The sequence below is a fragment of the Gouania willdenowi genome, chromosome 7, assembly GCF_900634775.1.
Source record: "Gouania willdenowi chromosome 7, fGouWil2.1, whole genome shotgun sequence".
NCBI classification, from domain to species: Eukaryota; Metazoa; Chordata; class Actinopteri; order Blenniiformes; family Gobiesocidae; genus Gouania; species Gouania willdenowi.
The window spans coordinates 28,265,455-28,337,543 of NC_041050.1; the positions used below are offsets into that span (position 1 = coordinate 28,265,455).

The 72,089-nt window shown below is 37.8% G+C and overlaps 3 protein-coding genes across 5 annotated transcripts; 2 read left to right on the forward strand and 1 right to left on the reverse strand.

Annotated features, from left to right (window-relative positions):
* The first annotated feature begins 6,051 nt into the window (after nucleotides 1-6,051).
* Nucleotides 6,052-11,221, forward strand: nfe2 (nuclear factor, erythroid 2). The gene is made up of 4 exons (XM_028453470.1): nucleotides 6,052-6,171; nucleotides 6,244-6,322; nucleotides 6,987-7,124; nucleotides 9,900-11,221. Exons 2-4 carry the CDS (start codon nucleotides 6,275-6,277, stop codon nucleotides 11,142-11,144), a joined length of 1,431 nt encoding a protein of 476 aa, XP_028309271.1. The 5' UTR covers nucleotides 6,052-6,171; nucleotides 6,244-6,274; the 3' UTR covers nucleotides 11,145-11,221.
* Nucleotides 11,222-13,715: 2,494 nt separating this feature from the next.
* On the reverse strand, nucleotides 13,716-16,682 carry LOC114467408 (heterogeneous nuclear ribonucleoprotein A1-like). Of its 3 annotated transcripts, XM_028453663.1 has the most exons (11): nucleotides 16,531-16,682; nucleotides 15,981-16,097; nucleotides 15,534-15,680; nucleotides 15,232-15,442; nucleotides 15,036-15,140; nucleotides 14,909-14,962; nucleotides 14,761-14,838; nucleotides 14,549-14,686; nucleotides 14,325-14,465; nucleotides 14,183-14,246; nucleotides 13,716-14,024 (listed from the first exon to the last, which is right to left on the reverse strand). In XM_028453663.1, exons 1-10 carry the CDS (start codon nucleotides 16,543-16,545, stop codon nucleotides 14,188-14,190), a joined length of 1,065 nt encoding a protein of 354 aa, XP_028309464.1. In that variant the 5' UTR covers nucleotides 16,546-16,682; the 3' UTR covers nucleotides 13,716-14,024; nucleotides 14,183-14,187. The 3 variants fall into 3 exon arrangements, with proteins under 3 accessions (XP_028309464.1, XP_028309465.1, XP_028309463.1); XM_028453664.1 differs by having other exon boundaries at nucleotides 13,716-14,246; nucleotides 15,045-15,140; XM_028453662.1 differs by having other exon boundaries at nucleotides 13,716-14,246.
* A 1,936-nt stretch (nucleotides 16,683-18,618) lies between these two features.
* cbx5 (chromobox homolog 5 (HP1 alpha homolog, Drosophila)) lies at nucleotides 18,619-26,807 on the forward strand. Its single transcript, XM_028453996.1, has 5 exons — nucleotides 18,619-18,774; nucleotides 19,765-19,921; nucleotides 22,144-22,372; nucleotides 22,467-22,567; nucleotides 25,470-26,807. Exons 2-5 carry the CDS (start codon nucleotides 19,791-19,793, stop codon nucleotides 25,609-25,611), a joined length of 603 nt encoding a protein of 200 aa, XP_028309797.1. The 5' UTR covers nucleotides 18,619-18,774; nucleotides 19,765-19,790; the 3' UTR covers nucleotides 25,612-26,807.
* The last annotated feature ends 45,282 nt before the right edge of the window (nucleotides 26,808-72,089 follow it).

A 72,089-nucleotide genomic window follows, 5' to 3' on the forward strand; every position in this document is an offset into this window, starting at 1 on the left:
AATCATAATCTACGTTGAATTGCCTTTGAAACAATATATCACACCACTATATTCCGATAAATTTAGAAATTACCGGAAAAAGGTCTCCTAGAGGCTGTTGACATCCGCTCATAGAATATCTCCTGAGGCACATAAAAAGTAATGGGCCTCATTCATATATTGGTATGTGTCAATGATTCTGTACCACCAAGTGTTGCAATATTTCATTCACAAATAAATAGGAAAACGACTTTAATAAAAATTATCAAAAAAGGGGATTGGGCCCCCGGGCCCCTAATTGAATTGTACGAAGCATAATCGTAATCTACGTTGAATTGCCTTTAAAACAATATGTCACACGACTATGTTCCCATAAATTGGGAAATTATCGGAAATGGGGTGTGAGCCCCCGGTCTTATTTAAAAAAAAGGGCCCCGAGCATATCATCATATTAATTTATAGAGTATTCATACCAAACTGCATTCCAATCTAAGGAAAACTAACGGAGGAGTAGTCAGTTGAAAATGGGGCACCCAGGCGCCCCTGTGACACGTACGGGGTAATGGGCCCCATTTATATATTGGTATGTGCCAATGATTTGGTACTACCAACCGTTGTAATGTTTGAGTTGCAAATATATGAGAAATCGACATTGGGTTGCTTTTTTCTTTTGGGGCCCCTTGGGGCCCACCTGGGCCCTAAATTGAAAATCGGGCTCCGAGCGTCGATGTGTGCACATCCATAGATTATACCTACCAAATTTCAGCCTGATCCGTTCACGAATAACAGAGGAGTAGTGAGTTTAACTTGTGTACATAACAACAAGAAGAAGAACAAGAAGAAGAATAAAGTGAGTGTGTTATGAGTTCGGTAGCCCAGCCTACAAAAACTCTTCCCTGTGTTTATTGCACCTTGTCAATAAACAACTGAAATAAGAAATTTTATTATGATGATACATTTCTTGATTTTGCAATATAGGGTGGGCTCGTGTAAAATCTTTGATGCCATCCATGAAAGGTTGATGGAAATGTTAATAAACTATAAAATAAGACAGGATTTTTCATCTCCTAGTAATTCTTTAGGTATATCATTGTTTTTTTTTTTACATTGTGATGACATACAATAATCTGAAAGAGCATACAGGTTTAATAGATGTGTACACTGGTATATATAGTCAATGTAAAATACCAATAGATTACTGCAACAGTTTACTGTATATTTTTTTTACATTTATTTAATATACTTATTGTAAATATTTTTTTAAAAAAAAAGAGGATACTGCAGGTTTGGTATTTTCACATTATTATGCTGCTTTCTCTCACACAGCACAGCATACAGTATGTTAGTGACCACAGCAGTTAGCATTTCCCCTCCTCCAAACCAATGTTATTTTATCAGCATACAGCAGAGCTTCCGCCACTCAACATCCTCCTTTACCCACCTCTCCGCCTTTGTGTTACCACTTTTTAATATTACTATTATCATTATGAACACATGAACCTATGACAGCAGCATTTATAGACCAGTTTCCAAAGTGTTTCAAATAGCCAAATCATTGTAGCCAAGACATCTATATTCATTTCACACTGTCTGTTACATTGTTACTTCAACCAGTGGTTTACGATCTGCGTTAGATGATTATCCAAAATGTGTTACTTTTGTTTCAAAACCTGATCTTAATCTTCACATTGTGAGATAAGGGGTGGAATTATGAAGACATACAAAAGTGTGATGTTGCAAGTTCAAGTTCCTCATTACTGTAGAAAAAATACATTTAGTGTACAGTATGTCTGAATGCTAATTTTGTTTTGACTGCTCATATAAAAAAAAATGTAAAACTATTATTCATTTTGAATGTATGCTTCAATGTAGCCAACATTGTGTTTATTATTTCCGAGCCAATAACAAAGACCGCTAGAAGCAGCAAGTACTGTATATGCAGTAAAATGTTGCTTTCAGAAGAGCTAAACATTGAGTAACTATTAAACTTCTCAACTTTGCTTTGGACAGCTTGAAATAATGACCTTTTTGCCACATATTTTAGATTATTCAAAAAATTCCTGTATAGGGTTACTGGGGTCTGCTGGTGCCCATCGCAGCATATAGAATTATATTACAGAGAAGAAATATGTCAAATATTTTATTACACTTTAGAGTGTAATTGTAAATATTACATTTGGAGTACAATTAGCTCCATAGTGTTATTATATTTCTCTAAACAGTGTGAACAAATGCCAGTGTTTAATATCTTCACTCATTCCATTGTTAATTTTGGCACTACATTGAGTAGAATTAACTCTGAAAAGTTTATAATCGTCATAGAGTACATTTTACTCTAATTTTAAGTGGGACCAAATATTATCTGAAACAGATAATATTCTTTCAGCCCTACTGTTTTGTATTTTTGAACACTACACTGTAATGAATAAAAAGTATATCCTTTTTATTTTAAATACTGCCAAATGCTTTATTAATTGTTAACAAGAGAATAGTCAGTTGTGTTCATGTTCCTAAACCTTTTATTATATTCTGGATGAAAAAAACTAATTAGAAGAATAAATTGCATAAAATAAACAAACGTTCAGTTCAGTGATTTTCTTTTCCCAAAAGCAAGAATTTCCCGTTTTTACACACAGGGAAGGGGATTTTTCATACGTGGACAAAACAAAAACCTGCATAAAAATGTCCTATGTAGTCTGTTTCTAAAATAGATTTGTTTGTAAGACTGAGGTGCAAATAGAGTAAAGTGATCACCCTAAAAAGCACAGACAAGTTGGAGAACATAGATGTGAAAGACTAATTGAGGCAAACAAACACAAACATGGGAACATGTGTGTTGACCTGGGAACTTTGTCCAGATTTAAAACCGCTGTGGTTGCAATAATAACAGGGTGCTCTTTGGCAGGCTGAGACAGTGGTTGAGTCAGGGGCTGGGTGCTAGGAACTACGGTTGGGAAGTCCCTTATTGGATTCCCGCTAGATATTCACCTTTCTTGACTCTCTCAGCCACCTACTTTTTCCTTCTAAGAACAATGTACAAAAAAAACTTAAATATCAGTGGCTTTGGACGTTGTTGCAGACCAGACAAAACATTTAACATTCTTTAGATGCTGTGATTTTGTAAAACTGTCTGGAACAGCAAAATATACTTTTAGTTTATTATTTCAGAATAAAAGCATTACATGATATATTGGGGAAAAAAAAACAACCTCAAAGGCTCTAGTGGTTCATAACAATCTGAGGAAAGGGAATTTTATGGATGGATGAATGGATGAATGAATGAAATTACTTTATTAGCTACAGCAGCTGCCGACAAATAAATAAAACAAAATACAATAATACTAATAATGAAACAAATAGTAATGCACAGTGACACAGTAGACGTTAACCTAACCACTAGGAACAAAGCCCAAAACCATGTTTTTCTGCAGTCAGTGCCTTCTCCCCGCCTCTTCTCCCTCTTCTGTTTCAGGTGTCTTGATGCTGGAGCTGGCAGTTCCTGATCTGTGATTTACGACTCAACTAGTCTGAGGAACTCTGATGTTCTATCTCGCTATTCTGTTCTGTTCCTCCTCCTTCTGTCCATGAACCCCAACCAGTGGAAGCAGATGGCTGCCACCTCTGAACCTGGTTCTGCTGGAGGTTTCTTCCTGTTAAAAGGGAGTTGTTTCTTCCCACTGTCGCTTATGCTTGTTCATGTGGATTTGTTGGGTTTTTCCTTTTTTTATTATGAATTTTATATGTTGATAGTGCTTTGAGATTACTTTTGTTGTAATTAGCACTATTTGAATAAAGTTGAATTGAATTGACTTGGATAAGTATCTTTAATCTGATTACTGGTTTGGAAATTGTAATATCAAAGTAATGCATTACTAAGTTACTAAGTTACTGTCATCTACTGTATGTGAATAGATGGATAAATGGATGGATGGATGAGGGATGAAGATGATGCCATTTATCTTGTTGAGCTAATTAATACACATTATGTATGAACCAGTTCAGATTTCACACCTCTAATATCAGTGAGTGAAAATGCAGCACAATGAAGCATGTGCCGTGTGTGTTCCCTGTTCTCCGTGCATTGTGCATCGGGTCAGGGCAATGAGGGGATTTTCGTTGTGGATTTTAATGGTCACTTGCTATGTAAGACACGCTCCCTCTTATTCTCCCTGGTCCTCTCTCTCCCCTGGCAGTTGCTCTGCCAGATAGAGGAACAATGTGTCCTTTCTTACCTGTCGGAGGGTGTACATTCCATTTCTGCTAAACTAAGTCTCAATTCTGCCTTGAACAGGGCCCTCCACTGCAGTGTCAGCTCCCACTTCAGGTGCTCCACATCACACTCCTCACATCAGGTCTTTGGGAGGACGGAGACTGCTGTTTTTCACTCATTTAACTCTGTTGTTTATGGTAATGTTCAGTGAAACATTTAGAATCAACTGCTTTTGCGTGGAACTTCACTGTGGACTTTACAGCATGATGTTGGTGGTGCATGCCAGACTGTTGGTTTGTGGTTTTGTCATGTGGGCAAAAGGGAAATTTGGAGGTTGGGGTGCAAGAGTGCTATTAAGGGTACAAGAGTGTGAAAACAAGTTGGTGTGGGTTGCTTTACAGGAAGACTGTCTGCACAGAGCCATCCCATTTATGGCCGTGGCAGGACGTGAAGCCGAACACAGAGAGACAGACTCTTAGTTAAACAAGAGTGTTTCACCTTCAGTGATCTACTAATATAGCTAGATAACATTACATTTTAACCATACAGTATATGTATATGTATGCAGGAAGTATTGAAGGCTCAGCACTCACAGTTTGTTTTTCTGACTTCCAGGAGTGGCCTTTTTTACTCGCAGCAAATGTTGCTAAGGTACGTTCATTCATTTCTTGCTTCTGCTCATGTGTCATTGTGTTTTCACCACATGCTATCATGTGAGATTAGGATTTAACATAAATACTGACTTTTATCAGCTGAGTGACAGAATATGATACAAAATATCAATCAACATGGATTATGATAATGAAGTAAAGTAAATTCACACATTAATTTGTTATTGTTAATAGTTTTGTTTCCACATTTAATTTCATCTATTAATTAAAAAATATAATCATTATTTTTACTTTTTTCGAAACCAATTTATTGAGTCATTTTTTTGTTTACTGATAAAAATGAGCTGCAATTAAGAATTATTTCTTTGGCTCTGTTCTGTATATTAAAAACAGAAAAATAAATAAATACAAGGAAATTATGAATGAGAAATATTTCAATGAATTGGGCAATGGAAATAGGGTTGAAAATATAATTCTGACAATAAGCATGGCTTAGTCATTAAAAAAAAGATAGTTTATCTGTCCAGTATTAAAGGCTGGTCTCTTTACACACATTTTACTGCGTTAAAACTAATCCATAAATATTTGTCTTTACTAATAAGTTTAATCACCCGAGCAGCAAACAAAGATTTTCACTGACAATACCAAAGATATTGTCAGTTATTGCTATTTTCTGTCTGTAGTTTCTGTTTTGACGTTAACAACAAACAATATTGCTTAAAATATTACTGTCCCTTTCTATCATTACAAGCTCATTAGCATTAATCATTTATTTTTATTTGTGGACAACTTTGTTTTTGTTTAAAATAGTGTCAGACTTTTGTTTTTGAGATTAGGCGACCCTATATTGTGGTGTACATTACTGATAACAGAGCAAATGTTTTTAACATTTTAACAAAATACAGATAACATTTAAAATTTAGCAGAACACACATCACTGACTAAATATATACAGCGAGAAGGATAACTCACTGATGTGACAGTGTTTGGCTGGTAAAACCTACTTTCATTTTGTTCCTTTCAAACTCATTCTGTGGATAAAATAAAGTAGCAGCTGAGTTTAAAATGAAACAACATTGTTCAAAGATTCTCACAACAGATGTGTTGAAGATACACTAACATTTCCCAAGCACTCCTCGGGGGCCTGTCAGTCTTGTGGAGCATGCTGTTTTCCCGTAGATTGTCTTATCAGGGGTTGGCATAGCTGCACCCTGGGATAGATGATGGGCGGAGTCAACTCAACTCAACTGAACCAATTATGTTTGAAACGAACACCCAAAACAGTCACTTTATGTTGCACCAGCAGGTCCACACTCATGTACTTTAGTATTAGCGATGCGTGTTGGAGCGACTTGGCCTGTCATACACACTGTATGTACCACCTGCTGATGTGTTACTGTGTAGTAGCTCGTGGTTGTGAATATCTTGTTGTGTCTTTACCAGGTTCCCGGCTCGCAGCTCAAGTTTTGCCTGAATGTGTTCAACTGCAAACTTTGTTCTCCCTTTGAGGAGAACCTGTGAGGTAAGTGAGCCACTTGAACATGACACAAAACTGATATTTAGTCTACTTCAGACACATCTGCTCATAAACTAAGATTTATGGACATGGTGGATCAAGGTACAGCGAGAATTACTTCCCTCCAACTTGCTAAATATGGCGTTATCTCCTTAGAGGTGATCTAAACTGGAAACAGCCCATCTCTAAACACAACCATGAAAAGTAGATGCATATCTGTCAATTAATATTGTACATGTATAATATATTTTGTGTGTGCGTGTGTGTGTGTGTGTGTATGTATGTACGTACAGTATGTATGTATGTATGTATGTATTTTTGCTATGATTATCAATTATTATTGTACATGTATGTTATTGTGTGTGTGTATTATTTTGCTTTGATTATCAATAAATATTGTATATGTATATTATTTTTGCTTTGATTATCAATAAATATTGTATATGTATATTATTTTTGCTTTGAAAATCAATTCATTTTGTATTTTGTAAAATGGAAAGGGGGGGGGGGCTAAATATAAACTATAAAAAAGGCTTCTGCCCCTCTTCCCTTGGTCTGACCAGAGTTTACTGTACAATGTTTATGCTCTGACTCTGACCAATAAACCAAACCAATCCAAGCCTATTCTAAATTTTCCGTTGTAAGATTTGGTTTGTTTGTGCAATTCAAGGCAGTAGCAGCTCCAGGCAGGCTGTGTGGAGGAGTCTCTATGACCACTATGCTCCCTGGGCTCAGGTCTCATGGAGCTCCTCAGGATACGGACATGGACGTGGCGTGGCAGGAGTTGATGGCCATCACAGAGCTGCAGGTAACTAAATATATACGATATTTCTCTCAGAGCTGTACCTTATTATAACTCTATTTCAAAATCTTGAATATGTCTTATTAATCTGTCCTTTTCTGCAAAAGTGTTTCTTACTTTTATTCTTGAAATTGATAGTACTGTATGTGGTGAGTCTAAAAACGAATGCAAGGGCCTCACAATAAAAGGACCCAGTTTTGATTCCCAGGGCAACTTGGTGAACTTTCTCTGTGAGATGTTTATTGGTCTCTCTCTACTCTGGTTTTCCTCATCAGCTTAATGTTCATGCAAGGTTTTGTACTAGCATGGCATCAACCACGCACTCTCACCAATAATTCTGTTGTTCAGTTATTTTGTAATTGATAATGAAATAGCTTTTACTAAAACGTCTTAAAAGGCATTGAATTCACAATAAAAGAAAACAAGGCCTTAACTGTCATTAAAATGTCTTAAATCAATGTTTCAAAAGTCTTAAATTTTAACATGCTAAGTATAATTTTATTACTGTAATTAGTCTAACATTTCAAAATAATAATTTTTTTTTAAAATTTATAAACAACTTGGGAAAATGTAAATTTAATGAAATGAGATTTTTTCTTAATACTTGTATTTTTGTTGTTTCTGACTAGTTTTGTAGTCATCTTGTGTTTTTGGACTGATTGTGACTATTTTAGTGTGTGTGTGTGTGTGTGTGTGTGTGTGTGTGTGTGTGTGTGTGTGTGTGTGTGTGTGTGTGTGTGTGTGCGTGTGTGCGTGTGCGTGTGTGTGCGTGTTTGTGTGTTTACTTGGGGCCCGACAGTTGACCCTCTGCAATTGATGTGGCATCTTAAAAAGTCTTGAAATTGAATTTGACTGAAGCTATAGGAACCCTGTTTTAACAAGAGACATTCATATACAACTGTTATTGCAGGAATTAAGTCAGGTTACAATCACCCCACCATAAAATATTGCAGCTGTGCTAAAGTGTTATAAACTATGACTTTTAAAAAGTGGTCTGTTAAAAAAGAAAAAGAGAAACCCTAAAACAGAAGCTGTGAGTTGGCCTGCTAATGAATTGTTTTGTTACATTTTTGTAATTGGGTGAATGACGTATAAGGATTTCACTGCATAATATTGGGCATCAAAAAATGGGCATCAACAGCAAGGTTTGCATGAATATTTTGATGAAAATAAATATAGAAATACTTAAATACTAAATACATAACTAAAATAGGGCAGAAAATACATTTAAATAGATTTTAAGGGATTTTAAAGCCGCACCACATGATATTTTTTATTTTGAATAACAGAATAAATTACAGAAGTAATTTAATGTTTTAAAAAAAACAGTGAGCGCATATATCCTGTTACTAGAAATTTTATATCTTTTTATGCATTTACTAAAAGAAATGCAGCTGGACAGAAAAGTGAGCTTGAGATATCAGGCAACTGATACCAATCAAGGGATTATGGGGAAGAGCAAAATGCTCCTAGTAATTGTTATAGTAAACATTAAATCAGGGGAAAAGGATTATATTTATTGGCCTAAATAGTTTTATTTTGGAGAAAATCATAAAAACGTTGCCAATTGTTTTATTAATAATAGTCCAAAAAGTTGAATTTTATATTCTGTTTACCATATATGTACTGTCTCTACATGTAATATTTGATTTTTACATATAGCCGTTTTTTTCTACTGTATATGTAAAAAATATAGGCTACAAATATAGGTCCAAAAATCTTTCCTGAGTTGTAACAACAGCCCATAAGTAAAAATAAATTTGTGTAAATGTACGTGAAACATGTTTTTTGAGTACAGGAGCTCGTAAATGTGAACTTGTCAATGATAATCTAATCTTAATCTAAAGTTATTCATGGATTGAGAGATTTTGAATAGGGGTATACTATGAGCCTCTTGGACCAAACAAAAGCCTCCTGTTTCGATGTGAAACTTGATCACATCTTAGAGAATCATTCAGGTGGCAGACTGAAGTGGGCAAAGTAAATTCTTTAGAACTGCAATCCAGAGCTCTTTCTAGCATTGTAGGGAACGAAGAGATATGATGTTTGGGGGGCCCCCAGTTTCTGTTCCTAATCCAAAAATAGTCCACGAAATGCTGAATGATGAGTACCTATGTCGATGACTCCCATAAAACCGGTCGGCAGACTTCCTACACAGCGAGACTTTGGAGTCCAACAATTTTGACTTATAATTGAACCTTAAAAACAGTAGCTAAAATTAACGATAATAGTTTTTACCTCCGGTAAGGAGGCAACATTTTCACCAGCGTTTAATTATGCTTTTGTTTTTGTGTTAGCAGGATTAAGTCAGAAGTAATGGATTTTGATTTTTAATTAAAGATAGACCCTACGCCATGGAAGATTTTAGAGGGGATTCCGGTTAATATACAGATTCTAGATCAGTTTGAAAAATCCTTATCTGAATTTCAAAAATTCAAATCTTGGTTTGTAATTGACTGATCTTTATGAAATTTTAAGTTTTGTCAGATTGGTTCCTCAATTGAAAGATTAATCCTAATGGATGTGCCAATACATTTGGACCTACTGTATCGTTATTATGATCATTGCGCTCTATGCAATTGCATAGAATGTCTATAGCTGGAAACGGCAATGGTGCAATGTAAAGCCAAAACCTGGGTTGATATACACTGTACACAGCAGCATAGGAGGAAGAGGAAGCTACTTTGGTATCGTGTCTAATTCTATTAGTGCCTTCAACTCAATGCTTTAGTGCCAGAACATTTTGAGCCTGATTTTCCTGACGGTGTGTTTTTCAAACAGGAGTTTGAAGCTACCAGTGGCGGCTCGTACGAAACAGCACAGTACCAAACCATGGAGCCGATGGCACCTGTGGGAGAGTACGGAACCGCATCGTCCCTTCCACACCGCCCTCCGGCTTCTTGTGAGCTGAGCTCCGCTAACATCTACGGCGGCAGTTATTCTGAAGGGGTTAGCACCAACAACAAGGACCTCATGTATGGACACACAGAACCCCAGCACGTTCAAAAAATGCTCCACACATCTTCACATTCACAACCCACCGTCATGGCTCTGAGGGATTATATGGACATGTCAGATGCTACTCAGGAGCACAGGAGAGCAAACATCTGCCTCTCCCAGGTTGTTGACCGCAACTTGCGATGGACTACACAAGGACTAACGGGAAAGCCTGGCCACACTGACGATATTGAGTCGGACTCTGGTCTATCCTTGGATTCCAACCCACCTTTAGCGTCCCCTGATAATCCAGCATGTGGTGCACTAAATTACCAGAGTAGAGACATTAGCCTGGCATATAGTGATGGTGAACCAGATTCTGTGATTAGCAAAACACGAGAAGTACACACACTTTACCCAATCGGATGTCAGAGTCAAACTACTGAATATTTGCAAACAGGACCACATTTACCCTGTGTCTCATCCCAACCAGGTGTATCTCATTTTCAAGGACATACTCCAAGGCCTTGCTCAGTGACAACCCAAAGTCAAACCTCTGCCTTATGCAACATGTACAGTGAAGCTGCCATGACCAGCAGACAGAAAATCCCGCTCAAGCAACAACAAAGCATCTCTACTACTGCTTCCCTCAGTCGAGACGAGCGCCGGGCCCTAGCTCTGAAAATCCCTTTCCCAATGGAGAAGATAGTTAATCTTCCTGTGGATGACTTTAATGAGCTCCTCACACAATATACCCTCACGGACACCCAAATGGCCCTGGTTAGAGACATCAGACGCAGAGGAAAAAACAAGGTAGCAGCTCAGAACTGCAGGAAGAGGAAGCTTGAAAGCATCATTCACCTGGAGAGAGAGCTGAACCAGTTGAAGGCCCAGAGAGAGAACCTGGTGCAGGAACGCCTGGAGTTCCAGCACAGCTTGACTTTTATCAAATGTTGCCTTGCAGACCTCTATGCAGAGGTGTTTACTCAGTTAAGAGATGAAAACGGTCAATCATACTCAATGGATGAACACTTTCTACAGCAAACACCGGATGGACAATTTTACCTAGTCCCTCACACAATGCAGTGACAGCAGCATTAAAATGCCCATTTTAATCTTCTCTGTGATGTTGGAGAGGGGGTCCATCTTTCTAAATGAACCCAGTGTAAGGCCAACAGACAAGTCAACATGAGTAATAAATCACTCAAACCAACATGGAAAATAAAGGCATCTGTCATTTTCTCCTGAAATACCAGTGTACTTGGGTTGTTAATATTGTAAGAAAAGAATAAAAGCATTTTAATCCATCAATAAAACCATATATTTACTATGCAATAGACAGTATGTGAATAATTGTTGGGCCACACTGAGGTGGGAACTTTTAGAATTATCTTTTATTTTATTCTTTACAAATAAAGGGAGAATATGAAATAAGTGAATTTCTAGATCACATTTTTAAAACTATATTATTCAAAAGTAGCATATGGTAGAACATGTGAATGTTACATCTACCAAAGTGGCATTGCAGACTGCACTGGCAAAGCCTGGCTCTTTTGGAATAATTTGGCATCATTTCTCTACGTGTCACACTCTAAATTTCAGTTAGGTATTATCAGTGTTCATTTTGTTGACTAAAAATTTGCATCATAGTTCAAGTGGACTACATTTTTCAAGTGACAATAACTAGACTATATGTTAATAAAAACTAAACCATTAGTCACATGGGAGAAAATTCAATTAGAATCAGCATCAGTTTTATTTAGTAGTAATTAGACTTGGTGGAGTGCACAAACTATATTAGATCTCGTGATCATATGTATTGATTATATCAAATATGTCTTTTTTCAAACATCAATACCATTCAACATCAGGTTGATTATTTAATTTTGAATCTTTTAAAAATTGCATGAACTTGTATGCTGTATATTTTACTTGATATAGATTAATACTAAAGCCTGATAAATTGAAAATTCTGAAGACCAAATTTTTACATAAAGTGAGATGTTTTAGTCAAAAGACTGGCTAAAACTAAATCTGTTGTCAAAACCACCACGGGTTACAAGTTTAAACTTTAATGCAGACCAATTTGCAATAAACAAACAAGCTTTGGAGAAAAGCTTAAATGAATTTAGGGTATACTAAAATAACTTCAAAGTAAAAAAAAATAAAATACATAATCACAAGTCTAATAAACTGAAATGATTTTTTTAATCCTTTCAAATATGGGCATATGAAGGTTGATTTGATGCTTTGCTTAAAGATTCTGGGAAATAGCAGCTGAGCATTTGGCAAACTAGAATTTTAACCATCAGCCTCCAGTGAATGATTTCTAAGCTTGAGTTTATTATAAAAACTGTATTACTCATGAAGTCAGACTAAAGTATGAAGATATTTCATGTGAAGGAACCAGTAAGGTTAAAACCCACTTCACTCAACATTTTACTGTTATGCACTTCATGTTTTATACTGGTAACCAGGGACTTACAGATGGAAACTTGCAGTTTACCTATATTCTGGTGTAGAACATCTTTGTCTTATGTCTATGCATTTGTCCCTTCAAATAAAGACTGTACTTATAAAACTTTAAATCACTAAAGCACAATATACTATTTACAACTTACATTTAGTCATCTAAATGGTTCAAATCATCAGAAAGATAGGGTTCAGTGGCATTAATTAATTGATGGACAAACTAATATACATATAACTAACAGAATTTCAACTGAATACACCTAATGGACATGCCCCATACCAATCAGTGCATCTCATTTTACGACCTGCTTTGCCCTAAAGGAGAGTATTTTAAACTAATGTCTGGAGCTTGGTACCATGAAACCGATACATAGCAAAACATGACTCGTCACAGATTAGTGTAAAAAATACTTTAATAAAAGTTTTTAAAAAACAAAACTGCACAGCAGTTAAATGTTTCCATCTGCGTCTGCAGCCATTGAACCCATCTGTAAGAAAGAACCACAAAAAAACAAGTTAAGATAAATCTAAAGTAAATATGCTAATGTGCAGAAGTTTGTAAGTTCACCTCATTCAAGCCATCACAGAAGTCCAGGTATGGGCACCTCATTTGATGAGGTCATGACCTAAAAAATGATGAGAGTTAGTAAATTGCAATTTTCTAACTTCGTTAAGGATTTGTTTGGATAGCATGCAGCGTTGGACCTTTGGTTACAATGGGCAGAGGCTTATAACCAATCAAACAATTGCAGTAAAACTTGTCAACAGTTAATCATTACTTGGCTACATAACGCACTACAGGCTAAATGACAAAAAGCAAGTTACTATCGGTAGTTTAGAAGTCTGGTCTTACCCACAAAAAGCACTTAAGCCTTTTGGCAGCTGCTGCCTGCTAGACTCAGGCTGCTCTCACTCTCCCCTGCTTCATTGATCCTGGCGATGGTTTTGCTACGTCTCTCCCTCAGCTTGCTTCCATGGCTAGCCTCAAGAAGACTTTGCATGTAAGCTAGCATCCTCCAGATGATCTTTGCCGAGACCAGGGTAGAGTTCGTACCAAGTGATGGGCTCTTTATGGTGGTAGCCCTTTATTCCTCAACCAGCACTTACTGACTTATTTATTGTGGTGTGATGAGTGCAAAAGGCTTTCTGTAACTTCACCTTCACCAAAAACATTCAAGAGGCTAAGAATTAAAAAAAACAAACTGAAAAGTACTTTATTTCAGCTTGTATTGACAGATACAAATAAAAACCAGAATTGGAGCTCTACATAAAACCTTATGGATCTGTACTTTACAGATAATGAAAAATACATTGTAAAGGAAAACATAACCACACAAACATTTAAATGAAGGCCCTCCATGAATTCTACTGTACATCTCTTCTTGCAGCAGCAGTAACCTGCCACAACTGTTTGGCTGAGCAGATTTAGGAGGTAAACCTGCAGCTGCCCTGTCACTTCTCTTCCTCTCCTTGCTCTCCTCTCCTAAGTAATCAGTCCTGTTGAACAATATGGAACAACATTGTTAACTGAGCACTGACTGCATCAGTGACCTAACATCCAGAGTGAATTCACTTCAAGTTATCTGAACTTAATGACTCCCTTCAGAGTAACACCAGGGTTTACAATATCAAACTAAGTGTCGTAAACCTCTTACCAATCTTAAAATCGGCCTGAGCGTCCATAACCACTGTTTGAGCCACTGCCACCACCATAGCCACCTACAAAGTCAACAGCAGAAGCATTGAGCAAAAAAACAATGCCGCCAAGAGGATTCAAAGCCTTCAAATTAAACTTACCAAAGTTCCTGCCGCCGCCGCCACCACCGCCGCCACTGTTAAAGTTGTTCTTCATCGGGCCAAAGTTAGAAGACTGGGGGTCGTAATGGCCCATGTTGTAATTGCCGCCGCCGCCCCCTCCACCACCGCCACCACAGTTGCCTAAGAGCACAAAAGCAGTCAGTCATGAACATGGTGTCTGGAAATGAAAGCTGTTTAAAAAAAAAAAAAAAAAGAATGCTCACCATAGCCATTGTTGTTGTCATAACCATTTCCGCCATAACCACCACCACCACCTCCACCTCCCTGGTTGTAACCCTGGTTATACCCACGATTGCCACCATTATTATAGCCTCCTGGACCTCCGGGCCCACCTCCATAACCTAAAATAAAAAAACAAAAAACAATTAAAAACCCAAGCCATTATTTAGCTTGTGGAAAATAATGTTTTACTTGCCTCCATCATTATTATTACAATTGTAGGGCCCATCATTGTAACGACCCCTACCACCGCCGCCACCACCGCCGCCTCCACCTAAAAGGTGAGCAGATTTGGAGTTAATTTCACAAGTTTTAACATCTTATTATTAACTCAGATGTCTTACCCCCCTGATTGAAGCCTCTGTCATAATCATAAGGACGTCCACCACTGCTACGACCTGTAAAACAATTAGGTTGTTTGAGTTGACCATTGTACTAAAAACAAATATCGAAAGACGATTTTGTCTTTACCAAACTCACCTCCCCTAGCTCCCATGCCAGCAGTCTGCATTTCCTGCTTTGTAAGCGCCTTCCTCACCTCACAGTTGTGAGAATTAATGGTGTGATATTTTTGGACTGCAAAGTGGATTTAAAAATATATATAAACAAGTCATGATTTTCAGAACAAGTAAGCTGTAAAGATTGAACATTTTCAAATTGTACTTACTGACAATCCTGTCCACAGCGTCATGATCATCAAATGTGACAAAGGCGAAACCTCTTTTCTTTCCAGTGCTGCGATCCGTCATGATATCGATCACTTCAATCTTGCCAAACTGCTCAAAATAATCATGCAGGTGTGACTCTTCTGTGTCTTCCTTGATGCCTCCAACAAAGATCTTTTTCACAGTGATGTGAGCACCTGGTCGGTTTGAGTCCTAGATTTGAACACATTAGTAGTTTAATACTACATAACAAGCTAACTGTGCACGTGCTAATACTTTAGCCTCATTCCGCTATAATAATCACCTCTCTGGAAACAGCCCGTTTGGGTTCCACCACTCTTCCATCAACCTTGTGGGGGCGAGCAGACATTGCAGCATCAACTTCATCCACTGATGAGTATGTCACAAATCCAAATCCCCTTGATCTCTTGCTGTTTGGATCCCTCATAACCTACAGTGAAAGCACAGCAGTTAGAGATTTTTATGTAATTACTTTGGCATTCAGTAACAGAACTGTTCAAGAAATCAAAAGTTGTAGATTAACTAAAATCCACTTTAAGTTACATTTGTTTTGAATTTGTAGAATAAAACTTAGGGAACCAATGTTTGAGACAGTTAGGGGTTTAAGAAAAAGGGTGCTAATGCAATGGGGGGGGGGGGGTACACATGATTTGACAAAAATATATATATGAAGGGGCAACACGGGACAAAAAGGATTGGGAACCACTGGTTTATAGTATCGATGCCTTACCACGCAGTCTGTGAGGCTGCCCCATTGCTCGAAATGGGCCCGCAGACTCTCATCTGTGGTCTCAAAGCTCAGACCTCCAATGAACAGCTTGCGCAGCTGCTCAGGCTCGCGTGGAACCTGTAAAACATAAACACTGCAGTAAATAAACAGTAACGCAAAATGGAATAAGCAGTAACCGGAGCTCTGCGCAACGCAAATCAAGAGGAGGCGTGTAGGTGGCGGCATGGCCGCCATTAACATTTCCGTAATGCAACACAACTGCGCTCTACACTAGCTCAAAACTAACCATTAATATGAACTAAAACACGCTTAAACATGTCGTGAATACATATTTAGCATCACAATTGATGAACTTGTGGGCGACCTGAAATTCTTCTTGATATTACACAAAAGCCACATGGTGAGAGATACTATAAAATGGCGGCGTAACAATACCGCAAAGCGCTGCAACGAAAAAGCAGGCCCTCGTCATTTCTACTACTGAATCTATAAATTAACGCACACACGTTGACGAAATACCAAATAAAACCTTATTGGAATCAATACTCACGTCTTTACCCGACATAATTGGAAGGTTTCTCCTGCGACCTTCTCGCCCACAAACAAACGGAGGCGAACTGAGCAGACAAAGCCCCGTCTGCTCTAAACCATGGTAAAGGGAGGGCAAATACACAGGCTACACACGCACTGATTGGTCAATTCTTCCCGCTGCAGTTTGTCGTCAGGTCTAATCACGTTTTAATTGGACAAGTGTGTATCAATCATTTGTATCGACCAATCATTTAGTGCCAAACGTATCCGTGCTACAAACGATCGGATTGTACATCACGATAAACAATTTATAGTCGGATATTTTAATTTTACCTAGCATGTTTTATAATACTAATAAAACAGCAGGGTCATTTAGCTGACTGCTAAACGCTGGTGGAAAACACATAATAGCAAATACTTTTTAAAGCCTTTAAATGTGTAGGTGGGCGGAGGTGAAGTTGGCTTCTGATTCATTGCTTCCTTTGAGGCAGTGAAAAAAAGTCAAAACGTTTTAACTAGTTAGGGTACAGGGTATTTATTAAATAAAGCATTTTTGTCTGTTGTACTTGTCTGTAAAATGCAAGTTATTGTGACTATTTCTGATAGATCATGATTACCAAACACATTTTAGTTTAATAAACTAATCGATAATGATGGGCCAAGATAGTAGCTCATTTAACTAAATGATGGAAAAAATTTAAAATTGTTTTAGGTTTTGTTGCCAGAATAACTTATGTTACTTAAAGAGTAACTTACGAGTGGTAACTCATTATCAATGGCAGCTGTTTTAAAAGTATTTAGATGCGTATGTTTGTATGTCCTAACAAACAAAAAAAACTATCATAAGTTGCATTTATTTGTCTACGTTGCTTTAATATACATGTTTAGAGCCTCTATCTTTCTTGTGTTGCCCTTATAAGTGTTTTTTTTTTTTTTTTTAGTTCTGTCTTTCTTTTTAAACTATTTTAATAGATTATGCACTTAATGTCCTGGCTGCTTTTTTATTGGCCCATGTGACCAAAAAAAATGTTTTGCTATTTTTAAACATATTTGATGATTAAAAATGTTAGCCTGCTTTTGAGCTCATACTAAGGGCTGGGCAAAAAAAATCGATTCATCGAATTTGTAGATAAAAACAATTTTTATTTTTCAAATTCGAGTTTTTAATTATTATTATTTTTTTTTTTTCCCACCACAGTTTTTTCGGACTTTTTCGCGTTCCGATGTGAGCCAGCCCCCTCTTTGTTTACATTTGTTTACCCTTTGTGTAGGCTATATGTGTGCCACAGGCATGTTAAATTTTTTATGCTAAAGATGCTAAAGGAAAAGTTTATTATTTTTTTTAGTTGAAATGTTATATGTTGTAGAATATGAAGTTATCTGATTTCTTAATCAGAAAATATGAGCTACTGTGAAGTTTCTGTAGCACTTTTGCTTAAGCCTGGGTTAAAGCTTGAAATTATTGAATGACAGAGTCTCATTTAATAATAAAGTTGCACTTTTGACAATATATCTGATGACTGCAGTCATTTTAAGTGCATTAAGAAACAAAAAAAAAAAAAAGATACAAATCAAATCGAAACTTGAAATTTCTTCTTTTTTTGTTTTTTAAGGCAAAATCGCCCAGCCCTACTCATACAATGAAAGTGTAGAGCAGAGTTTGATGTTCTGTGCAAGTCAACATCAACAGATGAGCTGTATATTTGACTTAATTAAATATTTTTTCCTAACTTATATTTAGTGATGATAAAAGAAACCCGCACCTGGTTTAGTCTTCTGAGCTGTCATTTTTATATTATTTTTTTTATTTTCCAAAGTGTGGGTAGCGACTTTAAAATGTGTGTTTTAATACAGAACCGAATACTACGAACAAGAGACAAACTTCAACGACGTTTTGATGCGTAACTGCATAATACAAACTCGATCCCAAATGGGCACGTTTTGAAGCAAGCATCATATTTAGAGCCACCTACAGTACATTTATCTCAATAAACGTGTCCACACAAAGGCGAGGGAGTCTATTACTCGTGTGGCGTTGCTAACGCATTAGCTAAGCTAGTAAAACGCAGGCCATCAGCTGACCTAGGGGCGGAAACATTCATTGTGAGCCTCATCGCGCGCTTTTTACGCACACCACCTTTATGTGACTGCGGCTAGCTGCTAAAGTAGCTACTGTGTTGTCTGCTACAGACTGCTGCTCCACCTAAACCTGGTCTGCCACCGCCGCTACCTGGTCCAACCTGATCGTCTAGACATCCAAAGGGTATGGTATTGTTTGCACTACTGCGTGTTTTATGCTATTAGGGAACGTGGGTTTGTTATTTGGTCTCAAAGTTAGTCAGGTCCCTGTAACGTTAGCATACAGGCTAGGAAAGGGAGCTCATTGGTTAGCATGTATAACAGCATAGCGCATCGATTCTGTTATATTGCGTTTTCCTTATCCTTATATTATTCCATGTGACTGCATTAGATGGAAATAACGATAGTTATGTCTAAATGGGTCAACACTCGATGCGGGTTTTTTTTTTTTGGGGAGGGGGGTATTGGTTCAGCAACAATAAGATTTTGGTTTTTCGGACATGTTGTTTTCCCGAGCAAACTAGCGTGATTTTATTTTCACACTGCTGTGGTGTTTGATGACAAACTTCAGCATTTAGGGTAAAATATCAGTTGTTCCATAACAACACTGCTTCTTTGTGTAGGCAGTTTATTGTTATTTTGTGTAAATGCGCCATGGCCACCACCAAACTAGCATCCATACACCGATGCTGTTTCATACAAAGATCACACTCAAGAATACGATGGAGATTAATTAAACTCTGTTGTTTGTTATTGTAACACGACAAGATATGTTATTTGTCACACACATGCAACATGCATTCAGAGGTGACTCGTAAGACTCATTAGAATGTTCCAGTCCTGTGTTTGGATGAATAAATAATTATGTGTTTCAGTAATTGGGGTATAATTATGTGGTGCAACAAAAGTAACATTCACTTAAACTTTTGTTTTGTGCCACATTTGTGATGATCATCAGAAGTCAGTCATTACTTTAGCAGGGACTCAAGTAAAATTGTAACATAGCACTCAGTGGACTGCCATTTTAAACCAGTGGTGAGCTAGCATCTTAGACAAACTGATTTTCATGGATTATCTTACTTAAAGCTCTTTCTATATGGATGTTTTTTGCGTGATGATTTTTGAATGTACCTTTTTTTTTTATGTTTTTATGCTTTTTCATGTGTACATGTAGGTTTCCTGGCCTGTGACACACTTGCAATGGGTAAAAAGTCTCGCGATGAGGAATCTGCATCCTCTGACGAGGAGGAATATGTGGTGGAAAAGGTTCTGGACAGAAGGGTGGTGAAAGGCCGGGTGGAGTTCTTCCTTAAGTGGAAAGGATATTCGGAGTAAGTGGACAAAAAAAACTAAATCCAAAAATATGTGAGAGCATCTGAGTATGAAAAGATAAATCCAGATATATTATATTTATAGTATAACTGTTGTTTATTTGTTCTTAAAAGCAAGAAAGTTGTATGAAAATAAGCAATTACACACACAAATCAATTAAATATAACTAGGTGATTCACCGAATATTCGGCAACTGAAATATATCCGGCCAAATATTGCAAAAAAAAAAGCCTAATTCGGCCTTCGGTGGAGTGAGTTAAAAGCAAAGCCGAATAGCTGCGTGTGACTCAATCAAACAGTGCAGTGATTTTGAGTCAGAAAAATGTGTGCACGTTGCTGCACAACCAGAGCAGCAGCGTCAGGTCCTCCTTTCCGCACACAAACACAGCCAGACTCTCTTTTCCGCTCTCCGTCACCAGGTAAAAGTTGGAAGCCGTCCAATTCCACAACCGAGTCCGTTGTTAGCGCTGTGAGCCACGAATCCGTAAACATCTCCATCGTTTCCTCCTCAGTTCACAAGCGATGTTGGGTCTCGCTGCATAGGCTGGTGTAGCACTAGCACAGAGTGCTAACAGCTGATGTGTGTGAACAATGGCCGTGGCTCCAAGCAGTGACTCCCAACACGATTGGCAGCAGAAAAAGTAGTGCAGTTGGCATTTACATATATGGCAATAAAGTATAATATATATTCTATATTAAACCACGGTGTTTGTTTTAGCTGTTAGATAGTTGGAGAGGGAGGAGCTCACATTCTAGGAGGCATGGGCAAAATCCAACTCGCCCGTTTGAAGCTGGCTTTTTACAGAATGTGGAGTAACAAGGGAGGAAACAGAACTTTTTCAACTTTGGCTCTGAATGAGGCTAAAGGAATGTATACCACTGTAGCAAAACCATTAGAAAGTGATTTTTTTTTTCATCATACCTCTCCTTTAATGTACTTTAGGTTTTTTTTTTTTTGGAATGCATGTTTTGTTTTGTTTGAAGGGCTAATATAAATAAAAAAGTTATTAGACTGGTGACAGTTGCCTGAGGTTTTTCTACAATCGATAAATTTTCACACATTTGCCAGAACTCTCACTGGAAAGAACTGTAAAAGTTTTTTTTGTTTGATAAGTACGTTAACTTATTAATGTTGCATTTATTTTTCTTTGCACCTGTGACCAACGTGATGAATCCTAAAACCAAACTGCTCAAAAAAATAAAGGGAACACTTAAACATGACATCCTAGATCTCACTGAATTACATTAGGAATTCATATCCCATTTGAAAATCTTTGTTCATTGGATAGTCAAATATGTTGAGAACGAAATAACATAAGAATCATCAGTGAAATCAAAATTATAGATAGGACAAAGGTCACCACCTGTGGAACCCTTCCTTTATGGGGTTATCTTGTCAATTGCCTCATTTCTTTATTCCACCTGTTGTCTTTTCCATTTGCACAACAGCAGCTGAAACTGATTCACAATCAGTAATGCTTTGTCGAGTGGTTGATTTCCCAGAAGTGTGATTGACTTGGGGTCACATTCATAGCGCCCTATAAAAATCAATTTTATTTTTATCCAAATTCTGGGTTTTCCGCATTAATTTAAATAAAAAATTTTAGAAATAGTAATACCTTTTTAAAGAAAATATTAGTTTTTAACTCATGTGAGGAAACAAAATAAATACTATTAAAAAAATAAAACCGTAATTAAATCAAAATGTATGTCAAAAATAAAAATGTAATTTTCAATAATGAGTAAGCTACAATTAAAAAGTAGATATAAAGTTGTACTGACGGGGATTTTTCTGATTTCTCCTTTTTAATTATTTGCGTCTTATAAAGATGTATGAGAGCAGCATTAATATCATCCAATTTCCCCTCAGGGATCAATGGTTTACTGAATCTGAGCAGGTTTATTAATTAAGTTTTGATGAAATGAATATTCCAGACCATAATGATTAAACAAAAACAAATGGACGCAAGGAAGCATTAGTTATTTCACCACTAGGGGCCAGAATATTTTACAACACGGGTGGGCAACTCCAGTCCTCAAGGGCCGGATTCATTAGACTTTTAGATGTGTCCCTGCCCCAACACACCTGAATCAAAATTATTAATTAATGGGCCCTACATTTGTTTTGTTTTTTTAGCAGTGTACTTGCAGCCATTTTAATGATTGTACTAAAATGGATGGATGTTTTTAATTGATTTTCTGCGTTTCAAATGTTTACCAGAAAGCACAACACGTGGGAGCCAGAGAAGAATCTTGACTGCCCAGAGCTCATCGGCGAATTTATGAAGCATTATAAGAAGGGCTCCAGCAGCGGCGCCAGCTCCACACCGGGCAGCGCTAGCAAAACAAGCGCATCTTCCATGGGACGCTCCAAAGAATCGAGCAGCTCAAAGAAGAAAGGCTCCGACGATGACGAGGAGGGAGAAAGTAAGCCCAAAAAGAAGAAGGAGGTAAGAAAATCGGCCTGATAAGTGTGAGTTTAACGGTTTTTAGCTGTTTGTTAATCAGTTATTCTAAGAACGGTTTTGATCTGTCATCTTTCAGGATGAGATTCTGGTTGCACGTGGCTTTGAAAGAGGACTGGAGCCTGAGAAAATCATCGGTGCCACTGACTCGTGTGGGGATCTAATGTTTCTTATGAAGTGGTAAGTTATTCTAGCCTATAATCCATCCTAATCTTTTTGTATTATTAAATGTTTAATACAGGCGATTAGTCTGGAAGCGGTCACAGGGCGTTTGAGTTCTGAGGAGCTGAGCTGAGTGGGACAATGCTATAGATATTTATAATGTATATAGATTTTAACCAACAGATTTTTGATTGAAGCATATGTGCAAAATGTACAGGGTGTCTATTTGTACAGTTGACATATGGACAACCCCTTGTGCTATTGGTGCGGTTACCGAAGTACACGTACGTGGGGTATAATGGTTAGGGTTAGGTTATAACCCTATATCACAACAATTTTTAGGGTTAGAGTTGGGGTTAGTTTTACGGTTAGGTTTAGTCTTAGTCACGTGATCTAAACTAGCCAAATAGGAGCGCTGTGTACGGAATGAATGTCGGTATATTGATACGGCAACTGTACGGATAGCCACTGCCTAAAATGTATGCACATTAAAGAAAGAAAAAATGTTCATAGCCTGTAATATGTCTTTCCAAATGGTAACTAAATATACGGCTCTGGTGCGTACGTTAACCCAAATACAGTCCGGCATTTTTTGAAAAAAATAAGTAAATCCATTTTTCCCTCACCTTAAAAACTTTCCTTTGTTTCTGTGAAATTGTTTAGTTGTGTCCGCTCTGACTTTACTCATTATATTTAATCAGACATTGATATGATGACATGTTATAGGTTTGATTTTTTTCGTATAGACAACCTTCTTTGTTTGAGTCCATTTCTGTTTTAATTACATACTTTTGAAAAATAGGTTATAAAATATCTTGAAATGTTTTTGTTAAGTTAAGAGTTTGAGGCCCTTATTTTTCCACCAAGTAATGGCTTGAAAAAGCCGTAACACTCAGGATAGGCCATCTAAAAGATGCAGCCTTACTGTTTAATTCCCTGTAAGCAGAGAATAAATGGATATTTCTGTTAAATAGCTGCACAAATGACTCATAAATACAGTGCATTGGTTTCTGATAGGGTACTTATGATTCACACTTCAGTGGCATTGCAACTTGTCCGTTAACCTTTGATGCAGCACAAGTTGTAATAGGATGGTTCTTTGAAGCCACATCTGAGTGTCATATTTCTACTGGCTAATCACCCATTAGCACCTCTAATAGCCTCACTGTCCATCCATATCCAAACAGTAAGCAGCACTGTAAAACCTCAAGTAATTGCATTTTATGTGCATGGATATAGCAGGTCGTCACTCGTGCTGCCGTTTGTTCACCACTGCATGGTTTAAGTGACACACTGTTCACTTTTATTCAAGGCTTACTTTAACAATACCACAACAAGGAGTTTTATACATTGTTACATTTTTAATAACTATGGAAACCGACTATCAGTCTATGGACGAAGCCCTGGTTAGAATGGTATACATGCTTTCTGTCCCTATGGAAACTGCATTATATGAATAAAATTTTAATATCTATCCTGATGGATCTTTGACTGTAAATTAGTTATTGGCCCAGGAACAAGAACAAAACATTAATACTATAGCTGTCCCAAACGATTATTTAATAATACTAATATTTAATAATTCAATGCTACAATAAGGATCTAAAACCAACTCTTGTTAACATTTCAACATTTATTGAACATTTATTAAATCAAACACTTAAACACAGCTTTGCAGGTCATTGCACAAGAAAAGTGTATTCAAAATAAAATAAATGCAGCCTGAAGTTTTCTCCAAGTCAGTGAAGTGACGCCTGGATAGAAGGGTGTTTCGTGGGTGAAATGTATTTACCATCTACTGTGTCAGGTCTCTGATTTTTCTTTTTAAAGAAATCTTGGTTTGTTTATTACTGTAAAGAGGAAAAAAGAAGCACATGAATATTCACAGTAGCAAATTAGTTTCAGCTAAATTCAGTCTACACCATGCATACATTTATTTTAATATACTACAGCCATCTCAGAGGCTCAACTTCATGATTCAATTAAAAAAACAAAAACATTTTCAATAAATAAAAGGTTTTGTTTAATCAAAAATAAATATTTTCAATCAAAGAAGAAAATTGTTCAAATACATAAAAATATGAAAATGTATTATTTTGGTTGAAGTAAACTTGATTGAAAAGTTTTTTTTTGGGGGGGAAAATAATTAAATTAGTATTAAATGTAATTAGTAATATCAATACTAATAACGTTATACTTATTTTTGAAGTTGAGTCTCAGAGATGGCTGTAGTATATTAAAATAAAACATTCACTTGTGGATGTTTAATGGGAACAGGTCTTTAGATCGTGGAACTTCTATAATAAATGGCTACATTATGACATAATGTTTTGATATATACCGGTTCCACTATATCAAAAACGTGTCCGTAGTACTGCGGGAAGATAACGACGGTAACGTCAATAGTCGCGACTCGCGATGCATTTATACAAAAAAAAAATCAACAGTTTAGCGTCACTTTGTTAGGAAGAAAAAAGAAAAAGCCATTCTGTATGAATAATCGATCACACATTTCAAATTGGGATAGGAAATAGTATTCATATATAGTTTTCTTATCATTGCTGCCGTACTCGTGTGGTATGCCATCTGGTTTTTGCATAGTTTAAAACTATGACATCACTGGAAGGTTGAAGAGTTAAAATTTCCCACGCTTTTGAAGACCGTGTGCAGGATTTGTTTGCCATGTATCGCTCTCTGGTCCTAAGCATTTGGTGGCTTAGCGGCTAGATTTCTGGTCCATTACCGCCATCACTGGACTGGTGTGGGACAACCTATATGTTAGGGTCGACACTAAATAATGAACGTTGACGCATTAATGACGTCTGCACATTGTTCCAGCTCTAATTCATACAGATATCAGACTGAATGGTCAGTGCTGTTTGCTATGACACGACGTTCTGAGACCTTTTGTCCTGTGCAGGAAAGACTCGGATGAGGCCGACCTGGTTCTTGCCAAGGATGCCAATCATAAGTGCCCTCAGATTGTCATAGCCTTTTACGAGGAGCGTCTTACCTGGCATGAGGACAGCGACAAGAAGGAGAAGGATGCTGTGAGCGCGTAACCTCCGGAGGAAACAGGGAATGTCCTCCACTGCAGGGACATTCAGCCAGACATTTTTTCTTACCCCAAACTCCCGTCCTACACTCTGACAGTAAGCACCTGTTTTGTCCTCTCCATCGGAGCCTTCAGTGACCCGCATGAAGCCCGATGGGCGAGGAGGATCCACCTGAAAGGGAGAGAATGTGGAGGATGACGTGATTTGGGGCGAGAGTTTTTACTTTTTCTGTCTTTGTATCCTTCACTTTTGTTTTGTTTTTCTTGACTTGTATTGATCTAGTTTTTTGCTGCATATGGTTGTTTTTATCCAGATACTCAACCATGGACCCAGAAAGGGCCATTTGGTAAAAGTTAGTAGAAAATGCTTAAATGTGACGTTGTCTCAAATTGGGTTTCTAAAGCATGTGTATCTGAGGTGAACATGGTAAAGACATTCAGCACTGCTTCCCACTTCCTGTGCTGAAAGTATTTTAATGAGTTTAGTTTGTCAACTCTGCCCAGGCATAGAAACCTCCTGTAACGGTTCTTTTTACCCATCGTTAATAAACACATTGTAATGATTTTAAACGTCTTCACTCTATTTCGAGCTCAGTTAAAGAAAAGAAAATGAATTTAATTCAATGTCATTATCATAAAACCCAGCGTCTGCCACCTTGTGGTGGAAAGATTAAATTGGAACTCATCTACTCACGTGACATATAGTAATCTGGATACATTATTGTGGTGAAATCTGTTGACTAGTTGGAGTGTTTATTGTTAAAGTAGTGGCAATATTAACACTACAACCTGTTTTCTATTGTAGTGATTATTTTTGATTGCCATAAGGGTTAAACCATGTTCAGTAGTCTGGTTACAAACACCTTCCACTCTCACAAAGGCTGACTGATACTTTTTACACTTCACTCCGTTGTACGAGGTTGGGACTCTCGGGACCAAATTTAATGTTTCTTTGATGTCTTTCCTTGTTCCGCTTCATTTAGTTCCGACTGTGAATAATGGCTCTTATTTGGTACAGTACAAAAACTATGATTCCCCCAACATCGCTCCGTTATCAATCTGGTCGTTAAAATAAACTCGGCCCAAAATGTTTTGCCATTGCAGAATTTTTAAACAAAAGGTAGATTTGTTTTGTCTGTGTGAATGAATGTTATCGATGTGAACAGTAGCACCCTTTAATAAACATTTTCATTGTTACACTTTTATGTTGGTTGGCTTTCATTATGATATGAACAATATTTGGGGGAAAAAATGAATTGTCAACATTTACACCAGAAGTAGGAATATGTTAAACTTGTTTTAATTCTGAGACCTGAACCTGTAAAATCTCAATATTTACTGTAAATACTGATAGATTTTTCCTTTGTCCATGTGTATATGTTTCTAACTAATGAAGAGTCTCTTTAATTTTTATGAGAAATAATAGGGTCAGTTCCTCGTTTATGTTCATCACTAATGTAACACAAGGCTTAGAAACATTGTCGGGCATCAGGAAATGAACCACTAGATGTTTATTGTTGACACATTTTGCACTGGAAAATATTGGTGCTCCGATAAATCAATTTTTTTTTAAATTTGTTTTTATTTGCAATTTACTACATACAAACAACTCATAAATATAAGAAACAAAACAAAAGGAAATAAAACACAGGAAAGCAATAAATAAATAATCGAAACAAAAACAATAATTTTAACGCACTCAAGTGATCTAGGTAATTGTCATCACTTCTTTGTAAACAGTCCACTTCTGCCAGTTATTTTCGTGGGTGTGTTTATTTTTATTGGCCTATTTTACATGTAAACCATTTTTTTTAAATTCGTATTGTGTCAGGGTCGGCACTGACCCGTTTTTAAATACATAAAAGTCACAGGTCTACCTAAGCAGTCAGGACAGAAAGACAAACGTATTGTTTAAACTGCAGGAAATATCTTCATACGAGCATATTCATACACACAAGCATATTCATACACACATAAGCATATTTTACACACACACACAAGCAAATTCGTACACACACACAACCATATTTTTACATACAAGCATATTCATACACACAAGCATATTCTTACACACACACATAAGCATATTTTACACACACACACAAGCAAATTCGTACACACACACAACCATATTTTTACATACAAGCATATTCATACACACAAGCATATTCTTACACACACACATAAGCATATTTTACACACACACACACACAAGCAAATTCGTACACACACACAACCATATTTTTACATACAAGCATATTCATACACACAAGCATATTCTTACACACACACAAGCATATTTTTACACACACAAGCATATTCTTACACACTCACACACAAGCATATTCTTACACACACACACAAGCATATTTTTACACACACACATGCATATTTTTACACACACACAAGCATATTCTTACACACACACAAACATTCTTACAGACACACAAGCATATTTTTTACACACACACACAGGCATATTTTTACACACACACAAGCATATTCTTACACACACACAAGCATATTCGTACACACACAAGCATATTTTTACACACACAAGCATATTCTTACACACTCACACACAAGCATATTCTTACAGACGCACAAGCATATTCTTACACACGCACAAGCATATTCTTACACACGCACAAGCATATTCTTACACACACACAAGCATATTCTTACACACACAAACATTCTTACAGACACACAAGCATATTTTTTACACACACACACAGGCATATTTTTACACACACACAAGCATATTCTTACACACACACACAAGCATATTTTTACACACACACATGCATATTTTTACACACACACACAAACGTTCTTACAGACACACAAGCATATTTTTACACACTCACAAGCATTTTCTTACACACGCATATGCATATTTGTATACACACGCACACACAAGCATATTCTTACACACACAAGCATATTCTTTCACACACACGTGCATATTTGTACACACACACAAGCATATTCTTACACACACACACACAAGCATATTTTTACACACACACACACAGGCATATTTCTACACACACACAAGCATATTCTTACACACACAGAAGCATATTCGTACACACACACACAAGCATATTTTTACACACACACAGACATGCATATTTTTACACACACACAAGCATATTCTTACACACACACACAAGCATATTCTTACAGACGCACAAGCATATTTTTACACACACACAAGCATTTTCTTACACACGCATATGCATATTCGTATACACACGCACACACAAGCATATTCTTACACACACAAGCATATTCTTACACACACACACAAGCATATTCTTACACACATAGCCCGGGCAAATCTATTATTTGTGACATATTCTCTTTCAGCTTATATTAAATTTTTAAAGTTCTATTCCTGAAAAAAACACTTTTTTTTTTGCCTTTTTCTTGATGTAAATATATATGGGTGGAAATAGATGTTATCATAGTTATTAATATTAAAATGAAAAAATAAATGAAACAAATTGATTGAAGAGAGGTGTTCTATACCCCTCATTAATAGTCAGGTTACACAACTATCTTTTATTTATTAATATGAAGCTCATTCTACCATTTTTTAAAAATTGAAATTGAGGGGTACTGACCCAAAAAAAAGGTCCAGATGCCCACAAAAAAAAAAAAAAAAGCCATTAAAACCAACATTTTCATGAATAAGGAAGCCTAACAAGGCAACAAAGAGATGAGAAATAATTTGGATGATAGCTTATTGTTTTTAGTGTATTTTATAGCTGATTTAATACATGGGTCAAAACCAACCTTAACATCAGCAGTGATAACAGAAAGCTAACACAAGAGGAAGGTCTAACCCTCATTTTCATTGTGGTTTAAAAGATGAATTAGGACTGGTAAATCGTGGCCCTTTTAACAGAAAAATTCTTCTAAATAATAAAAAAAAATGTGAAAATGTCTGACGTGCACCAGTTGCTATGAACCAGCAGATGGCGCTGCCAAACAATGCCAGTGCATGTTTCTGATCCATCTTTCCACTATCTCTGACCACTAATAATAATCCTGTTAAAGTTTTAGGACCCTCCCATTTCACACAGGCTCAAAGGATTACATTAAAGCAAACTACAAGTTGTATTTAGACTGCTGGTAACCTAAATATAGAAACTTCTGGAAAGAACTGAGGTGCAAAAACAATCTCATATAAGTTTATTACACACATTTCAGATGCTGTTGGTAAATAATATTGCAGGTTTTTAAGAAGTATTACACTTTTTGTATGTGCTAGCTATATATGTATGTGTGTGTGTTTAATCTGGTAAAAATCAAGTATCAGAGCTGAAAGTATCCAGTGTTTATATAGGGTTAAAAGGAAGAGGATTTAAAAAAAAAAAAAAAAAAAAGGTCCAATATTATTATATTATTCTGTGAAAATAGTCAATGTAAAATATATATATACAATTTCACAATTCTGTCTTTAATGTCAGAAATCTGACTTTTTTCTCAGGATATTAATAATAATCAAATTATATTGGACCTTGGTTGTTTTTTTTCAGTGACCCCATACATCATTACAGTGACTTTAATCTTACTAGATTATACTGTATGTTTGGCTAATAAGTACAGAAAAATAAAATGAAAATGATTACGGTTGACATTGCTGCACATGAGATTAAAAGGACACAGGAATAAGAAGAAAGTTTAGAAGAAGACAAAATGAAATAATAGTCAAGGCTTTTGTATATTTGAGTTTGAACCAGGCATCTGACAGCCAATCACAACCCTAGGCTAAACATTCAAATAAGAAAGTGTGGTCACATCAAAAAATCCAATAAAAAATAAATAAAAATTTACACAAAAAAAGTATTTTAGGTTAAGTTTCCTTATTTGTACAAAAAGTTCAGACTGTTTCACAGACAGGGATACAGCAGTTCAACATGAAAAATAGGAAGACAGGACAAAAACACAAGAACAACAACAACAAAAATAAAAACACATGAAATAACAGAAAAATAAAATACACATACAACACATTTTTATTTCAGTATCTTCTGTCTGCGGCCCCAATCATGTGAAGGTGGTGCACACCCTGGACATGATGCCAGTTCATCACACGGCCAAGACAAAAGACTCTACTTAACCTGGCATGTTTTCAGATGTTGGGAGAATAACCAAGACAATGCAAAGGGAGAACATGCAAATCCAACACAGAATGGGGAGTCAAATCCAGGCCCATCCAAACTGGACTTTGGAGGATATTCAGCATTAGGTCATACACATGTGGACAACAATCTTGGTACCCTCCCATTAAAGAAAGAAAAACCCCAATGCTCACTGAAATAACTTGAAAGTTTTACTGAAAATGGATGAATGGAAATCAGACATTGCTTTTGAATTGTGGTTTAACATCATTATTAAATAATGAAACTGGCTTGGACAAAATTGATTGTTCCCTGTAATGTCTGACTTTCATTAGTTAATTTTCTGATTTTTTAAAATGTATTATTGCTTTTGTTAGTTTCAAGTTAATTCAGTGACCATTGAGTTTTTTTTCCTTCTTTAACTGAAGGGTACCAACTATTTTGTCAAAATACAAAGAGTTACAACATTGCAGGAAAATACAGTAAAAGACAAGATAAAAACACAGAAAATACTCCAAAAACACACAAAACTACTTAAGAAAGAACAAAACGACAACAGTAATACACAAAATTACACTGAAAAAATATACAAAATTACATAAAATGACAACAAAAGTACACAAAAAGACGAGAAAATACAAAAAATGACTCCGCAAACCCACAGTACTAACAAACAAGTAAAACGACAACAGAAATACACAAAAAAATACTCAAAAAAGTGACCGTTATGTGTTTTTCCTTCTTTAACTGAAGGGTACCAACTATTTTGTCCACGTGTATACATGTATTTTATGCTGAGTGGCATTTTACATATTACATTAGGTATTTGGGTTTTGTCCACAGGCCACAGACCAAAAATAATGTCTGTTTTTGTTTAAAGCGTTTTCTGAATTGGCTTTTGAAGTGAAACACAGACCGACATTTGTCTTTCTTAGCACCGTGATTATTTAGTGATGTCCTATCCAGGGTTTAGCTGCGTTGCACCAAAGTCAGGAGGGCTATAAGCTCCAGGACCCCCTGCATCGTAGCACAGGGCACATCAGGTACTGGGGATGAATGAAGTCCTACAAATCAAAGCTTGGACAGCCTGACAGATGTTTTATTATGAAGTAGATATTGGCTTACCTTTTTAGGACGGATCTCTGTAAAACGTAGACAAAAATATTTAGATCCTAAGCTTTGTCCAGCTTCACTAAAAGGTTCAATGTTCATTTGGTTAAAAGGCTTCATGTGTGGCCTGGAAATGTCTTCAACAGAAATAAGCCGCTGTATTCGGGAAAAAGGATACGATGCGTTTCTCTAAAGCTCTTAGAACTGCTCACGTAGATTTCAGGTGTCTTTTCCTTTTTCCAATTGCCAATTTCTCCAAAAGCTATTGGTTATTTCAAATAATTATGAAAGCTAAATTCCACCTGAAATAGACAAACATACCTTTACACCAGATGTCGGCAACTTTTATCACAGCGGGGGCCACATGATCAACATTCATGTCAGCATTTAAAGTTATGAGTGATCTGAGCATTGATACAGGAAAGAACAAACAGTTTCTATTGTAATTTTGTGCGTTCTGTCATTCTGTATGTTCATTGTTGTCTTGCTCGTTGTGAAGGATTTTGTGCATTTCTGTTGTCCTCATGTGTAAAATATATGTTTTTTGGAGTCATATTGTGTATTTGTGCTTTTTTTTCGTATTTTTTTGTGTATTTCTGTTGTTGTATTGCTTGTTTGTTATTACTGTGGGTTCGTGGAGTCATTTTTTTGTGTTTTCTTGTATTTTTGTGTACTTTTATTGTCATTTTCTGTGATTTTGTGTATGTCACATGTGGCCCCGGGTCGCCGGTTGCCTATGTCTGCTTTACTCTATCAGGATATTTGTTTTTAACATTTTAGACATGTCTTTAACTTTTGTCTTTTGTGCATTTTCTACAAATTTAGCTAATGCAATTTTTAAATTATTGTCGTGCTGAAAGACCTAGCTACGTTTCATCTTCAATGCCCTTGTTGATGGAAGGAGGTTTTCACTCAAAATCTCATGATTCATGGCCCCATTCATTCTTTCCTTTACACAGATCAGTCGTCCTGGTCCCTTTGCAGAGAAACAGCCCCAAAGCATGATGTTACCACCCCCATGCTTTGCAGTAGGTATGATGTTCTTTCTCCTCCAAACACGAGTTGAGTTTTTACCAAAAAGTTCTATTTTTATTTCATCTGACCATATGACATTTGCCCAATCCTCTTCTGGATTGGGTGACTGCTCTCTAGCAAACTTCAGATGGGCCCGGAGATGTACTGGCTTAAGCAGTAAAACAAGTCATCTTGCTTGTTTGTTAGTACTGTGTGTTTGCGGAGTAATTTTTTTGTGTACTTTTGTTGTCATTTTCTGTAATTTTGAATATTTTTTGGAATAGTTTTGTGTGTTACTGTTGTCGTTTTGTTAATTTTTTGTAGTCGTTTTATGTGTTTTTGGAGTATGTTTTTATCTTGTCTTTTACTGTATTTTCATACAATGCTGTAATTCTTTGTATTTTTTATTGTATCTTGGTCTTGTTTTGTGTATTTTTCTGTCATTTTGTACATTTACTTTGGGGGCTGCATAAAATTAGACCAAGGGCCACATGTGGCCCCTGGGTCGCCAATTGCCTATGTCTGCTTTACACTACACTATGTTTATTGTTGACATTTTAGAAAAGTCTTTTGTCTTTTGTGCATTTCCTACAAATCTTTGATGAAAGATAATGAGTCCTACCTAATATAATTCTTAAGAAATGTCAATCAAGAGTAAGGAAACGACTTTGCATACAAACTGCAAGATTTGCCATGAAATGTAGTGAAGATTGATTCTTGTTCCTCTCTCACTACCGCCTTTGTCTTTGAGGCTGGGGTTTTCATAGCCTCACACACACACACACACGCACACACACACATGCACCCAAGCACACCATGCAGCTTGGCTACGTCTAAAGTGATGGAATTTTCCTCGCAAAAAGGCTTTTACACTCCAAATGGAATGCAAAGGTCACTTGTAAATATCCAGCCCCGGGGACTATTAAGCTGGGCAAAGGGAGTGAGAGCAGCAGCAGCAGCAGGCGGTTTTATGGGGCCTGGAGCTTTTCTGTGATAAACCCAGACCCAGCAGGTTTGGTTGTAGAAATCACAGAGCACTCAGAGGAGCTCTGGTTGGACTTGTGTTGCCCATAGACGTAGCAGTTTGTGGTCGATAGCATCATTTTTAGGGCTGAAAAATTCAAAACAGAAATGGGATTGGAGCCTGTACGGTGCATAAAATCATGTAATTAGGCTTTATTTGTGTCAGACTCAGGGCGCACGCTGGTTTAGTGGTTAACACATCCGCCTCACAGCAAGAAGGCCCTGGGTTCAAGCCCATGGGTTCTTTCTGTGTGGAGTTTGCACGTTCTCCCCATGCTTGTGTGGGGTGTTCTCCGGTATACTTCCTCCCAGAATCCAAAAACATGACTGTGAGGTTGATTGGAGTCTGTAAATTGGCCATAGGTGTGGTTGTATGTCTGTGTGTTGCCCTGCGATGGATTGGCGCCCTGGCACCCCACCTAACGCCCCAACGAGAGGTGGAGATAGGCACCAGCAGACCCCGGCGACTCTGAAAAAAAGAGCAAACGGTTTAGATTATAGATGGATGTACGTTTTTGAATGAAAAGTATAAATTAAAAGAGAAAAAGTGAATTACAACACATTTCTAAAAAACAACACTATTGTCAAAACCTTGAACACAATTCATGGTTTGCACATAGTTTCCAAAAATCTTGCATTCTTTTTGCAAAAGACTGAACACTAATTTGAACACACTTTTCACTCATATTACGCAGTTTTCAAAAAGTGAACATGAAGACTGTTGTACTGTGCACATAATAGCGCTGTAATTTTGTGTGAGAATCTTTTTATTTAGTAATGTACAGTCGGGCACTGCCATGGTCTCCTCTGATTCATTTATAGGGTGCATTTGTGTTGTCATTTTTGAAGACGGTATCATTTTTTATACTTCATGTGAACACAGTGAGAGACAGTGGTTTTGTATTTAGCAGTGCAGTGTGCTACTTTAGCTCTGTGTGTGCTCATTTTGAAGACATAGTTCAAATTTTGTCAATAAAGTGCGTTTTTGACTCACGTGTGCAGTGCTTTGCGAATTGTGTCCTCATAAAGAAAATAGGGTGCAGTGTTTCGGGAAATGTGTGCTATTTTGTCTTATCAATCGAGAAACACTTACAGTTTTTCTTTCTTTTTAATTTTTTTTATTAGAAGAAGAGAAAACAGAGCCACACTTTTGAAAAAAAAAAATCCACACAGTCTTTACTCACATGAGCTTCAGCCCCTATCCAGCAGTAAGTTGTGGTGCAAATGAGGTCCATGGGGTAATGCTAACAGCAGTAGTGTGTCCTCTTGCAGATCATTAGCCTACACCAAAATGAGTACTGTGGGAGCCGCTGTGTTATGGGACTGTTATTGGAGTTTGCAGCTTGATCAAAGATGCCTCAGACAATGCCTGTGAATTTACCTACCGACAGAGGTGGCAAAAGTACTAGTCTTCAGTACTCATGTAAAAGTATAAATAATTCAATAAAAAAATGACTCTGGTAAAAGGAAAAGTATTGAAGTTGCTCCCTTATTTGTGTAAAAGTAAAAAAGTACACGCTACTAAATGTATAATAAGTAATTATAATAAGACAGGGGTTTTAAACCAGCAAATTCCACATCTTTTATCTTTTTAACAACTTATAGAATACTGCTACTAGATAAAAAAAAATAAAAAAAAACTATAAAACTAAGGGACCTGCCTTACAGAAAACCGCTCAAACTCACAACGCTTTTCATTTAGCCTGAAGAGAATCATGTTCTCCAGGTTTCTGGAATGGAGACGTGCCCTTTTTGGTGCAAAAATGAGTCTAGCTTTGCTGAAAAGCCTTTCACAAGCACCAGAAGCTGGTAGTGGCGTGTTTAGTTGGAGTGACAAGGTCTTAAAAGTAACAAGCTAATTTTTAAAATGTAAGGAGTATAAAGTACAGATATATTTTTTTAAAAGTAAGGAGTAAACGTAAAAAGTCGCCCATACTCAAGTCAAGTAGAGATAAACTAGTTAAAGAGTAATTAAACCCCAAAACCACTTTTTAAAACTGAATACTAATGTATTTGGTATGAAGTAGTGCTGTTGATTGATCCTAGTCAAACTCTCAGTATTTCATATTGGCATATTTTGTTATAAAATGTCAGAGTGACTGCCCTCTATGGGTTGAAACCCAGCTATTATAATTGATTTTTGCTATTTGCTGAGAACAAGATCATGTGACTAGTACTGTTAGCCCCGCCCCTTTTATAAAATCTAGCACCTGTGACTCTACAGTCTGTGATGAGTAGGTTGGAATAAGAGGAGAGTGAATATAGAGGTACAGTATATTGGGTAATGAGGGATAGTTCATTGGAGATTTTATAGTATAGACTGGGCGTGTCTTTACTGCTCCAGGAGCCCCGCCCATAATCAAGGCATTTTTTTTAGTTTCCCTCCTAGTGGCAGGTCAGGAGAAAGCAGGGGTTTAGTTACTCTTTAAGTACGTTTTAAAAGAAGTGAAGTAATTTGTTACATTTCTAAACGCAGCCGTTACTGAGGAAATTATCATTTTTTTGTTTTAAAATGATCAACGGATATTGTGAAACTACAAAAAAATGAAATGACCAGACAACAACCAAAATGCAAATGTAATGAACCGCGCCAAAATAGCATGGGCTGCCTGTTATTTTCTTAGTTTTAGAGTTAATAAATGTAGCTATACTCAGAGCCTAAAAGATTTTGCTATTTTGAATTTAATTAATTGGTGTTAAAAAAAAAAGAATTGTACATTTTGACAAACATTTCATTTTTACACAGATGCCTTTGTGGAAAATAATTTAAGTTCCAATTGTGGTCTGAAGATTTTTGTTTCTTCCTTTTTAAGTTTCTACTTGAGATGTTTACTGTATGCAAGAGAACCGTGGCAAAATGTATTACCAAAAATAAATGTGGGGGGTGAAAGTAATTAGTAACTTTTACTATGAGTACCATTTACTTGAGCTACTCTGAACTTGTACTTCAGTATTTTATGTATGTAATATATATATATATATATACATAATAATCCCTATTCGCACAGGATCAGTTTTTACCTAGGGACCACATGCCATTTGTAATAATTGCAGAGAATATCTGTGATAGTAATCCAATCGGCCATGTCAGTAATTTGTAATGTAAAAATCCCCCCGCAAATGACCTACTATATTTTGCTGAACTCCGAGGTCCTGTGATAATACTAATCCAATGCGAATAGGCCTCTCTGTGATTTGGACAGAAATGGGCGGGATCTGATTCGTGATTAAGCGTTGTTTTGTTTCCGGGACGCGTGTTTATTTACTTTTGGCAAAAGACGTTGTTTGTTCACCCCAAATATTGATTAATTTTAAGGTTTCTTCTCACGTCCAGTACCTACTTTTCCTCTTAGCGAATGTTATGCAATACGCGGCGCGTTGACATCATATCAGGGAGATGTCCGTAAGTTTTAGCTAAATCTCAGGCTTCGTTTATTCTGTGCGAATGCGCCACATAAAAAGCAGACCTTGGGGGGTCTTTTATTTATTACATGGGGTCTCCAGATAATATTTATCCCATGCGAATGGGGCTTTACTTCTACTTGGGTACAATTTCAGTCAAGTAACAGTACTTCTACTTGAGTAGGTTACATCAGTTCTCTTTACACCTCTGGAACTTACCGCCCATACCTGACTGCTAAGCTAACTGATGGTAGCGTGCACCTGCACTTTGTATTGAGTAAAATAATCATGCTTTGGTCACAGAGAGTTCATGCCAGTCATGGGTATCACAGAGAGCCTGCAGTGCCATTTGATGTGGCCTTTCTTGTCCTGTGATCATGTGCACAGCTGCCCAACAGCTGTGCCTCAGCTTCCCCTGCACACTCAGATAAAATGTCTCCAGTCACGACCGGCCAATGGTCTCTCAGCGTGGTGCACTAAGCTGTGTGGAGGTGATTGCAATCCAGTGCTCTAATTTGGGTGTCTATCACACCACGGACAAAGCTTCCCTCTCTCCTACAGGCTCGTTGCTCTAAGCACCAACCTTCTGCTGGCTGTGTTTCCCCTTCACCACCACCACCACCACCACCACACTCCTCCTTCATCTCGTTTCCACGGGGGGGGGAAGAGTTATAGCTGCCATAAAAGGCAGGTAATGCATTGTTAACTAATTCTGTCTGCTCAGAGCTGATATATCCTCTGCTCTAAATCTTGGTGCTTCCAATAAAATGAAAATGCTAATGCTTGCCCTCCATGAGCTGATATCATTTTTAACAGGCGAGAGGTAAATGCTGGAGAAGGGTGGGTAGAGTCGGAGGTGGGGAGCATCTACAGTCCACTGTCTAGTATAGATCACACTGGGATCCCCTCTGCACATGGATCCTTGTTGTTCAAAAGTTAGTATCACACTTTTCACCCCGTCATTGCTAAATAACAGAGGCCAACCTGCCCCATGGATGTATAAAGCTAATGCATCATATTTTCATTTAAATAGTAGTGTCACACTTTATGTAACCTTGGGCTTCAAAATATTGATCCACTTCAAGATTTTCAATTATCCTGTGCCATTTTTCTGCCATCTGGTAAGGACCAGAGATTTGTGTTCCTTCATCTGAGGAAGCTTGTCCTGTAATTAGACCATAAATTAATTTCGTAGAGACCAGTGTGTGTGTGTGAGAGAGAGAAGGAAAAAAAAAAGAAGATTAAAGAATTAAGTCAGACAGAAAATCCTGGGAAACCACAGTATGAGGTTTTAGTCGCTGGGCTTTTCGTAATTAGATTGCACCATCTAATGCCATTTGTTCTATTTTGTCAAAGCGTGTATAATTAGTTTTTCTTTGAGCTATTGAAATTCAAAACAAAGATGCTGCTAACGACGGCCTGCGAGTCACCTCTCAAATATATGGTCTCAAATCATCCACTGCTGTAATCACGCCTAATTGCCTGCAGTGTAGCCGCAATAAGATTAAGAAAAATTGGGTGCATTAGTGTCTAAATCTGTGTGAGGCTTTGCAGGGAGATTTGTTGTGAAATCATCAGTGGATTTAAAACGACCCCCCCACGAAGGCAGACAATCATGTACTATAAACCAAGCTTTTATTTACAGCAGAGCTAAAAAAAATAAATAAATAAAAAAAGAACGAAATAAAAAAAACTGCGTCTTTACGGATTTTAAATTGGGACTATAGGCACTCCTGTGAGAGTAACTCACCGTCCCCTGCTGCTAAACGACACAGTCGCTGAGGCTGTTGCTGCAGAGTGTTTGAGCACAATAGCAGTTCTTCTGCACCATGTGGAAACTCACATTAGGCAAGCTGAGTTTGCTCACTGGAAGCGATTAGGGAGAAAATGATACAGCAGAATGGATGTCTTGTGGTGGGAATTACAAAAGCAGCAGGGAGTGAGTTTGAAACACTGTACAGAGACTTAATGTGAACAGTGCCAGCCATGAGGGTATGGGTGACCAGATTTTTAAAACTCAAAACCGGGACAGTAATTTAACCAATGAGGATGACAGATTTTCAAAAGAAACTATTTGCATATGCTTTTATTTGTAATGAAAAAAGGTCACTTGAATAACATTTATTTTTTTTCTACCTTTTGAATGAAATGTAATATTGCAACGGCTGAACCAAATTTAAAGTAACCATCAGTCAAAAAAAAAGCAACATTTTAAGTTAACATAAAATTGTTTTGAATAATCGAATGCTTTTATTTTTGGTATGTTTAAGGAGAAAGCATGAGAGGAAGCGAACGAGTAATATTGGGGTGATACTAAAACACGGAATCTAGGAGCTACTCGCTGGAAAATAAAGCCCAGTAAAACTCTGGATAGCAATAACTAGGGATAAATATTTGCTCCCTGGTAAAGATAGTAGCTCTAACAACTGGTAAAATGATAAACTTGGTGATATTACAGCCTGTACATTTAGTACGGGGCAGAATACTCTGTCTCCAGTAGCCTATGTCTCCAATATGCTTCCAGGTTTTAATATCTCCCGTAATATTGTCAATGCACCGACCAGTCAGCATTGAGTTGCAAATGCGTGGAATACTTTAGATTTTTCAATTCGTTTATATTGCAAGCGCGACTATGGCAACTGCTGTGATTGGCAGCTCACAGTCCACAGAGATCACGTTTTTAAGCGAAATGCGCTGCTGCTTATAGGGTCTTTTCTGTCAGCGGCAACAGATGTTCATTTCTGAATAAACGGGACAAACAGAACTGAGCTTGTGAAACTCTGAAAACCGGGACCATTCTGGGTAAATCGGGATGTCTGGTCACCCAAAGAAATTGTAATGTGAAAGTAAGACAAGCTCTGGCCAGGCCTCGGAAAACTCATACAGGGGCGTACCTGCACCATATGATACCTTGGGTGTTATTATGCGAGGCTACAGCTGCCAGCGAATCAGATCATGTGGGGGGAATTCGGGAGGCAAGGTCAGCCAACACTGAGTCCACCTGCTGTACCTCACGCTCCATCACTCAGTCCCTCAGCTCTGGCTTCCCCGAGGAAACTGGCCAAAGTGCCATGGCTGGTACAGACAGCATGTGTCCCTGAATTTACGATGGCGACTTATTGGCGGCCTTTCCCGTTAAAAGTCAGCTTGAGTTTCCCAGTCTGGCTGTATGTGTGGTGAGCGCTAATCCATTAACATTGAGAACAGACACGTACGGAGGTTGGCTGTGCGCCAGCCCTGAGCCCTGACAAACTCTGACCCAACACTGACCACCACATTCTTCTGCCTCTGCTACCAGCCATGGTCAGCCTCGGCATAACACAAGAGCCATAAACCGTCTAAGGTTACACTGTATATGGATGTGGATATTACACGCTTAAAGCTACGATATCTAAGAATTATGAGCAAGTGAGAAAAATCCAGCTGTGTTGGACTCGTTTTGTCGAAGGAGAGGGAAAGAAAAAATCACATTCGTCTGCTGCCAAAGTCTTGAATTCTAATCATAAGATACCAAATGAACAAAACGTTTCAGACCTTTTTATTTCCACTGTGGATTAAAGTCCAGTGATATAACTAAATCCTCTGGATTTTCTGCAGCAGTATTTATTTCAACAGGAGATATGCATTCATATTATTAACTGATCCACGAGGAGTAGTTCTGGCATGTTCTAAGTGCTGTAAAGCTTTCCCAGGCCTTAGAATAGAGAGCTTTCAACAACATTGGCTGCTGTAGGTGGCTGCTGGACTGATTACAGTTTTAGTAGCTTATAAAGCTTTAATAAATACTTTATAAAGCAACAGTTACATAACAAATCTGACACACATAAAAGAAACGGGCATTGATGCTTCCCCGCACAGGATGAAAAGGGCTCTTACTGAATAGGTTTTATAATTCAATATTACAACCACCATCTATGTAAGGGCCCCTGTCATCTCCCTAGGCCCACGGAAGATATAAGTTAACCACACATTCAACTGCTCGCAGTTGAGTCCATTACACTGATTAGCAGTAAACACATTAGTAATAAAACGTAGCGAAACAGAGGAGCACAGTCAGCTCACTGATTCATGGGAAAGTCTGGATGAAACACGACGTGTCTTAGACGTAGCACTTCTAAAGGGTGCAGTGATACAAGGCTTTAGCCGGAGGATCTGTAACACATAGAGGCTAATTTATCCACACAGCTCAAGTCTAAACAGTGAGTCCTTCATCTCAACTGCAACAATTAGAAAGCGAGGGGGCAGCAGTGTGATGGGGTGGCTGTGTGAGGACCCAGGAAGCAGAGCAGACCAAACAGACCTGGTCGCCGCTCGTATTTCTCTCTACTGTAGGTTTAACTCTTTACCTTAGTTTGTTTATCTCAATTTCAATTCAATTCAAACAGCTTTATTGGCAAGTGTGACATAGAACAATGTACAAACAAAAGGAATGAATATTAAAAATAGAAACATTTGCGTTGTGCAAAACAATAAAATAGAATCCAAATAGACTCTATATACAGACCCTTTCCAAAAAAATAGAATATCATGGAAAAATTGTTTAATTTCTGTAATACCATTCAAAAAGTTAAACTTTCATAGATTATAGATTCAGGGTCCACAATTTAAACGATTTCAAGTATTTATTTGTTTATTTTGACACAAGTGGGGCTTCCAGCTCATAAAACCCACAAAAACAGGATTTCAAAAAATTTGAATACTGTGAAGAAATCAGCTTTTACTTCTCAGTTTTTGCAGAAAAAAAGAGGAGAAGAAGAACTGGACTGTTGACCAGTGGTCCAAGGTCCTCTTTTCTGATAAAAGTAAAGTGTGACTTTTATTGTGGAATCAAGGTCCAAGAGTTTGGAGGAAGACGTGTGAGGAACAGAACAGAACATTGCACCTCAAATCATGACTGACTGTGGATATTTCACACTGGACCTCAAGCAGCATGGGTTTATGTATTATGTAAATAAACAAATACATACTTGAAATTGTTTAAATTGTGGGCCCTGAATCTATAATCTATGAAAGTTTAACTTTTTGAATGGAATTATGGAAATTAAACAACTTTTCCATGATATTCCAATTTTTTTGGAAAGGGTCTGTATGTAGAACAAAACGTACAATTATGTTATAAATGTTATAAAAGGGGAAAAAGGATATTTACAGGGTTTTACATACAGTATATCCATATACACACACACATATGCATCCAGCTATACAAGTACACAAACAAATGTATACAGTATATACATACATGCATGGGCAGACTATTTATATATATATAAATGCTCACTCTTTCCTCTCAAAAAATATGTTCACAATGCAACGACTGGCACATTATGCAAGCATTGCAGTGAGGTTTTATTGGCTATTTTAGCTGAGATTTAGAAGCTTATTTATTTTCTGTATTTATTAGAGGAAGAGAAGCAGAAAGAAGAAGAAGAAGAAAGAGTGGATCATGTGGTTCCACTTTTGACCTCCCTCACCATGGCACGTAGACACCTGGTTCAGTTTAAATTGCTGTTTCTGTAAAAATGGCTGCCAGCGAGTACTTTCATCTCGGAGTCGAAAAGTTTATACTGCACCATTTCTCAAGAGTTGTTTCATGTGTGCCTGCGTATGCGTGTTTGGGAATTTGTTGGAATGAGCTACACCAATATGGCGGATGGAAAAGATATAGGCTACACTCATTGTCAGTGTTAAGCCAGTGAAACATTACTTGAGCGCAAGTTGGGTTTTTTTTTTTACTTTTAGCGTGACTGCATTACTTCAAAATGACATCTTTAAAGGCACATTTTAGCCCCTACTATGTGAAAATGTATTTCAGATGTGTTGCCTTGATTATTGGAAGGGCAAATCACGGCCACCTCCAACCCTGAGCTCCTCATCTGTTTTCTATTGGAGGAAGTGATTCAGGCAGGAAGGCAGGAGCAGCAGATGAAGGCAAGCTGGAACAGAATGCTGGTAGAAGGAGAGCAAAAGGGCTAAAGAAACAGGAAATGACAGTGTGACCCACCACCAGGCTCACTTACTACCACACCAGAACCCACTTTTCCGCAGCCAACTACGAGGTCATCCATTTCCATCACCTGCTGCTTCTGGTTTCCCAACATAAATCCAGGTACTTCTGAATAAAGCCCTTCTTCCCCTGGAGCCACAGGGTGCCGAAGGACAAGCCCAGGGGTGGACTGGCCATCTGGCATACCGGGCATCGTCCCAGCAGTGGGCCGAGTCCAATGGTCCAAAAGTGGCAAAAATTTGGCAAGAAAAGAGTGAAAAGTGACTAAAATGGGCCAAAAGCAGTCAAGAGTAGCAAAAAACAGGGCAATAAAAGGAACGAGATGGTATGTAATGGAAAAAAGTAGCTTAAATTAGCCAAATATGGCAAACAATAGTAAAAAAAAGGCAAATATGTGGAACAAAAGGTGGCAAAATGTCGGGAAAAAAGGAAAGGAAATATTTTTATTGGGCAAAAAGTAGCTTATTGGGATGAAAGTGGCAAAAAAAAAAAACTTCAAGTTAAAATATGGGGGGGGGGAAGTGGCAAAAATGTTGAAAATGGGCAAAAGTGGCACAAAGAGAGTTGGAAGATGGTCAAAGAAAAATAGGTAAAAGGGGACCAAAAATGCCAGGGCTGAATTTATGTCCCAGTCCACCCCTGGACCAGCCTCATGTTAAAGTAGCTTTGCTCGTTTAACAGTGTAACTACTTCCTCATGATGCAAAATGATGGACCAAACTCAAAATAAGCTAAAAGACACAATGAACTGGGGATTACTATCATCCTCGTGACGCTTCACAGCTGCATTTTTATAAATTCTGTCCATAATTAAAATAAGCCTAGGCTGTTATTCAGTAGCCTACAAAAGCTGCAGCTGGTTGTACTACAGTGGCCTACTTACAGTTGTTGTGTGTTATTAATATAAAACCTTACAGTAATCCAGTGAGAGGCAGAGCTGCTCTCCAGCTCTCTATCGCCCCCTGGCAGGCTGTCACAGTGCTGCAGCTGCTGAGCCGGTAAACCCCAGGAATCATTACCGTATAAGACCACAGCTCTTTACACTACCTTCAGCGCTTTCTGGTGATGGATTAATGCACTGTTGTTGTCATTTTATTGCCATTTGATAGCCATGGTGCAATTTACCAGGCTTTATGTGCCTCCGTTGTCCAGAGAGGCAACGCGCAGGCGCAGAGGGAGGACATTCCTAGACAAAAGGCTGCACGAGAGAGAGAGAGAGAGAGAGAGTCCCAGTCTAAATCAAAATCACGATTCATTTGAACACAAATGGTCTACTATACAAGTGAGCTGATGAAAGCTTCTGTAGTGAATCTCTCAGCCACCTCATAGTCCCACTCACTGATGCTGTGCTCCACTTTCACCACATGGGGGCAACATAACTCAACTGGGCGCATGGGACTGCACAGCATAGCATAGAATAGCATAGAATAGCATAGAATAGAATAGAATAGAATAGAATAGAATAGAATGCTTTTTTTTTGCCATTATACACAAAATACGACGAATTTAAAGTCTAATCCAAATACTAATATGTATTTTGTAAACGCCAGGGGTGTCAAACTCATTTTAGTTCAGGGGCCGAATACAGACCAGTTTGATCTCATGGGCCACATATTACAGACTGGAAAACAAGCAATTTCATCAATAATATGCCCTACTTCCTCCTATACTATACTATACTATACTATACTATACTATACTATACTATACTATACTATACTATACTATATTCCTTCATTTGTCATTTGCATATTGCTGTGTTTTTTTATGCCTTTGTCGTTTTGTTTTTGTTTTGAATTTTATTTAAATTTATTTTATTTTGTTATATTTTTCTAATGTATGTTTGTCCCACAGTTGTATCTTTGCACTATTATCCTATGTTGGTATTTATTGTTGTTCTTACTGTTTACTTTTGCTATATCTAATGTTGTTGCTGCAAGGTGTGAATTTCCCCAATGGGGATCAATAAAGGTTTATTCTCTTGTATTCTACACCGTAAACTCAAATATGTTACCAAAACTCAAAATAATTGAGGCAATCAAATTAATTAATTATTTCATTATTATTATTTTTTTAAGTTGATTAACTTAAAAGTCAAATTTTTCCAAGCCTAAAAGGTTGGATGACTGGCCACTTGTACTTTTCAAAAACAGGTAAATTAAAGTGCTATATGAATTAAGTTTATCTTTAAATAATCCCTATTCAAAACAACAGAAATAACAAGACTATCATTCTTAGTATGTAATTACTTAATTCAATTTAAGTTGTGTTTTTAAGTTATGCTTATTTATAAACAAATATATCAAAAATTATTTGTTAAAGTTCCTCAAAAATGAAGAAATTGTTTGTTAGTAAGTTAGTAAAACTTTTTCAGTAACTTTGAGTATAAACTACTTAATCTATTTAATTACGTTGAACGTTAGGGTATACAGTGTTTTCTATTCTATTCTATTTTACTTTGCACTTCCATCTTTAAATGATAAGTAAAGTATGTAAGACATAAACATATATCCAAGCAATCAGTGACATATATCAGTCCCTGCAGGATCTTCACCTAAATTTACTTGATTTTATGATACATTTTTATTTAACTTTGAGGAAATTTTGTGGAATAATTGAAGCAAAATTTGAAGGATTATGGGAAAATGTAATTATTTCAACAATTGAGCTTTTAAAAATGACTGCCATCATGTGATATAAGCATTGGAGGACTGTGAGTGTCGGGAAATATTGTAAAGTGTCATTGAATTTGTGTATTTTGAGGGACTGCGATATCTACAACCAAATTAGTGGGTAATTTACACACTGATTCATGTTTTTCATGTCATTTATTTTTACTTTTTCCTGGACCTTGAGTTTGACACAAGTGGTTTAGGCCATTTTGGTTAAACCACCATTATTAACCATTAAGCAAATGATTAGTTGAAATATATGGTTTGTAAATGTCATTGTGAAGCCATATCCAGCATAATGAAGCATCACTGAAGCATTATTTTAAGTCTCTACCAGCCGATATCTGCCAATATATTGCTCGATAGGTGATTTACATTGGCTGATATTTGAAATAAAAACATTGGTATACAAGGATCTATACCAGGGGTCACCAACATGGTGCCCGCGGGCACCAGGCAGCCCGCATGGACAGTGTGAGGGGTCCTCAGGAGCTCTAGTCACCAATGAGCTCCATCTAAAATCTGATTAACTTTCAAGGATTCAAACTCATAAAGATAAATACATAGAGAGATGTAGTAAGTACTTAACTAGTAAAGTCAAATACAGCTGATAGTTTTCTTATTGAATGAACCATGTTTAAATGTTTATTTTCACTGAAGAATTGTGACGAATATTTTTGTTGCAGATCTGGTGCTGCTCAGTGGTATGTTATATGTTAGTATAATATGATTTATACATTAAAAAAAATTATATATATATATATATATATATATGGTTTTTTTTTTTTTAAATGCAAGTTGGATTTTCTATATAATTTAATGAAAATGAAACAAAGCATAAATTAGGAGAAATAGTAAAGTTATTCTTAGCCTGTTTTATTATCTGAACCAAGTAAAACTGTGAACATTTAGTATTTAAGACATTCATTTCTAACTGGTAGCCCTTTGGACTATTCAGTAGCTATGACGTAGCTCACAGTTTCAGAAAGGTTGGTGACCCCTGATCTATACTGTACACAAACACAAATTATTATGATACCAAAACACACGACGAAATCAAAATTAGGAACTTTAATTAGTAAACAACATAAGGACTGTAAAGCCACTGATAAATAAGAAAAGGAAAAGTCATGCAATCTGTAATACATTGTATATATATATATATATATATATATATATATATATATATATATATATATATACTCAAAAATAAAGTTTCTCAAATCTCAAATAGTAAACATGGATTTTTTTTTTTATCAAAGGCCAAATGTAATTGTCATCAATGAAGTAGTGTACTTCTCCTATGTACTATCATAATCATAATCTCTGATTGAAAAGTGACGTTAGCTTACTTCATCAGTTATAGCCTGACCAATTCATCTGTTGACTGTTTATTACCTCCGCCAAGCGCAAAATTGATGAATGGGACAAGGAACAGGGGATTACATTTTGGTGATGTTCTGGCCACCAAAAGAAACAGGTAGTCATGGTAAAACAGCTCAATGTTGACCAGTAGTCATGGTAAAACAGCTCAATGTTGACCAGTAGTCATGGTAAAACAGCTCAATGTTGACAGGTAGTCATGGAAATCCTGAGTTTTTTTACCACGTTACCGTGACCGGAGCATGTTAGCTGAGCTTGAGCTGTTTGGTGGAGGTCCGCGCTCTCCGAGTGCTTTTCTAGTTAAATCTGTTAATAATCTGTGATAGCTACAATCGGCCGCACCTTATCGGTCAGGCTCTAGTCTGTGTCTCTATCTCATTTCTAAAGACAAGTGCGGGATACACTCAAGAGATCCTCTTTAACACCTTAGAGGTAAGCAAACATCACTGCAAGATAAATGTTGATAATTTCAAATCTGGCAACATGTCCATATTTTATGTTTTTGCAACCTTATGTGATGCAGATGTCTCATTTTATTTACTTTTTTTTTCATACACTGTTCTCTTTCGCGGTAGCAGAATTTAGTAAATAAAAAATTGAATTATAAGTAGATATCTGTTTATTTTGGTGGAGTGCGAGCTGGGTTCATATGTTGTGTAGTGATCGTGAGGAAGAGATACATGACAAATACAAGCTGTATCAATAGGGCCTAACCTGCGTGACAGGGTTCTGCCAGTAGGAGGTCGATGTAGAGCTGCCACTCCTCTGTGATGGCCAATCAAAAAACAAAAACAAAAAAACAAGACTCTGGTGAGTGTAGTGGAGTCATTATGCAGTTATGTGCAGCTTGTAGGTTTCTGCAAATTACTGTTGCGAAAATAAAATCTCAAATTGGAGCAATTTTACGTTATTTTGGAAGAAAACAAGCCCCAAATTGCTAAAACATTTAGACGCTTTCTCTGAAAGATTGTGCAATGTTGTAAGAGCTATTCATCTTCTCAACAGCTCTTATTTCAATTTCCGACAAATGTATCAAGAGTCATTGTGCATGTTATTGCTTAAGTAAACACACCCACACACAGCTGCCAGTACAGGTCTTTGTTGTAACATGCCGGAGATTTGTAAAATGTCCCATCAAACTTTTATGTCTTACTTACTGCCACACATTTCTGAAAAATGAACTGTCAGGTTGTAAATAAACTCCTGATTTCTGTTTAAAACTTAGTGATATAAAAGCCATTAAAAATGTGAATGGTAATGGGCAATCCTTTTGGAGGAGTATTTGTTCAACTCTGGGGCAATGCATAGCTTATCAATGGCTATGACATAAAACAGCCACCAGAGGGAGCACAGATGCTGGAAAACTGAAAGGTGATACCTGACTGTTAAAAATCATTAAGCTGCAACAAAAACTTTAGGAATCCTCAACCTACTGCTGCTCCACAGACATCCTTACTGGGTTTCATTTGCTCTTCGTCTATTCCCGCTTAGATTTTTTTCCTTGTCTCTTGAAGGCCTCCCCCCTCCCCTCCCCCCCCCCCTCACTCCCACCACTTGTGTAGGGGACACATGTAGATATATGTTAGTGTGTGTATGTCTTTTAGGTTTGCAGTGTGAAGTACAATCTCAGCAAGGACCTGTAACCTCAGAGTCTCTTTCCCCCTGAGAGCCGCTGATCCATCACTCTTAATGGAAGAGGATAAGTTTCAGCCAGTGAAAGAGAGGACAGACAAAGGCCTGGACGATTTATGAGAGACACAGAGTGGAACTCCTGGCTCTGGGCCTTGATCTGAGCTCAGCTGTGGTTGGGCCGGTCCAGGCTCTGCCCCAGGCTCTGCCCCAGGCCAGGGTCATTCATGTACGAACCCCAGATCCACATGCACACACACTGATACAGACGCACAGAGCTTCAGTGTCCACGCCACACCACACCCCGGAATCCCCCACTTTTTCTTTCAAGCGTTTGATGTTACCTTGCCCCCTTTCTTCTGGACTTACTTTTGAGCGTCCATCTTTTCTTAGTGATTGGTGAGCTCTTGGTGGTGAAATATGGAGTTGAGACCTGTTACATGTTAGCTTAAGAGATAGCCAGAGTGTAAATTATGTGGGAGTATCTGGCCAGCCTTATTTATTAGAGTCCTGTCAGGTGTTTAGGTGTTGGAGTGAGATGTGCGGCTTAAATCGTTTACTTCGCCGTAAATCAGGTCACGCAGGCCACATCTGTTTGGACGGCATGTGTTTACGTGTGCGTGCCTGCATTTTCACTTCCTGTGTTTTTTTTTCTGCTGTGCTGCATGTGCTAATGTCAAGGCGAGGTGCGAATGCATTGTCGTGGGCGTGTACATTTGTTTGTAGGTCTGTTCTATCTGGAGGCCATCATGGATGCCACAGATGGGACAGAACACTGGAGATAGTTATAGTTATTGTGATGTCTGACTAACAAAAGATGCCTTTTTAAAGATCCCCTCGATGCCTACACCTGTCATCACCGTTTTACATTATGAGCTAACGTGAAACCTACTCCACACAATCTTGTTTCTTTTGTGATGTCCCTGTCTGTGTTTGTCTCAGACATATCATATGGAGACGTGTAGCTGTGAACGTAGCCCTTCAGAGGACATCAGGTATCACTCAGCAGGTAGTTAGACCTGTCACAAAATGATGGATTCAGGCTCTCAGACAGAGGAACTGCAGCAAACAGGTTGCACCAAACCTGTATTGGTTGCCATTATCCCCTACAAGGCACTGCCTATGGTGCAAGCTTTGTTTCCCCTGCTGTTCACCCTTTTGTTTGTCCTCTGACTCGACCCTATCCCTGGAAAACAATAATGGGAATTGGCTGGGGTGTAGAGTTCCCTCAAGGTGGAAGAGCGTCACTTCTTAAAATGAAATGGAGTTCAGACGGAGAGAGCGGAGAAGAACTGAGCCAAGTTAAAGGTTGAAAGGGGTTAAGAGCATGAGACAGGAAGCTCTGGAGAGAGATGGAATGGATGATTTTCAGGGGCGTAGAGGAGAAGGAGAGGAAGAGGGACAGAGGATGATGTGCTGGGGTTGGTGGGGTGGGGGGGGGGGCAGGTACATCTGCATTCTCTCCAAACACAGCACTGGCCTGTCTTAGGTGTCTCCATCCCAGCAGCACTCCCTAGCAGATTTATGGCTGCTCCTTTTGCAAGTGTCAGTATGTGCATGCACGTGTGTGTGTGTGTGTTTGTGTGTGTTTAAAAGAGGCAAGGATACACAGTAGAAGACAGAGTCAAAATAGCCGCCATGTTGCATTCCAACGATATCACTATTTTCCCTTTTCTCTCAAGTCTCGGCCATATTTCACCCCTTCTTCTCTTCCTTTATCCTTCCCCTCTTCCCTCTGCTCTCCCTCCCTGTCTCATCAATGTGCTCTTCACATGGCTCTAGCGGCCCTTCCATTGCTCTGCTGGGTCCCAGGCTTGAAAGCCCCTCTCAGGGGGAAGGGTGTAAATCTGTCTGCCTGTCTCAGGAGATTTCCTGGGGCTCAGCAGACTCAACAAAACCCAGCACCGTGTGAAGGACCAAATGTGTGCAGCAGGACCAAACCCAACCACATGCACTTTTTACAGAAAATGCAGCATGTGCATTCACTCCAACATGGCCTTGTAGGTATATGACTTTCTCTGGTCAAACCAAGTGCCTGGGAAACCAGTGTTTGTGTGTGAGTCCTCATACCCCCAAACATTTAGTCCAGACAAGCTTTTTGTCCCTCTCTGTATTCTCTCCCCTCTCTGCCCTCCTTTTTCTTCAGTTCCCTGTCTGCTTTATTGCACTTGATTCTAAGCGCATCCATTCCTGAGATGGCTCAGATAGCAGCTGAAGCTAAATTGCCCGTCATAAAGCATCTGCAATAGCAATGGAGCTCTGAGGGAGGGTCTGCTCCAAGGGGGGGGCGGGGGGAGGCGGCTGTGGCTCACTGTGAAAATACAAGGACCTCTTTTTTAATCCTTAAATGTGGAATATGAACTCTGTTTCATCATCCACAAATCATACGGCCCTTCCTTAAACATTAAACGATTCTGTTGCATGATCGATTTCCTGAGTGCCTCTTAAATCAGTTTTATGCATATAATTTTCAGGAACATTTGGCTATTTGAGTATGTGGTTTTTTTAGGAAAAGTGACTGAAAATCAAAAGTAAAAGGATCTAATAGTATTGCAGGACGCCAACAATCCTTCGGCACGATACTACTAATTACTCTCGCAAGACAAGCTAGTTAGAGAGAGATGCTGTGATTTATGAGGGAGTCATATATTTGACTGTGCTATGTTCCTGTCAAATAGTTGACAGATGGATGACTGCTGGGCTGTAATTGTCCTTCCTGTTTGTATCTTTTAGCATGTCACAACAAAGACACTTCCCAGCCTTAGCCTTAAAGGGTGCACATGTGAAAGTGCATCCATGTGACCAAATCAAAACCCCAGATTTTTGCAGGAAGAAGAAACAATGGAAGGATCGGGAAGTTGTGCTCAGGTAGGAAAGAGGCACTAAAGGTTACCAGAGTACATTGTTCTCTGTGAAGAAAAGCAAGTCAGATCAGTTCTATTCCTGCAGGGCTCAGCACTGGCTCATCTCCATCAAAGAACATCTGTGTGCAGCATTCGTGGAAAGTTGTGTTTCATCCTCCAGCGAAAAATCATCCCAACTGTTGCTAAATTCTCCCTAACAGTTATTTGGCAGAGTCATCATCAAACCTCTGCTTCGTACCGTGTAGCCGCCATTGCAGTGAAAATGCATAACGAAGAAGGGGAATTCCATTGGACCACATGAGCAAGACTGGGCCAGTAGCTCGCTTGGCAGGATCTCCAGCGTGATCATCACCGATGGGAGGCGTGACACCCTCGCCATGCTTCCTCCTTCTGCCTCCCAGCTAGAGCTGCTCTGTGACAGATGAGTCAAATGACAGCAGGACGCAACAACCTGCAATTAAACATTCCCCCGTGATCTGTCAATGTCCTCGGTTGGGTTTGACTCTCAAGGAAACACGTACGTACCATCACCCACACCTTCACGTCAAGTCATTCCCCAAGTATGAGAAGAATCAGGGTTAGTAACGCCTTCTTGTGCTTGTGAAACGCCTTGGATACCTGTCGCAGGTGTTTGATAAGGTTTGAGGGGAAACTCGTTGGTGTCTGTAGGCTTTGTTTTTGGTGGGAACTAGAGAAGTTCACATTTTAAGCCAGAAAAATACACAAGATTGGACATGACTTTGCAAGTTTCAAATATGATCAAAGAAGCCTTCTGTAGTATTTATTTAGCAATATGCAGGACTTGCAGCGTGATACTGTAAAGAAAAGACAAGTGTCTAATAGCTTCATTTACAGGATTTTAGTGAAATATGTATTAGTCTTGACTAGGGGTGGACTGGGACAAAAATTCATCCCTGGCATTTTTGTCCAGACCAGTCTACTACATAATCAGCAACACCATGCATGTAGAAGCCTTTATTCAGTCAGTGATGCTCAACATTTGGCATTTTAGGAATTCATTTTAATTATTATTTACCGAGAAAGCTAGTTTCCTTTTGCCAATAAATACCCAATTTTTTGTTCCTTTTCGCAAGTTCATTTTGATACTTTTTATCCAATTTTTGTCCTTTGTTGAATTTTTTGGGCCACTTTTCATCCAAATAAGCAATTTTTTGCCTAATAAATACCAAATTTGCCTCCTTTTGTTCCACCTTTTACCCTTTATCGCTGTTGTTTGCCACATTTTGCTCATTAAAGCTACCCTTTCCCATTAAATACCACCTGGTTCCTCTTTATTTGTCCATTTTTTGGACAGTCTTGACTGCTATAGGCCCATTTGAGTCCTTTTTCACTCTTTTCTTGCCACATTTTTGCCACTTTTGGCCACCTGTTACCACGTCTGCCTCCAATCAATCTTCAAAACAAACAAAAAAAAAAAAAAACGTACCGGACGGGCCAAAATGCCAGTCTACCCCTGGTCTCAACTAGAGTCCAGAGCAAATTTAAGACAGTACAACAAACACAACCTTTCTCTTTTTAAATTGGATATGGTGACATCTGAATAAAGTTAGTCCAGAGCATAGAATATTGTGGATGTCCTTGTCAAGAATCTTATTTGTATTTGGGTCAATGATGTATTTTCACTGCAAAGTTTGCATGAATATAATGATTAAAAAAATAAAAATGAAAATAACTTGTAATTTCATACAGGACTATAATATACAGTAACTATAATAGGGCAGACAATATATTTGAATAGATTTCAAGTATTTTTCTTTTCTTCTTGTAACAGTAGTTACAGCCAGACACTTTGAATAACAGAATAAATTACAGAATAATGTCTTTTTTTTTAATTCAAATTAAGTGCATATATATATATATGGCATAATTTTATGCATTTAAAAGTTTCCACGAAAAGCAGTTGAACAGAATATTTAGGTGTCACGTCATTGACTTATTACAGTTTTTCTCAATTGTTTACACACAAATGCTGGTAGTTGAGATATAATGACCGCAACATGTAACTTATGCACCATTCCCCTGAACCATTTCTGCTAAACTACAAGCACAATTCCTTCTTTACACATTTCAGTTGTAAAACCCACTTTTTTCAAAACACACACAATTCTCTGCATTTGGCACAATTTTGTTGTTTGCAATTAGCTATCAAAGCTTTAGCATAAGATGCTAAAGATGTTAGAAAAGATGCAGCATAATTGTTGTTTTTTCACAGTAATTGTTTTCTCTTTGGTATGTAAATTACTGTATGTGCAATTTTGTGTTGGATGGGATGTACACTGTGTACATTGTTTTTGTTGGAAAAATAAAATATATACAGTACTGTATGTTGCCATTTTTTTGTGTTTTCTGAGTATAAAAACAATATTCTAAAATATTTCACAACACACTTAGTATTCATTGTCTGTAATTAGTGTAACACTGAACAAAAAAAGGCCTGAGTCAAGAAGTGTTTTCCATTCTTCAGTGTTTTACATTGAGCTCATCAGTTGTTATAAAAGTATTCATCTGGTGGTTTGTGTGTTATTTGAAAACAAAACACTAGTTTAAAAAAAAGAAATAACATGGTTTTGAATCGAGGGCTTTTGCCCATTGTGTGTGTAGAGATCTGAGAGTATGGGGCATGCTTTCAGAAAATGTGTGTGAACCAGGTGTGTCAAAATCAATTTAGTTCAGGGGCCAAATATGAACCAGTTTGATCTCGTAGGCCACAGATTTTAGGTGGGGTACCATCATTGTGCCCTACTTTTTATTATCAGTTCCTTTATTCATGTGATATAAACAAAGGAAAACTGTGAGTCCCTAAAAATTTAGTAGAGTTTCATTACATTGGTGAATTTGTGATATCTACAACTGGATTATTTGGGAATTTACACAATAATTCATATTTTCTCTGTCATTTTTACTGTCTCCTGTGGGCTGAATTGGATGCTCTAAAGGGCCAGATTTGGCCCCCGTGCCTTGACTTTGACACAAGTGGTGTAAACCACTGGTTTTCACACTTTATTGGCTCAAGTAGACCCTTATTTCTGAATCCAATTAAGTGCCCCCTTTGTCCGACCACATAATTTTGCTTAGAAAACTATATATAGCATAATGATGAAATGAACAAGTGATACACATTTTAAAGGATGTCATTTTGTAAATAAATAGAAATAAACAGTATTTATTGCAGTGGTTCCCAACCTTTTTTGGATCATATAACCCCATTTTGATATCAATAGTTTTTTTCTACAAATTGTTTTTGAGCTCATGTTTGAGCTCAGATATATATATATATATATATATATATATATATATATATATATATATATATATATTTTTTTTTTTTTACTACATTTTAGTTGAACTAGATTCATATTTCACAAAGTGAAATTGTTTCTCAAAAAAAACTGTTATTAAAAAAAAATTCAAAAATCTATTTAAATTTATTCTGATTCTTCAGGTGACCCCATTTATACTCCAGGTGACCCCAAGGTTGAAAAACACTGATTTAGTGGCTTCTAATTTCTGGTCAAATCACACCTGAGGTTGAGCAAGACTGACACTTTATTTGTTAATTTTCAACTCTCTCTCTCTCTCTCTCTCTCTCTCTCTCTCTCTCTCTCTCTCTCTCTCTCTCTCTCTCTCTCTCAAGCACTTTGTAGTGCCATCGCGTATAGGGGTACACGTACCCCCATTTGAGAAACACTGGTGTAAACATTCGAGAAAAACTGTAAGTGAGTATTCCACCCCACACATATTCTCTCTTTCTTTCCCAATCTTTGTTTTTGTTTTCTCTAAAATATGTTCATTAAAACCAAACAGAAAACAAATCAAAAGGCGATACAGCTACAACTATAATCAAGAATATAATGTCTGATGTTTAGGAATTAAATATAGAAATAAATAATATCCTGAATCATTTTACTTCAGCCAGTCATTGACACATGATCTGTCTTTTTTTTTTTTTAATCCGTTTTTTTCCAATTAGCTGACCTTGTGACAGACTGATCTATGCATTCAAATATAGTTGAGCTGGTGCTGCAGTGCCCAGTTCCTCCCACAAGGTGTCGCCTTACCCACAAAGAGCCCAGGTGTCAAGCCTGGAGGGGCCTTTATTTTCCGCTTTGGTGGCGGTGCTGTGGTGTGCTACGGCAAAAAAAAAAAAAAAAAAAATGAAAATAGGAAACAAATGTGTTTGCCACATCCAGAGCTTAATGAAGTCAATCCATGCCAGTACATTAGGAACAAAGGCAGCAGAGAAAAGGCAGTGAAGGACAACCCACAAATAGGGGCAAAATAAAATGGGAGATAAAGTATGAAATGTGAGCTTTTTTTTTTTACTGAAATGCAGTGCACTGGTTGTCAAAGTGGAGATTTATCTTCCAAGCAACTGGCTCTTTATAGTCAAGTTCCTCCACACTGTGTGTTGTAATATGGCATGTAGAGAATGAGATTCAATAGAAGCAGTCATCCATTTGTCATATTTAAGGGGATTAAATGGTGACCACTGGCTGCTTATGCTTGAATCACTCAACTTGGCTTATTTTTTGTGGGGACAATGGGGGATGAAGAAAAATGGACTCTATAACATGTCGTTGCATGGCCTGTGCTATCGTATCATGTCATATAACTTAAACCAATAGCCTGTAGCTTATCATTATCCCCAGTCTGGAGCAGGAGCTCGTCCTTTGTTAGGTTTCAGTGCAAGTGATACAACAATCCAGTTGTCTCCACTTGCTTGTTGCAAACTAATGATTACTTGGCTTCTCAGCTATGGATGCACAGTGCAGAATTAATTGTTTCAATCAATCAGCTGGTCAATTCCATTGCCATCAAGCTTTGCCAAAGATCATGTGCATTCTCCAGCCTTCTCCTTTAGGATGGGCCTGGAGAATGCCTCGTGATTTATGGCCTCTGCGTGCACTGCATACATACATAAATACTACACACACACAAGCTGACAAACACACACGCTCAGGAGCCAAACAGTCACACATGCACATGTTACATATGCACATGGGCTTTTCATGCTATAGCACATCCCATGGGCACATTCTGAGCGGATGACTCACAGCAGGAGGTGGATCACGTGAGGATGCACAGAGGGATGAGCACAGAGGGGACTCTGCCATGTATGCTAAACATGCCGATGACACATGCAGCTAAACATAGAGCATAGAACACAACCACACACTGATTTCAATCACAACATTTGGTTCATATATGTAAAAATATAATAGGTGCACAACTGCACGTGCACAAATGGGTTTTAATCTGATACATTTGGGAACTTGGCCCCGCATGTCAATTCATCCCTGTTTACGATTAAAGGAAGTGTTTGATAATATGCAAAACCATGGAGCTCCATGCATGCATGCACATATATACAGTATACTGAGAGCAAGCCAAGTGCAGAGGCTTGTTGTTAGCGTGTTGTTTCTGTGCTGTGGCTTGTGGGCCTGTCTGCAGGGCTGATCGATGGTCTTTTACTGCTTCCCCAGGATTATCGGTCGAGTTCACCGGGAGGGGAAGGCAATTCATCAGCAAACTGTGCTGAGAGAGAGAGGAAGAGCGGAGAAGGGACAGGGAGAAAGGGATGGAGAAAGAGAAGTGTGTGGGGTGACAGTATGAAAATGAAGGCAGAGATATGAGGAGACAGAGGTAAAGGTGGTTTAAAAAACAGAGGAAAGGGAGTGGGAGGCAATGAGAATGAGGAGAGGAAGACGGAGACGGAGGGAAAAGGGAGGGGATGCACAGATGTACACGAGATACTGCATCATCTGGAAATGTATGGAAAAGATAGAGCAGCAGACGCAGATGAATATCGCAACGTAGAAGAATGGAGTGGTAGGGCAACCTCAGATTGAACCCTCTTTGAACTGTAGATTCAACTTCAAACAGAATTATGACAGCACCTTGTCTTTAGCTGTAAAACGCAGGACCACGAGTAAAAGTGGTGAGAGCGGTTTTTAATCACAGCCATGCTGCCATGTTTTCCTTTAGGATTTATATCTTAGACATTAGAAGAACAAAAACTATATCCACACTTTAGGGGGTCAGAGAGCAGAATTTCAGGAAATATTGTCCACATCATTTGTAACTATAATACCCGGGGCAAATGTTAATGGTTTAAAATCTATTATATCATACTGAGAGCCTTAAAATGTGGTGCAGTGCAATTTGAACTCATCCTAAGATATATATATATAAAAAAGAAAAAAACATGGGAAATTTAGAGAGAAATATCCCACAGATTGGCTGAACCTAATACGCAGAGGCTTCCTTTGCTGTGCAACAGGGGAAAATTCTTTCCTATTAGAGCACCTGTGGATACTAATGCATATAGAGCCAAGTGAGGGCTCCCACAGGTTATCACTGTGTGTGCCCAATGCCATGCAAGTGCTATGGCACTTGTTCCAGTCCATTCAATTCACAGGATGAATATAAACCATAGAAGAGACTGCACTTATTAAAGATGACACATAACAAAGGTTACAAGCAGTCTTTGTGGTTTTAAGGGATATCTTTGGACTGCTGTGGCTACAAGTATAGATTATCTCCAACAGTATGGCTGGCAGTGTGAATTAATAGTTTGGAGTTTTTTGGAAAAAGAAAATCGTTTGACTGTTTGTAGGATTTTGTCAAAAGCACTCAATGGATTTTGACAACATTTTTACCAAAGATAGACCTTACAACATGGATGATTCTATTAAATATTGGAGAGGATTGGGATAGATAGATAGATAGATAGATAGATAGATAGATAGATAGATAGATAGATAGATAGATAGATAGATAGATAGATAGATAGATAGATAGATAGATAGATAGATAGATAGATAGATAAGTTGAAAAATCCTTATCTCTCATCATTGGTGACATTTCAAAAATTAATATCTTGGTTTGTATTTGGATGATTTTTATGAATTGTGACAGTTATCTCATCAGGTTGGTTCCTCGATTACCCCACTGAGTTTCATCCAGATTGAATCTGGATTGTGCATTTCATCGTGATTTCTTGGAGAAAATGGCAGTGCCCATGCATTTAGACATATACTGTATGGTTGTTAGTGAGGATAGAAATGTCTTACAAGCCTTGAAAATGTGAATGATCATGATAAGGATAACTGATCAGATAGCTGCAAATTTCTTGCAAAGACGATATTTGGCGCTCGGTGAAGGTTTGTGCTCTCTGGGGCAGATTCACTAAAGGTTTATTAAAACATGTGCAAACGTCACTCCACGCGCTAATAAGCCTTACAAACCCCAAGGAATCAGGAGTGCGTGGCTGCTGCATGTCGCAATGCGCCCTCAATCCATTCCTCGCAGCGGGTGAGGAAATTGTGTGACCAAAGGATTTAGGAACGCAACTGATTTACCACCCATTGTTTCAGATCTTAGTGAATCAGCCCCCTGAGTGTTATTTTACTGATGGTTTGAACATTTTTAAAGACTAAGTTTATGTCTTTGTAGCAGAATGAGTACAATTTCACTTAAAGGTATAGAGAAGGATTTTCCAGAAGTTTAGAAAAGAAACACCCTCTCCACTTTTTGAAAAACAAGCATTGCGACTGAGGTATCAGTGGGAAGCCCAACCTGTGCTTTCAGCGCAAGCCATTGTGTGAAAGAATCTCCTAAAAACACTCTGGTCTGGACATCGTAGCTCACAAGACACATAAACACTTGAAAGTGCGCATGCGCAGCAAGCAAAAACTAGCTAGGGACAAGCACAGACGACGGCCTTACGTAAACATCACCAGAATGATTGACAATTAGGAGGACCAATAGTCTTGATGATCCACACGGAATTTGAAGCTAAAATAACATCCTCCACAATACCTTTAAGCACGAAAGCTTTTTACACCCTGCAATCCAACTAATGAACATTGTGGAATAGGCTTGTATTGGGCTTAACCATAGATAAGTTTATCCCAAATATCAGTTTTAGGTATAAGCACTCTCTCCTTTCCTCTGTTCACGGCCACCACCATTATACTTAAACTGCGTGCTGCACCAACCTCTTATATTTCTCGGCATTTCTAACCAGACAAATATGAACAACACATTGCACTCTCATCTCAAAATAGTTGATCCTTACCCACCCCCTTCCATTGTCCTACCCAGACTCCCTCTTCCCTGTTCCTTTACTTCTTCGCCAAGGTGTAACACTGCCCTCTCTTTTTATATTCTTCCATTTAATAAAGTTCTTCTTATGCTTTCTTAGGGAGGGCTTGTGATGGTGACAACTAAAATAGTTGTATTTATTTCACTGCAATAATAAAACACGCATAGCGGTCGTAAAAAGATTGCACTACATGTAGTGTTGACTTTCAACAGCATGTGCAGACAAGGTAAAAGAAAAAAATAAATAAACATTTCATCCTAACTTTGAGATTGACATAAATTGAGTTTACCAGAGGTGTAAAGAGTACTGATATCTCTGAGGGAGCGTGTAATTGACATGCTGACTGCAGGAATGTCCACCAGAGCTGTTGCCCGTGAATTGAATGTTCTTTTCTCTACCATAAGCCATCCCCAAAGGTGTTTCAGAGAATTTGGCAGTACATCCAACCTGCCTCACAACCACAGACCACGTGTAACCACACCAGCCCAGGACCTCCACATCCAGCATGTTCACCTCCGTGATTGTCTGAGACCAGCCACCCGGACAGCTGCTGCAACAATCAGTTTGCATAACCAAAGACTTTCTGCATAAACTGTCAGAAACCGTCTCAGGGAAGCTCATCTACATGCTCATCGTCCTCATCGGGGTCTCCACCAGGGTCTCCACCTGACTGCAGTTGGTCGTCGTAACCGACTTGAGTGGGCAAATGCTCACATTCGATGGCGTCTGGCACTTTGGAAAGGTGTTCCCTTAACGGATGAATCCCGGTTTTCACTGTTCAGGGCAGATGGTAGACAGCGTGTGTGGCGTTGTGTGGGTGAGCGGTTAGCCGATGTCAACGTTGAGAATCTAGTGGCCCATGGTGGGGTTATGGTATAGGCAGGCGTATGTTATGGACAACGAACACAGGTGCATTTTATTGATGGCATTTTGAATGCACAGAGATACCGTGATGAGATGTTGTGCCGTTCATCCGCGGCCATCACAGCATGTTGCAGCATGTTGCCACATGATAAAACATGGCTCCATGTTGCAAGGATCTGCAATTCCTGGAAGCTGAAAACATCCCAGTTCTTGAATGACCACCATACTCACCAGACATGTCACCCATTGAGCATGTTTGGGATGCTCTGGATCAACGTATACGACAGTGTGTTCCAGTTCCTGCCAATATCCAGCAACTTCACACAGCCATTGAAGAGGAGTGGATCAACATTCTACAGGCCACAGTCAACATCCTGATCAACTCTATGCGAAGGAGATGTGTTGCACTGCGTGTGGCAAATGTTGGTCACACCAGAAACTGACTGGTTTTCTGACCCCCCTCCAATAAAGCAAAACTGCACATTTCAGAGTGGCCTTTTATTGTGGCCACCCTGAGGCACACCTGTGCAATAACCATGCTGTCTAATCAGTATCTTGATATGCCACACCTGTGAGGTGTGATGGATTATCTTTGCAAAGGAGAACTGCTCACTAACACAGATTTAGACACATTTGTGAACAATATTTGAGAGAAATAGGTATTTTGTGTATAACATTTTTTTAGATCTTTGAGTTCAGCTCATGAAAAATGGGAGCAAAAACAAAAGTGTTGCGTTTATATTTTTGTTCAGTGTAGAAGTACTGTTACTTGATTGACATTGTACTCAAGTAAAACTAAGTCAAACGTAAAATTCTCAAGTACAAATAAAAAGTAGCTCAATTACATAATACTCAAAGTAAAAGTTACTAGTTACTTCCACCCCCCTTGATTATTTTTGGTAATGAATCTTGCCACGGTGCCCTTGCATACAGTAAATATGTCATGTATAAACTTAAAAAGGAAGACAGCAAATCTTACACAATTGGAACTTAATTTATTTTCCCCAAAGGCATATTTATAAAAGAAAAGGTTTGTCAAATGTAAAATTATTTTTTAAATATAATAACACCAATGAATGTATAGCTAAATTTATAAACTCTAAAACTGAGAAAATAACCTCCATTTAATGAATTACGTTTAATCTAGTTGGTTGGCTATGATGTGATGCATTTGATTCTCCTTATGGTCATTTCATTTTTTGTAGTGTCACAATGTCCGTTGATCATGTTAAAACAAAAAAATAATAATTTACTCAGTAACGGTTGTGTGTACATATGTAAAAAATTACTTTACTTCTTTTAAAACATACTTAAGTACAAGTAAAATTACTGATTTAGAAATATACTCAAAAAAAGTACTTGTAAAAGCATCTCAATTACAGTAATGTGAGTACTTTCACCTCTGGAGCTTACTATATATCTAACCCTATTTTACAATGCATGAAGTTAGGCCATCTCGGAGGAGCTCAAAGCAGAGCCTGCTCCATTGGATCAATTTGTGCCAGTTGAAAGATCTGAGCATCTGGCTGAGGCGCTCCCTTGTTGGGTTTTTTTGAAGCTGTATTAAGGCCAACTGGGACCAGCGGTCTCTCTAGTCTCAGCAGTGCCAACAAAGCCCATGTAGATAAAGATAGATGAACACTATCTTGCATTGACGAATAACCGTTTTGAGCATTGCACCGCTTTGAGCATTGCACCGAAGACAAACAATGGCAAAAATGTTCACATGTTTTCTCATGTTTATGATCTAGTTCTTCACCTGGGCTAGTCTGGGACTTCCTGAAGCACACAGGTTTAGGTTTTCAGTTTGTTTGCCTGTTTGACTTTTACAATGCACATTATCAATTAACAACCACAGGCCGGATGTTTTTTTAGGTTTGTTCCACAATACGTCATATTGAAATAGAAACTATTTAATACATACAAGTGTTGTGCACAGCATCTTTTCATTACGTGTCTGTTTATAGGCCACCTGTCTGTTATTTTTCTTTTGCCGTGTGAGATTCATGCTTGCAAAGTGACGATCCATCCCAATTTCTCTCCCACCCCTTGTGTTTGTATCTCACTCCTCCCAGATAGACTGCCATTTCTCTTCCTTCGCCCTCTCTCTCCCTCTCCCATTGATGGATGGACAGATCATGTATATCCAATCTAGCAGTGCTCCTGATGCGGTTAGGGGCTGTGACAAGTCTCCGGGCGAGGGAACCGAGTGGAGCAGAGCGAAGAAACGGGGTGACGAAGAGGACACGACATCTGGAGAACACGCAGAAGAAAAAGAATGCTGCAGAATGTGAGGCTGTGTAAAGTGTCTGCATAGTGCCGTGAGCATGTCAGTGTGCTGGAGTATACACACGCACACGCACACACACATCCACAAACACAAAGACTTTATGCTACTGTTTGGCAATCCTTCACTTCTTGCTCTCCATCCCAGTAAACCTGAAAAAAGGAAGAAACAAAAATCAAAGCTGCACATTCTTCTTCTTCTTCTTCTTCTTCTTCTTCTTCTTCTTCTTTCTTCTTCTCTTCTTCTTCTTCTTCTTCTTCTTCTTCTTTTCTTCTTCTTCTTTTCTTCTTCTTCTTCTTCTTCTTCTTCTTCTTCTTCTTCTTCTTCTTCTCTTCTTCTTCTTCTTCTTCTTCTTCTCTTCTCTCTTCGTCTTCTCTGTTATCTCTTCCTTCTTTGTCTTCTTCTTCGTCTCTTCTCTACTTTCTTCTCGTCTTCGTCTTCGTCTTCCTCTTCTTCTTCTACTTCTTCTGTGGCTTCTTTGAAGACCTTTTAATATATGGAGATTGATTGCACTATTTACTCTTGACATTCACTCACACCCATGAATTTCAAAGCTGCAGTTGCAGGCCACGGCCACCAGGGGGTAATGTTCTCCTCACAGTACTCTGTGAGTAGTCAGTCAGTCAGTCAGTCAGCAGTGAGCAGTGGCTGTTGTCCTTTCTGATGTTAGCTCCAGGCTTTGTGGTAATGTATCATCTCAGGCTGTACCCGTGCACACCAAAATTAGGTTCTTTTTCTTTTACTTTGTTTGAAACCTGTGATTTTCAGTGACTGCGCTGTGACACATTAGTCAGCATTGAGACATAATGGGGGTGTGCCGTGTGAAAACGTCACATTTCAGTCTGTTTGTCTACAGATGTGGGAGTGCAATTGCCTACTGCTGTCTAATGAATGAATAGGTGAGATGTGTTTCACCTCCGTGTCAGTAGGGGGCAGTAGGTAACACAATGAGGCTGTTTATTTAGTTTTTCTTTTGTTTTTCTTTAGTTTGTTTTTTTTAAAGAAATATTTCAATCCACAAAACTGTCGTTGGCTGACTTACAATGACTCCTTACATCCTACAATGAATTTACAAGGACTGAAACCAAAACCAACAGAAAACCAACAGAAAATGAATACAAAGCAAAGCATGTGAAGCACAATACAACAATCAAAATTATATTAAAATGTATCTATTTATGAATAAATATATCTACAAGTACTCAAATATATGTATATACAAACACACACACACAGTTTATAATTTGCAGAGGTGAAAGTAATGGTTAACAAGTACTCACGCTACTGTAATTGAGTTGCTTTTATGGGTACTTGTACTTGTATTTCTACACCCAACCGTTACTGAGTAAATTATATATATATATATATATATATATATTTGTTTTAAAATGAACAATTGACATTGTGAAACTTCAAAAAATAAAAATGACCAGACAACTATCAAATGCATCACAAATAGCCGACCAATCAGATTAAACGTAATGCATGGCGCCAAAACAGCATTAAATGTTGGTGATTTTCTCAGTTTTAGAGTTCATAAATGTACCTATACTTAGAACCTGAGTATTTTATTATTTGGAATTGAAATCATTGGTGTTATTTTATCCAAAAAGTAATAGTAGTAGTTTTCTTTAGTTTTATATTATAAAGATGCCTTTGTTGGAAATAAATGAAGTTCCAATTGTGCAAGATTTGGTCTCTTCAGTTTATACATGAGATGTTTACTGTATACAAGGGAACCGTGGCAAGATTTATTACCAAAAATTAATGTGGGGGGTGAAAGTAACTTCTACTTTGAGTACTATTTAATTGAGCTACTTTTTATTTAGTACATTATGTATGACTTACTTATACTTGAGTACAATTTCAATCAAGTACTTTTACTTAAGTTGGATATATCAGTACCTTTTACACCTCTGTTAATTTGACATATCTCCACATAAACTGTCGATATAATCCCCTGACTCGTAGGAGCGACAAAGACATTAAATGTAACAACTGATGGACTTTTTCTTCCTTTTATTTGCCTTTTGCTGAGGCAGCGTTATGTCGTCAAATTACTTTATTTGAGCAGTTTCCTGTTTCATTCTACAATCACACACCATATAGGTGTACTATGACACATTTTCAAATCTGCTCTTTTTTCCTAAATAACAACAGGCAATACAAACAGTCAACAACCTGCAATACATGAACACTTGCTGATGTAAACTGAAGTAAACACATTAATGAATAGTTAAGAGAAAATATTAGATATTATGATAGAAATGCAACAATTTGACGACACATTTTGAAAGTAATTAAGGCAGAATAGGAAAGATTAACCAAGTAACTGTCTTAGCTACTCGTTGGTTTATAATGCGGAATTGAGGATCGCTAGACTCTGAGTCAGGTATTGTATAGAGAGGTGACCGTATCTCTTCAAAATGAACAAGAATATAAAGAAGCGTGTATCTTATCGATGGAATGAGGCTGTGTTATGATGAAGATGGAGCTCAGGTTGTCTGAGGCTTGAATCATAGTGCAGTTGTGCAGTTGTAGAACACAACAAGGAGAAAATGGCAATCTCACACACTTTCACTCATAAAGGCAATCGAATTCAGTGACTCTCAATGAAGCCGAAGTTCAAATAGAAAACAGACGCATGATAAAAAGAGAACATGCAAACTCCACTCAGAGAAACCAGGGCACTCGGGGTTAAACCCAGTAGTAGCAATAATTGCCATTTATTACAAACATGGAGAGTTAAGGACAAATAAACGCTAATTGATTTTGCTGACCTTTACCATTATCATCAAACCAAGTTATTCAACCTTGAGATTGTGACCCCATGTCTGGAATTCAGTCGGTCACCCGAAATGTCTAGTAAGTGATAATAATTAAAAAAAAAAAATACTGATTATGTTAAAGCATATTTTTATATTGTTTAAATCAAAATAAAACACCACACATAATCTTAAACAAATCAAGTTCAATTCAATTTTAGTATAAGAATATTCAGAGGTGAGAGTGCACATTACTGTAATTCAGTTGCTTTTAAGGGTATTTTTATTCCTAAATTAAGTAATTTTACTTGTACTTAATTACATTTTAAAGAAGTAAAATAATTCATTACATTTCTACACCCAACCGTGACTGAGTAAATTATAATTTTTGTGATTGTTTTTTTTTATTTCTGTTTCATGACACAATAATGAAATATAGATATAGATAGAGAAATATATTTTTTGAACATAATTCATATGTTCTTAGTCGTGCCATTTCTAAACAACGCCCACACACTTTCTTTCTTCAGTTCAGATGGTGGTTTCTACCTATTAAGTTGTTACCCACATGGTACGTTTAGCATGGCACTGATTTAGAGTTCATTAATGTAGCTATACTTACAGCCTGAGAATTGTTTCTGTATTGGTTTTTAATTGAATTTATTGGTGTTATTGTATTTTTAAAATAATTCTGCGCTTAGACAAAACTTTGATTTTATACAGATGCCTTTTTGGAAAATAAATTAACTTTAAGGTTATACATGAGATGTTTACTGTATGCAAGGGAGCCATGGCTATAGATTTATTACCAAAAATAAACCTGGGGGGTGAAAGTAACTAGTAACTTTTACTTTGAGTACTATTTAACTGATGTCCTTTTTACTTGTACTTGAGTATTTTATGTATGAATTACTTGTACTTGTACCTGAGTACAATTTCAATCACAAGTAACAGTACTTGTACTTAAGTAGGATATTGATTGGTTGTTTATTCCGAGTTCAATGTATGTTACCTATACACATGACTCTTTTCAAAACTCGAAAAAGGAGTGGGAGGAAGTAAACTTATAAGTTCCCACCCCTGTAATTGTCATAATTCATATCAGTGGTTGCTTCCTTTCACAAAACAGTTAACATAACAGATAAACAGTTTACATGCAAGAAACATACAGTATATATGCATATACACATAATTCTATATATATACACATAAATATACAAAAGGATGTGTTACCAACAACGGTAAGTACTTTAGTATGTAACAGTACTCTTTACACGCTGGGTCATGGTGGTATTTTGTGCACTAATCCTGACTACTCTGTATTTGTAACTCAGTATAACAAACATAATCAAAAACTAAATATAGAAATCTGACTCCAAAAAAGGTTATGAACCACTGCCTGTAATGTAAAAAAACACCCAAAATGTTCAAGGTGAGGACGTTGTTTACTGAGCCAAACCGAAGACTGTCTGACCCCTCAAAGGCAGAGAGGTCAGGGGTCAACTCACTTGACCCCCCTCCCCAAACCATATCAGCCCCTTTACCAGCAAACTACACAGAAAACACCTCGCACATATCTTTACTCTTTCCAGACGGGTTGAACGCAGCGACGGAGAAAAACTTTCTCTGGTGACCCCTCGAACACACTCCCAAAACCAATAAACTAAACTGTGGAAGTGAGTGAGACACCCCCTCCCCTCACCTCTGTGTCTTCTTCCCTGACCCCTGACCCTTAAACCCCTTCACCTCAGCACATCCATGGACATAGATAGGAAAGTACACAGTAACAAGACATTGAACAATTAGCAAAGATGATCAAATTCATGTTTCACCTCCATTTTAAGGCTATTTAGCAAAAAAACAGCCACCATTTCCTGAAATGCAGAAATGCCACGAACACCCCCAGCTCTTGATAATAATCAAATTTGTTCTCATCTTTTTATTTTCTCATCTCTTCTCCCCATCTGTGTGGTGTAACTCCTCTTTCTTATTCTCTCCCTCATCATCCCTCACTGTCATTCCGCAGCTCCGAGCCATTGACCTCTGAACCCTGGGCAGGTTCACCAGCGGGTCACGAGCCTGGCGGGGGGAGACAGGGAGAGAGAGGGAGAGAGAGAGAGAGAGAGAGACAGAGGGAGGAAGGGAGGGGGGGTCTGTTATTGGGGATGCCAGCTTCCTCCTTTGGCCATGGATACAGCCTCCGCCACTGCTGCCATAGCAACTGGACGAGGCGGCAGAGCGAGCAGACTGCGGCGAGCTGCTGGGATGGAGATCTTCCCTCTGTGATGTGGCACAAACACAAACCAACCATCACACATAATGACAAACTGGCACACGTGCACGATCCCATACGTGCTCGCAAAGTCTAATCAAATTTCTTATTTGCACTGCCAGGCTGGGCTAGAACCGACTTTTTTCAAGTCACAAGATTGATGAGCCATCCATGTTGGCTGCAATTAATTGCTGCATAATTAGACTTACATGTTATTTATTGAAGCAATTTGGAGAATACAAGAGCCTGGGGATATCTAAAAACCATTTGATCATGAGCCATATAAACTTTAGTTTATATGGCTCATAAAATAAGATCTCCTCTTACAAGCATTATTTGGATAGAAATTAGCAATAGCATCTCCCCCCAAAATGTTTCCCATGTTAATAAAATGATAAATGATAATAAATCTGGACTGAAGTGAATGATGTACTTGAAGGCTCGCAAGGTCAAAAAAAGGTGAGGGTGAATGGTGAAGATGATAAAAGTGATAACAATGGGTGGGGAGACAGTTTGAGCTTATTTTTTTTTTTTTTTTTTTGCAGGTGTGCACAGATCAGAGAGCCCGGGGGGACTGGAGCTTGATCCAGGTGTCCCACGACAGAGGGTATGAAAATCTCTCATTTCTCTTACTTTCCAAAGCCTGTTCTCTTTCACATTAACCTCTTTGTCTCGTTTATGTTTTTACAACCTGTCTGTTTATCTTTACAATCTGTTTATCTTTCATGACATTTTGAAATATTCTTTCTTTTGAACTCTAGATTTCTTCTCTTTTTTCCCCAAAATGCCCTCTGAGAACTCTTTCTCATCTCTTCCTCCATCTTTCACTTCTTGCCTCACCCCGTGTCTTCTTGCTCAAACAAATATGATCGATGAGGCAATTGGTGTCTTTCTCAAGAATGAGCCGTGATCAGAGAGCCTTTGATGTTTGACAGCCCTAATGATGTATCTTGATAAATCAATGTACAGTTTTCGCTTCGTGTGTCACACAGTTTTGCGATTGAGCCTATTTTGGTTGAATGAATGAAATTGTTGTGTTTGTATAAGGGGAATATTCTGTTATGTGTGTGTCTGTGTGTGTCCTTGTGTGTGCTTGTGTTTCACCCATTTTTCTTGCCTTGCATTCCTACGCCTTACATGTTTGGCGACATTGTCAGTGCACTTAGAGCAGCGTGCTTATCTCAAGTGCTTCAAGAGGCTCTTATCAGTTTTCTTTGTAATAACGGGATGAGCAGCTTCTTATGGCACGTGCACGTGCACACACACTCACAAGGACACACACAAACACATGCACGCATTTGTTTGCACATCTGGCTGGATGCAAATCATCGTAATGTGTAGACTCTGAAAAATATTTACAAAGAGAAATGAGAGGGAAAGATACAAAAAAAAAAAAAAGAATCAATTATTCAGTGATGCAACACTAGACTAATGTTTGCAAATATATAAATATGAATCTTTAATGAGTTTAGAAATGTAAAATAGCAGTATATGCTGTGTTCCCTGTGGGATTATGAATGTATGAGGTCCAGTTTGGGCCGTATTTGCTAAAAGTTTGAAAAGTGTTGTTATTGTTATCAACAGATTTGTGTCATGTTTGCTCAATTTATGGGATTATAGATTCTCAGGATATAAATATGTGGGCTTTTGACATCACATTTCATTAATAGAATACTGTTTATACTTAAAGAAAAAAGTATTTTATAATACACTGCCATGGTTTAAAACAGCACCTTGAGAGCCTGTGATATAATATTCCTTCTGTGGGACAACTACAGAAAAGTTATTGTATCTTAGAAAAGAAAATCTAGTGATATAACGCAAACATGCATAATATTACTACACATAGATTTCTGATGAAAAACACAAAAAGTGTTCTTTCTTTTATTTTATTTTTTAAATTACAATTGATATTATAGTTATTATCATATTCAATCTTTTGGCTGTTATTTGTTTAAATTAAAAAAAAAAAAAAAAAAAAAAAAAGGTTATTTGAATAATCCAAGTGTATAACTGGGGCAACTAGAAGTAAGAAAAAAAAAAAAAAAAAACCTTTGGGGCCTGGGACATAATATCTGTTCTTTTAGACAATTATAGTAATGTTTTTGTATCTTGGAAAAAAAAAAATTGTGATAAAAGCCAAAAATGCATAACATTACTGATTCTTAATTATTCTTTCTTTTTTGCTTTTTTAAATTGCAATTGACATTACAGTTATTATCATATTCAACGTTTTGTTTGTAGTCACTTATTTGTAAAATAAATAAATAAGTAATAAAAAAATAAATATAAAAAAAGGAATTTTGAATAATCCAAATGTACAACTGGGGCTCAAAATAAGAAAACTAAAAAAGACTATCTGTAAACAATTTTGGGCTCTCATTCATTGATTTTATTTGATTTTAAACTGAATAAATCATTATTATTATTATTATTATTATTATTATTATTATTATTATTATTACTACTACTATTATGGGGTTCAGCCAATATGAGCTCAAACAGGATTGTAGGTGGTCTCAGTAATAGATATTTGTTGGTCTCTCCTTTAGACTCAAACACAGTATGAAGCAGAAAACTAAACGCTTTCCTGCTCTGTGTGCTGTTCCCCTTATTCACCAATAGGTGGAGCTACATACATGAAACTGACTATTGGAGTTGACTGTGACCAAATGCCCTCGAGCAGCAGGAAGAGCTAATCAAATTGCCAGTGTGTCTGTGTCAATTACAGAGGGTCAACTTCATAAGAGGAATAGGCCCAAATCATATTTGCACCTGTATTCTCCCTGTAGTCCCTGAACCAGAGACAGGATGGATTCAGAGCAGCAGCAGAAAGCTCTTAGTATGGCAGCCAGGACTCTTAGGTTGGTAATGATATGGAAATAGTGGTTTTCATAAGCACACATTCTTATGAGATATTAGCCATTCCTTAAATCCCATAGATAAAGGTTGGGAGCTGCCGCCTTGAGGAATGAGCTTTTGCCGTTTGTAGATCTTGGTGAGATGAATAGCAGAGTAAGGCTGATACTCTTACAGTGCTGGGGCCACTATCTTATCACTTCCTTTTATTGGACTGATAAAGTAAATGACTTTGCTATAGGTGTGCAACTCTTCAAATTCATTATGAGCCCGTTCAGCCGGGTGACTATCGACATGGCTGAGAGTGTGTGATGAATGTAGGCCTGTCTGTGTGCAGTCCATGGTGGTGACACACTCCAATGAGAGAATGATTGGAGATGAAGATATTTTTCTGAGGTGTGGAGAAGTGGAAAAGGCACAAGTGGCTGGAAAATCTTTTGGCCGTCTCGCAGTGAATGAAAATGCAAATTTCCACAGCATGTTTAAGATAATGTTCAGGGAAGCTTCTGATTTACAGGTTCTCATTCAAGGAACGTGGAGGGTAAACATACACATATTTGGGGACTTTTTGGGGGGCTTTTCCAGATGGAAGACAACCTCATTAGGCCTGGGCAACATGTTGAGTTTGAAGATATATCAAGTTTATAAAAATAATAAATAATAATAATAATAATAAATATTTCATAGCTTTTTTGTATTAAAATACTCGTTTTAGGAGTCGGTGTGCTCTCTACTTCTCAAAACAGCATGAAAAGCAGTTAGATGGATTGCTGAGAGTGTCCAAACCTGCCTCTAAACAAGTCACACAACAGAACTCACTCACACGTGCTGTCCCTTACAAGAGAAAAAGGAAAAAGGGGAACATATTGTGCAGCTGTTTGTTAATAAATATGCCTGTGTGGCATTTTTTATCAAATTTAACCCAGAATTGTCTTTCGATATTGATATCGTATATTGCCTTTTTGAAAAAAAAATATTGAGATATGAGTTTTGGTCCATATCCCTCAGCCCTAAACTGGATGCAAGCTTTTGTGATATCGCCCTTCAGATAGTTTTAATGAGTCGTGGTCACAGT

Bases quoted from the DNA above. Each gene is read 5' to 3' on its own strand.
- nfe2 (XM_028453470.1), top strand. From the start codon at position 6,275: ATGTGTTCAACTGCAAACTTTGTTCTCCCTTTGAGGAGAACCTGTGAG. The intron at 6,323-6,986 runs GTAAGTGAGCCA...GTGCAATTCAAG, and splicing joins CTTTGAGGAGAACCTGTGAG to GCAGTAGCAGCTCCAGGCAG. The intron at 7,125-9,899 runs GTAACTAAATAT...TTTTTCAAACAG, and splicing joins TGGCCATCACAGAGCTGCAG to GAGTTTGAAGCTACCAGTGG.
- LOC114467408 (XM_028453663.1), bottom strand. The intron at 14,963-15,035 runs GTAAAGACAAAA...ATTGTTTTACAG, and splicing joins AGCTAGGGGAGGTGAGTTTG to GTCGTAGCAGTGGTGGACGT. The intron at 14,247-14,324 runs GTAAGTTTAATT...TTGACTTTGTAG, and splicing joins CGGCGGCGGCAGGAACTTTG to GTGGCTATGGTGGTGGCAGT.
- cbx5 (XM_028453996.1), top strand. From the start codon at position 19,791: ATGGGTAAAAAGTCTCGCGATGAGGAATCTGCATCCTCTGACGAGGAG. The intron at 22,373-22,466 runs GTAAGAAAATCG...GTCATCTTTCAG, and splicing joins AGCCCAAAAAGAAGAAGGAG to GATGAGATTCTGGTTGCACG. The intron at 22,568-25,469 runs GTAAGTTATTCT...TGTCCTGTGCAG, and splicing joins CTAATGTTTCTTATGAAGTG to GAAAGACTCGGATGAGGCCG.